General features: G+C 46.0%; 5 protein-coding genes across 5 annotated transcripts in view; 3 read left to right on the forward strand and 2 right to left on the reverse strand.

The window, feature by feature from the left end:
- Positions 1-3,012, forward strand: part of FRS2 (fibroblast growth factor receptor substrate 2) — an 11,663-nt gene extending 8,651 nt beyond the window's left edge. The window contains exon 5 of the mRNA XM_054399660.1: positions 2,062-3,012. Within this exon, the coding sequence (XP_054255635.1) occupies positions 2,062-3,012 (951 nt within the window). The remainder of the gene's footprint in view (positions 1-2,061) is intronic.
- An 11,112-nt stretch (positions 3,013-14,124) lies between these two features.
- Positions 14,125-26,946, forward strand: CCT2 (chaperonin containing TCP1 subunit 2). The gene is made up of 16 exons (XM_054399456.1): positions 14,125-14,156; positions 15,838-15,912; positions 16,411-16,476; positions 16,568-16,679; positions 17,575-17,651; positions 18,585-18,697; positions 19,218-19,420; positions 19,566-19,666; positions 19,750-19,877; positions 21,433-21,536; positions 22,291-22,410; positions 23,265-23,393; positions 23,489-23,592; positions 24,614-24,713; positions 25,338-25,479; positions 26,720-26,946. Exons 1-16 carry the CDS (start codon positions 14,154-14,156, stop codon positions 26,748-26,750), a joined length of 1,608 nt encoding a protein of 535 aa, XP_054255431.1. The 5' UTR covers positions 14,125-14,153; the 3' UTR covers positions 26,751-26,946.
- A 3,166-nt stretch (positions 26,947-30,112) lies between these two features.
- On the reverse strand, positions 30,113-30,949 carry LRRC10 (leucine rich repeat containing 10). Its single transcript, XM_054399874.1, has one exon. It carries the CDS (start codon positions 30,947-30,949, stop codon positions 30,113-30,115), a length of 837 nt encoding a protein of 278 aa, XP_054255849.1.
- An 8,750-nt stretch (positions 30,950-39,699) lies between these two features.
- Positions 39,700-50,564, forward strand: LOC128981007 (cathepsin E-like). The gene is made up of 9 exons (XM_054399639.1): positions 39,700-39,755; positions 39,969-40,146; positions 42,455-42,572; positions 43,181-43,299; positions 43,963-44,162; positions 45,198-45,320; positions 46,537-46,681; positions 49,422-49,520; positions 50,385-50,564. The coding sequence occupies exons 1-9, from the start codon at positions 39,700-39,702 to the stop codon at positions 50,562-50,564; spliced, it is 1,218 nt and encodes a 405-aa protein (XP_054255614.1).
- A 3,610-nt stretch (positions 50,565-54,174) lies between these two features.
- The window catches only part of BEST3 (bestrophin 3), a 21,362-nt gene continuing 6,091 nt past the window's right edge, over positions 54,175-69,445 (reverse strand). The window contains exons 4-9 of the mRNA XM_054399576.1: positions 66,678-66,832; positions 64,225-64,302; positions 63,022-63,174; positions 59,399-59,479; positions 56,575-56,726; positions 54,175-55,081 (exon numbers count right to left, since the gene is read on the reverse strand). Of these exons, the coding sequence (XP_054255551.1) occupies positions 54,175-55,081; positions 56,575-56,726; positions 59,399-59,479; positions 63,022-63,174; positions 64,225-64,302; positions 66,678-66,832 (1,526 nt within the window). The remainder of the gene's footprint in view (positions 55,082-56,574; positions 56,727-59,398; positions 59,480-63,021; positions 63,175-64,224; positions 64,303-66,677; positions 66,833-69,445) is intronic.

The raw sequence follows: 69,445 nt of genomic DNA on the forward strand, positions 1-69,445 counted from the left end.
GTGAAATGTCACAATCTACAAACAGGTTTTAGCCTAGCAGCAAGGCCTGGTTGGGCTCAGCTGGGAAGGCTAGGCCCAAACTGATTCTGTTTGTGTATATATTTCCTTTTTCTCTGAATACCTTTTGTATTTCTGGATGTATTTGTAAATAGTATTTCCATTTAACCTCCAATTCTGTGTATTTTTATTTACTCCTTTGGGGTAAAATACTTTCTATCCTTTTGCCCTGGGCAGCTTGTGGCTCAAAAGGACAGATACTTTGTAGAATGGTTTGCTGAGGAAAACTCTTTTGAGTTGCTCTTCATATATATAAACAAAGATATAGAAAACATGTATTTGCATGTGCTGTTTTAAAAAATTTCCGGGATTACTTTTTAACACATACTTGCACTTTATACTAACAGATGCTAATCAAAAAGCATCTTACATGTAAGTCACTTATTTGACACATGGAAATCATGGAATAATTTAAGTTAGAAGGGACCTCTAGAGTCCTCTAGGTCAAATTTTAGAGATGGCTGCACAGAGCCTTGTCCTTTCATGCTTTGAATACTCCAAACAAGAGGATTGCGCTGTATGTTCCAGTGTTCCACCACCTTTGTTGTGAAAACATTTCTCCCTGATATGTAATCAGATTTTTTTTTCCTGTGGCAGCTGGTGTCCCCTGCCCCTCACCTTTTTAGCTTTTTGCTGAACATCTCCAAAAAGGGTCTGGCTCTGTCTTGATCAATTAGATAGTTGAAAACAGCTGTTAGGTGGTTTCCTGGCCTCCTCTTAAGACTGAACAAGCATAATTCTCTCAGCTTCTCTTTCCATGTCACATGCTCCAGCCTCTCTAATCATGGACTTGTTCCAGTACGGTGCAGTGTGGTGATGTCTGTCTGATACTGGGGCACCCAGATTCAGTCTCACAAATGCTGAACTGATAGTGCTAATCACTTAACCTGTGCTTTTGCTAGCACAAACCAATGTACATTAGGCTTTCATTGCTGCAAAGGCACACTGCTGACTCTCATTCAACTTACCATCCACCTGGAGGCCTGGTGCTTTTCTTCAAGGCTGTTTTCAGTTCATTTGGTGCCTGGTACTGTTGGTGTTGTTCCATAGCGGACACTGGACTTCGAATTTGCTGTTGCTGAACTTTGTGAGGATCCCTTTCAGTGGAAACCTTATGGATCTGGGACAAATGGAAAACTTCCTGCAGCTGTGTTCTGTCTCATCATTCAGGTTGCTGATGAAAATGTTAGGCAAGTTTAATAAAACATCATGTAGTTTAGGAAGGCTCCCATGTGTGACAAAACTGTTGGAAACCAGAGAAGGTAACCAGAATAAAGTGCAGTGACGTCTCTTGTGGGAAATGATTTGTTAGGAGCCACTGTGGAAGAGCCCATGTAAGAGTAAATGAGTTTAGAGAATCAAAGTAGGAGTCAACTGAGCTGTAAACACTTGTAGAGCTTGACAGAGAAGTTGGGAAGGCTAGATGACTGCTGCTGTAAAATATTTCTTTTGTTGTTTAGGTATCCAGACAGAATTAAAATTTAGAGAGAGAATCCATCACTCCAGTCTTTCCTGTTCAGCCTTACATTGATCTACTTCAGGAACTTTATGGGATAAGCTAGTGGTGTATGTCTGCCTTTCTTAGTGGCATCTGGTGCCAGCTCTTGCTTCTTTTTAATTCTGAGAGCCACAGTTCATATGGAATTATATATTTTTCTACTTCAGTTTCTAGTATTGGGAGGCTTTTGGCTCTTGAAGCAAGAATGCACTGTTACTCCAGTAAAGCCAATCTCTCTGCTCACTGCTTAAGTAGTACACCAAGTGGGCTCCTGAGATTTTGTTTAAAGGTTTTGTTTGTTTGTTTGTTTTATTGTGTGGGGTTTTCTAAATGGGCAGTAAATTTCCTTTGCACAACTCTTAAACAGCTGCTATCCCATGATTTGATTTTTTCAGGTGTTCTAATTAGAAAAGTAGAGAGTTAAGAAAGAAAGAGTTTGGAGCTGAAAAAAAAGGACATAAATAGTGTTTGCATTTATTTATTTATTTATTTTCTTCCCCTTTTAGGTGCACACTTATGTCAACACTACTGGGGTACAAGAGGAAAGAAAAAACCGATCAAGTGTGCACGTGCCACTGGAATCAAAGCTTTCAAACCCTGAAACAACTAAAGTGAAAGAAGAGCAGATGTGTACTGATGACAGAGATGCTCAGGTTCTCCTGGAGCCTGAAGGAGTCAAGTTTGTTTTAGGACCAACACCTGTTCAAAGGCAATTAATGGAAAGAGAGAAACTGGAGCAACTTGGGAGAGACCAAGTTAGCGGCAGCAGCACAAACAACACTGAATGGGACACTGGGTACGACAGTGATGAACGTAGAGAAACACCATCTGGTAATAAATTGGTGTATGAAAATATAAATAGGTTATCAATCCCTAGTGCCTCAGGGGTCAGGAGAGGTCGTTTGACATCAACCAGTACCTCAGACACCCAGAACATTAACAACTCTGCTCAGAGAAGAACTGCGCTGTTGAACTATGAGAACTTGCCATCCTTGCCTCCTGTTTGGGAAGCCCGCAAGCTGAGCAGAGATGACGACGACAGTTTAGGACCAAAGACCCCATCTCTGAATGGCTACCACAATAATCTAGATCCAATGCATAATTATGTCAACACAGAGAATGTAACAGTACCAGCAAGTGCTCATAAAGTAGAATTCCCACGGCGTCGGGACTGTACCCCGACAGTCTTTAACTTTGACATTAGGCGTCCGAGCTTGGAACACAGGCAGCTCAACTACATACAGGTTGACTTGGAAGGTGGCAGTGACTCCGACAACCCTCAGACTCCGAAAACCCCCACCACTCCACTTCCACAGACCCCAACCAGGCGCACAGAGCTGTATGCTGTGATAGACATTGAAAGAACTGCTGCTATGTCGAGCTTGCAAAAAGCACTGCCACGAGACGATGGTACTTCTAGGAAAACTAGACATAACAGCACTGACCTGCCTATGTGAGCCTAGGAAGCAGTAAATCATTTGCACCTTTTGTGAAGTTTCTAGAATTGAAGATGCAAGTACTTTGCATTTCTTAACACTACGCCTTTTATAGACTAATGGAACTTTTGTGTTGTTTTGTTTTCCCTGCATACTTCATGTACTTGTCTAACTAAAGGGAATTAATGTAGAGCAAGTATTCATTTAGGTAACACTATCTCATTCTACAGTAGTAGTACTTAACTACATAGCAGCATCACCACCTTTCACAGTGCCTCTTTAAATTGATTAGAGTTTAAGTGACATGCCAGTTTTGAATTTATAAATATTCTGGTCTGGTGCCTATATTCATTAATGGCATTTATAACACTTGTTTGTTTGTTTATTTGGTTTTTTTTTTCCAAAGCCTCTTGATATGTGCATTATTAGCAGGTAAACCTAATCTTTCAAGATACATACCTTAATGTTCGTTCCTCATTGAAGTGGCTCCTCCAGAATGAAATGTAACGCATTAATTCACTCGGTTTGACTTACACAGGTTTATGTTGGTTCATCTCAAGGGATAGAAACACCTTTTTTATTTTTATTTTAATTTTTTTAATAAGCCCACATGGGCAAGAAGGCCTCTAATTCCCAATGGTTTGTTGTGTTTTTTTAACTCATGTGATATTTGAGAGGTCACATCGAAGTTTGTTGATCACAGCTACAAATGCACCTAACCCAGCCTTAAGCTCTTTCTGCCAGAAGAGAATTCCAAGTGGTGTATCAAATTCCCTGTGAAATCTGACAGTTTTAATCTCAGTAGAATTTTTGTGGTTTTTTTTTTGTGAAGGAATTCACAGGTTGGCTGTATGACTTAAGGCTCTCTTGTCATTTTGTAGTTCACTGTGCCTTCCTTTCTTTGCATTTGTGTTTCATTCTTTTTTTCTTTTTTTTCCCATCTGTTCCATCATGTCTTGTTTTAAAAGTCAAAATTTTGTACATAGCTTTAATTATTGTTCAGGGTTGTTTGTGTGTTTTTTGTCTGACTCTTTACATATGACAAAGACTCTTGAAGGTCAAATGGTCATCTTTTTCCAGTGTTGTACTTTTTTTTTATGCCTGACAGAAACATCCCAGCTCTTCAGCAGCATGCATTATTGCACAACTGGAAAGGGTTTTATTATGCAGTTATGGTCTTCCTCTAAAGCATCAGTCACAGGTTATGCAGGATGCTGGACTAGGTAGTTCTTTATAGCAAATGGTACATTGTAGCCATGTGCATCCATAGCTGATAGTATGCTCTGATTTAGAGAGAGATGTAGTAAATTATTGGAAGGTATTAACCTATGAGGATGCTTCTGCAGTTTGTGAGCTTGGTTACAGTGATGGCTGCTAAGTGTTACAGATACATCCTGGTAGAATGTTGAGTATGCCAGCTGCACCCTTAGCAGAATCACAGAAGGCCAGGATAGAAGGGACCCCAAGGATCATCTCCCACAACCTGTCTAGGTAACAGTGTAGTTGAAATGAGCTACCCAGCGCCCTAGCAAGCGGGGTCTTAACACTGTCCAATGCAGGGGAATCCACTACTTCCCTTGGGAAGTTATCCCAATGTCTAACTGTTCTCATGGAGAAAAATTTTCTTCTGAAGTCCAGTGGGAATCTCCCCACCAGTAACTTGTACCCATTGCCCCTTTCCCATGTGTCTCCTTGTAAAAAGGGAGTCTCCATCATCCTGTTAGCCACCCTTTGTGTACTCGTGTGTGGTAATAAGGTCTCCCCTAGGCCTTCTTTTCTCAAGGCTGAACAACCCCAGCTCTTTCAGCCTTTCCTCACATGGCAGGTCTTCCAGTCTACTGATCATTGTTGTGGCCCTTCTCTTGACATTGTCCAGCCTGTCCACATCTTTTTTGTACAGCAGGGACCAAAACTGCAGCAGTACTCCAGCTATGGCCCAACAAGTGCTGAGTAAAGTGGGACAATGACTTCTTTATCTCTGCTGGTAATGCCCTTGTTGATGCAGCCTAACATCCTGTTGGCCTTCTTTGCACCTGCACTGTTCACTCAAGATGAGCTTGTAATCCACCAAGACCTCTAGGTCAGGGCTGCTGTCCATCCAGGTAGATCCCAGTCTGAGCTGCACTCCTGAGTTATGTATTCCCAGATGCAAGACCCTACATCTGTCCCTGCTGAAGTTCATAAAGTTCTTGTTAGCCTTCATTCAGCCTGTCCAGGTCTTCCTGGAGGGCGGCTCTCCCTTCTAAAGCATCAAGCTCCCCACTCATGTTGGTGTCCTCTGGAAACTTTACCAGGGTGCTCTTGATCCCTACATGCAGATCGCTTATGAAGATACTAAAACAGTGTTGGGCCCAATATCAATCCCTGAGGGACCACTCTTGTGACTGGCTGCCAAGTTGAGAACGAACTATTTACTACCACCTTCTGGGGGTGGCCTGTCAGCACTTCCCCAACACCACACAGACCACCTCTCTAGGCCATAAGGTGTCAGTTTCTCTAGGAGGAAGCTGTGGGGGACCATGTCAAAAATCTTGGAAAAGTCCAGATAGACAATGCCAGCTGCTCGCCCTGCATCGGCCAAGTGAGTTGCTTTGTTGTAAAAGTTATGGGGCTTTTAAAAATTAATTTTATTTTTAACACTCTGAATAATCTTAGAATTCTGGCAATATTGCAGGGTGCAGCTTGGGACTAGCAGTAGAAGAGACTCTTGAGCCTGTGATTGCAAGGGAACTGACACTTGTGTGAACTGATGTGATGTAAACTAACCTTTGAACTGTGAGTGCAAGAAAAAGCCATTTGGAGATCCGAGAATGAATTGAGGGTCTTCATGCAATATTTGAAGTTTTATTAAAAAAAAACCAAACAACAAAACCCCAACCTACTATTATTTTCAGCCTCTGAAATTGGAGTGTGTTCTTGTTCTTTATGATAACATTTTCTTTAGTCTTTTTCTCAGTTTAGTAGTGGCTGCAGTTAATAGCACCTGAAATATGTCTTGCTACACCATTAAGGGATTATCAGGCAACCTTTTTCTTACTCTTGACTTTTATTATCCTTTACAGACTGTATGGTACTGAAATGCCAGATGCACAAAGAATATCATTTGCAGAAGTAAAAGATGTGAGTCATTGAGACCATTCTTAGGAATTTAAATGAGATTTAAAAAAAAACCCTCTGTGATTTCACAGTCAAGCTATGCATACTCTTGTGATAGATTTGTTGACTTAGGAGAGACCTTGGTACTCAAGAAGGTAATGACTACCTACAGCTAGATATTTTACAGGTCTGCAGTATTTAGTGCCCCTTCACCTCTTTGCCATTGCCTGGCCTTATGCTATAGACCTCTCTTCTCTACTGAAGAGAAAGTAGCAGGGATTACAAAATACTTAGTGAATTAATGATGCTGGTGTGATTCTTAGCTTCTAGCTCACTGAAATGTGTGAGCTGCACTGATGCTTCAACAGGTGTTTTGAGGCAGATGTCTTTGATCTAGCTAGCTGCCTAGAAATATTTGGTTCTCTTCTGTTATAGTATTGGTGTTTCAGAAATAACTAATGAATTGGATCCTTAAAACACATCTGTGAGGCAAGGAAGTAATATCCTTGATTGAAAATAGGGAAATCGACCCTGAGTGACCTGTTGAAATTACAACAAACAGCAATATCCCCCTTCAGTTCCAGTTCACTGTCCTATGTGGTTATCCTGAACAGTCTCAGATTATTCAGGTGCTCTGAGTAATTTTGGTTTTCATGTTGTTGCAAGATTCACAATACTTCATAGGGGGTGTTTTCTTATCTCTAGTCCTCAGAACTGAGAGCATGCTGAAATTTCAATTGCATTAACAAGTGTGACAATATGTTTTCCAGGCCTTTCTTTTTTTTTCTTTTGTTTTTTACCCTCTTATATTTGACAGGTGGGCTAATGTTTTCTCATTTTGTGCTGCAGACATACTGGGTAGTCCCTATTACCCAAGCTTCTCATCTTTAGCATTCCTTGTTTTGTGCCCCTCAAAGTAGATGTAGTTGCAATGCACTTTACCCTGTGAGACTTGGTAAATATTTTTTTCAATTCAGTCTCTTTTAAAAGGCTGTGATGTTAGATTTAGTGTCTGTAATCTAGAATTCAGTTTTCAGCTGAAATGTCTCCACAGTATTTAGATCATATTTATTTTGGGCCCACAGGCGTAATAGCCTGGGAAACTACAACTATGTAACCATTTTCTTTAGTAACTGAGACATGTTAAGTTTACATAAAACAGGTCCTGCAAAACCAGCAGCATCTCCTTCAGTGCTGCTTTTCATCCATACAATGCAGTTGGCTGCTACCCTTCAAGCACATTTGATGAAGGAAAGCCTTTTAAGTGTAGGTATTCCTTTAATGCAGTGATTTGGGAAAGGCATGCAGTAGCCTGTCTTATTAACAAACAAAACTGAGTTGATTAAAACAAAGATGACACAGTGACCAAAAGTACATAATAAAAACTGTACTAGAAGTACAGCTAGAGATAATTTGGTATGTTAGTTCTATTAGGATTCTTTTTTACTCAAATTTATGTTATGAGGAGGACCAATTTTTTTAAAATTTTGTGGTGTTTCCTGGTGACTCCATTAAAAAAAGACCATTCTGAAAACCTTAACTCTTTTTTTTTCATTTTCCCCTTTAAGGAAGTTTTGCATATGCCAGGGCTTGAATGTAACTGTGTGAGTTGAAGCACTATTCCTGTTCCTACTGAAGTCCACACAACTTTTATAGAAATCTTGAAGTGATTGAATATTTGTATCATAAATTTCCCCAAGGTGTTTGGATATTTGTGTGTGTTTACACCTCTGACTGGGGCTTGGGTGTAAAAAGGGCCACAGAGAGGTGTAAGCTGCACAAAGTCCAAACTGCTGTCCAAACAAGGCTGCTCTTCTGCAGGTACCAGACCAGCAGTTGATTTTTGCTGGGTTTATAAGAGTGTGTATTGACTCACAATCTGCCTGTTGTTGGTTTAGGTTTATATTGAGACATTTCTCAAGGAGACAGAGTCAGGAGACAGCACATTGTTCACTGCCAGTGAAGTAAAAACTTCTGATTAACGTCGGTGTACTTCTTGGAGCATATAATCGTGTCTCTGATTTGGACCTCTACGTCTAAGCAGTATTCTCCTCTTTGTGTAAGGTGGGATCAATGTTGAAATTCCATTTCTGCACTGGACTGATTTAATGGCTGCAATTAAGATGAGACTGATTTAGTAGGAACTAATAGTGGACTTAAATCTGAAATTCTGGTTCTCCCCTAGAGACATTTGGTCCTTCTGTTTGATAGATAGAATTAGGTATTTTATTTTTCTTTTAATTTAATACAATCTTTCCCATCTTTTCCTTGAGTTAGCAATTCAGGCTTGTATTTGACAGTATTTACTTAATATAAACATAAGTTCATTTGTGATATCTTTATTTTAAATTCATATACACTCCAAAAGAAAAAAAAAAATTCAGAAGAAATTCCACCACAAAAAACTGCGTTAAGATGGAGTCGAGGGTGCTGATGTCCTTCTCAGAGAACATAGATGAAGAAGACAGGAAGTCACAAGGTTCTTTCACAATCTTTAGGAATTACTTCCTTTTTTTTTTTTTTTTTTTTGGACAAGATAAGTGAATAGGAAAAAAAAATTCAAACAAAACCAACTTAGCAGCTGTAACTCTGACCATGGATTCATTCTTTTGTCTGATACTGTGCTGTAAGGTGTACGACTGAGTCTCAGATTTCTTCTCCTAACACAATGTTTACTCCAGTTTAACGCAGTATTTTGTTTGGAAATCTGTAGGTGTACAGATAGAAATAGAATATGAGGTAAAGTTACCTTTTAAAGTTGATGAAACAAGTGTTGGACATTTCTATATTTTTCTATATTACAAAGGGCATTTTGGAGTTTTTCTTGCAGTTTTAGTAATGATTTAGTGTGGTAATATCCATATATTGTGACAATGTTTTCTGCCATATCCATTACTTTGGTGTAATTCTATTTTATGTAGCAAATATGTGTATATACAAAGGAGATTATGTAAAAAAGATGATTAAGAAATAGGCTGGAACCCTTCAGAACAGGGACTGTCTTCCTCTGTGTCTGCTAAGTACTTAATGCCTTGAGGTCACAGTCGCAGCTCTTACCTGAGACCCATGGTGACTGAATTGCCAAGCAATGAGCACAGAGGGGCAGCTCCTCTGCTTTCCACAAGAAGCCTTAGTACAAAAGTTGCCATGAAGCTCACCTTGCCACTGCCTGGTGCTGGGGCTGTGCCCTGTGCGGTCATTCCCAATGCCGCCTGCCAACAAACTCAGTTTGCCTAGAGTTCATGTGTCCTTTGCTCCAGTCCTTCCTGTTGGCAGCAGGAAAGGAAATCTGAGATAGGAGCTTTGATGTCATCAGGGAATCTTCCTTGTCAGCAGGGTGATCCTTCCAGAGCTGCTTCAGGCCTCATGCAGTGTCCTTTGAAGCCAAACAAATGATTGATGGTGCCTTCGAGGGACACTGGATGTGTTCTACAAGATCAAATTGTGCTCTGTTACACCTGAGGACCTGGTTGGTCAAGTTCTTCAGGAATGGTCAAAAAATACTGTAAAAATATAAATATATTTAATTACATGTACTGAGAAAAAAGAAAACCTATTTGTTGTGGTCAGAGTTCAGATTATTATGTGAATTTTGATTTCTTAGTCATACTTGCATATATGTTGCTTTAACTGTTATGGATGAAAGAGGAAGTGACTCTAAAGTGTGTGAAAGATGAGGGTTACACCTGTTTTTTAATGGTTATGTTATTTAGGAGTGGATGTCAGCAGTTTAACTCCATATTAATGCAGTTTTTTTGCATTAGAAGATGTGTGTATATCATACACCCCCCCATTTTATATATAATATATTCTATATTTGGTACTAACTTTGTATTTTCTCTGAGAAATTTTGCCAAATCTCAAGACACAAACATTCTCACTTGTAAAGACTTTGGTACTTAATAACTTGAATGTATTAGGAAATGCTCTGGTATGAAAGGAAAGAGTGTTGTATGGTGTCCCACAAGACAGATGTCTCCTTGCCTTTTCCACATCTCGTTTTCATTGCAGTGTCCCCTTTTTGCCTCCTGGAAACTAGTCTGTGGTTAGCTCAACTGCAGCCCTGCCATTAACAGTCCAGCCCAATACTGTGTGCTAGCACAGAAGCTGACTGATAGTAATAAGTAATAGTCACCAGTGTGCCACAAATGCATTTATCAAATGCAGAAACAAGAGGTTTCTACAAAGGCCAAAACCTTCTGTTGTATGTTCCTTTCTTGTCATGACATTGTATGATATTGTAAGATTATTGTGTGTCTTCATTTGCATTATAAAATGTTGTTGGTTTTTTTTTTTTTCCTACTTAAAGGCATAAATAATAGCAAGTTTGTATAAAGGTAGCTTTCTAAATTTTTATTTCTTTTATATATAAAAAAAATTCTAAACAGTGGGAGTACCATTGCCAAATTGTTTTATAACATTTCCATTCATTTGCCCTGTTTGGTGAATTACGTTTCTACAAACATTCCGTATTTCTTTTATGGAAAAAAAAAAAAGAAAAAAAAAAGTGGTATTATACTATGCAGAAAGAGAGTATTTTTATGCCATTCCACACTAATCTTAAACAAACAAATTAATTTCCCTCGTTTGAAGCTGTCAGTATGGAGAAAGCTTACCAAATGTGCATTTAAAAAAAAAAAATGTATGATGACAACATTTTTCCCCTTTAACAGTGCCAACTTCATTTGGAAAAGAAAAAAAAAAGAAAGTAAACTGTAGCATGGCAATAAACTATTGATTTTACATTGAAAGTCCTCTGTGAGTTACTTTGCTGTCTCCTAATGTGAGTGTCACTGTACTGTATTTCATTAGCATGACCTTTTCTGCTTTTCTTTAAATCATAGAATGGTCTGGGTTGGAAGGGATCTCCAAAGCTCATCCAGTCCAACCCCCTCTGCAGTCAGCAGGGACATCCTCAACTCATTCAGGTTGCCCAGAGTCCTGTCCAGCCTCACCTTGAATAGCTCTAGGAATGGGGCCCCAACCACCTCCCTGGGCAACCTGTCCTTGCTTCAAGTACCTATCTCCACTCATCATCCACTTATATTCTACTTATTAAAAAAAAACCAACCAACCTAGGACATGATTGCCTGGAGTCTATAGATTTTTCTCTTTGTTTCTACTAGAGCTCTGTCACATCTCTCATGTAGGTAGACTTACACTTTTTTGTTGTGGTAGTACTACTGCTGCTATCAACTGCTGGCTAGTGAAACATGCCAGCAGTTCAGATGTGCTCCTTTCTGTTATTAAATGACTTAAGATCTGGAGTACTGTGTCCAGAGAGTTGGGGTAAACAGAGTTAAATCCAGCTGGTGGCTGGTCATGAGTTCCAGGCCTTGCAACTGGGACCAGTTCTCTTTCATATCTTAATTATTTGGATGAGGGGAACTGCAACTTTGCAGATGACTAAATTGTAGGAGTGTTGATCTGCTTCAGGGTAGGAATCTCTGCAGAGGGATCTGGACAGGCTGGATTGATGGGCTGAGACAAATGGGATGAGGTTTGACAATAGTCACAACAACCTCAAGCAATACTACGGTCTTGGGCCAGAGTGGCTGAAACGCAACCCAGCTGTTGGTGGATGGCCAGCAGTGTGCCCAGGTGGCCAAGAAGGGCCAACAGTATCCTGGCCTGTATCAACAATAGTGTGGCCAGTGTAGTAGGGAAGTGATGGTGCCCCTGTACTGTTTAGTTATGGGTACCACAGTGTAAGACAGACATTGAAGTTCTGGAGCATGTTCAGAGAAGAGCAATGAGGCTGGTGAGGGGCTTGGAGGGTGTCATAAAAGAAGCTGGGGTTGTTTGGTCTAGAGAAGGGAAGGCTAAAGAGAGATCTTACTGCTCTCTACAACTACCTGAAAGGAGTCTGTTACTTGTCCCAAGTAACCAGCCACAGAACTAGAGGAAATGAGCTTAAGTTGTGCCAGGGGAGGTTTAGATTGGATATTAGGCAAAAAGTCTTTACTGAGAGAGTGGTGAAGCATTGCAACAGGCTGCCCAGGGAGATGGTGGAGTCACCATCCCTCGAGGAGTCCAAGAAGCTGTAGATGTGGTACTTCAGGATCTAGTTTAGTGGTCATTTGGGTTCCAGTTGGACTTGATGATCTTGAAGGTCTTTTCCAAACTTAATGGTTCTATGATTCTGTGATGTCTGAGCAACCAAGCCTGTCGATTGCTCTGAGCTGTCATATGTCTTCAGGACTGAAACATGCTCAAAAGACAAGGTGATTTACAAAGCATATGTGCTTATGAAAATATTTAAATCAGACTTTTTTTTCCTTCATTCACAGCGTAACCTACGAACTGGCATCATTACAACAGAGGTGAGGGCATTGTGCAGCTGGAAGAGGCAGGAGCTCAGAGCACTGTTGCTGGGCTCTCCCTATTTTCACATGTTGTAAATCGTTACCTTAGCAGTTAGTCCAAAGCCCCTTAAACCAAACTTTAAAATTCTCTGTACTGTCTTTCTGTGTGCATTTGGTCTTTCAAAGGCTGTAACTTGCTTAATTGTTCAAGGCATTTTGAAATATTTTTTGCCCCAGCTCACAGCACAGCAGTAACAAATGTGAATTGAAATGAATCATTAGCTCAATGCTGCTTGAGGTACTGGAAAGCTGCTCCAAGGTCTCCCCAGAGCTTTCTTATTCTTGGCTTTATTTTATCTTTCTCATTGAAATTTATAAACTAATGCAAAGTTCTGTTTGTCAAAGGAGTATCAAGCTTGGCTCAATCCCTAGCATGAATATAACATGTTCTTTACCATGAAGGTAAGTGGAATACTGGAACAGGTTGCCCAAGGAGGTGATTAAGGCTCCAGCCCTGGAGATGCTCCAGCTGAGGCTCAACAGGGCTCTGGGCAACCTGATCTAGTGGAGGATGTCCCTGCTGAATGCAGAGGGGATTGAGCTAGGTGACCTTTGGAGGTCCCTTCCAACCCGGACCATTCTATGATTCTCAATCTTTATGAATGTTCTAATTTTGAGATAAAATTTCACATTGTTTTAGTTACTAGGTCTAGCCAAAGCTTCAGATACTCTCCTACATGAAAAACTAAAGATGTTAAAATTCAGTTTGTATTCTAGTTTTCAGAACAAAATTATGGGGAAATATAGACCTAACTCTGAAGAAAGCAAAAAGCCCAAGGGACTCACGAAAAATACAAACTTGGTACTAACATATGTAAAATCAGAGGCAGATGTGAAGGTTTGGTTGGAGTTTTAGTCATACTCTTTTTGCCATCTCCATGGAGGTAGATACCTGTCTTGGCCAGTTTGAATCTAAAACACCTGGCATTAACGCTCGAGAAGCAAGTCATACAAACTTTTCACAGAGGAAAAGCAGGGGCAGAAGAAGGCTTGTGTATGGCCTTGCACATCTACAAACCAATTTTTTTGATGTGAAATGAAGAGTGCACTGAAGGGGATTGTGCTGTGCTATCTTCTGCTCACTACTTTTGACCTGCAATGTGAATGATACAACAGCAGGTAACTGGGACAGCGGATACGAGGAGCTGTAGCTCAAAATGGTTTTGACTACTTTGAGAACTGACCTCCAGGAATACGATGAAATTAAACCGGGGTAACTGCAAGCTGCTTTGCTGAAGCAGAAGTACGGGAGTTCAGTGGCAAGTGAGTGCCTGGATGGCAGCTCTTCGGAGAAAGGCTGGTGCGCTGCGGCGCACTGACAGGGCCAACCGAAGCCAAGCGCTACCGTACGACAGGCCGGCATTACACAGTACGGCGGGACAGGCAGCAGGTTTCCAAGTCGCGTAACTCGTTAACATAAAAGGCATGCTCCTGCACCAAAGCTGTGCCTGCCGCGTACCGGTGGTAAGGAAGCCGGACCGATGCGCTGCAGCGCTAGCGCGTCCCTCGTGCTCCGGCGTGGAACACTTCCATCCCCTGGCAGGCGGACTGCGGCTCCCAGAGTGCCCCGCGCCGCCGGAAGCGGCGCTTCCTCTGACAACACTTCCGCTGGAGCTCGCGGGGGCTGCGGGTTAGTGTGCTGGTTGTCTGGTGGCGTGAGGCGGTTCGTGGGGCCCCGGTAGCGGCAGCATCATCATCATCATGGTGAGCGGTGGAGGAGAGTGATGTTGGCGGCGGCTGCGGCGTTCTGTGGTGGTTCGGCGCGGGGGAGAGAGGGTGTAGCGGGGCGGGGCGGCGGCCGCGCTTTCCGTAGTCCCGCGTGCTAGGGCCTGGTGCTCGCGCTCCTCCTTCGCGCTTTGTCCGGCGGCGGTTGTAGCGCTCGCGGGTGGGGCGGCCTCGCTCCCTGTCCCGCGCGCCGGGAGCGGGAAGCGGCGGCGGCGTGTTGGACCTGGAAGGTTCTAGAGCGCGCGCCGGGTGGGCCCGGTGGGACGCGGCAGGGCGGGCAGCGCTGTGTGGGAGCCGCCGCTCCTGTAGCCGGCGGGGGCAGCGCGGGTCCTGGGCCCGCGGGGGGAGGGCTTCTCCGCCTCGCCTCCTCCCGCAGGAGAAAGTGTTTCGGCACGCCCGTGTCCCGGGGCCTTCATCATGGCTGACATAATGGAGACGGGCGGGAAGGCGCTTTTCCCCGTGACTCCCAAGAAGTCCTGGAGCGGCAGCGCCGAGTCACGGAGCACGAGAGGCGGCTCTTGGTGAACTACCGAGAGCTGCTCTCGTGTTTTGTGGCCTCTGCTGCGCCCTTTGTTTTTTTCTTGCCCGAGTCGTGATGGAATGGGTACAAAACCGGCAGAAAAGTTGTGCGCTGGTTATGTAGCGAAGTAAGAAGTCATGGAACTTTCTTAAGAGGGTTGATGCGTTTGTTGTTCTGAGATTTGATTCTAATTCATTTAAGTCGTGAAATCACAGAATCGCTTAGGCGAGTTCCAGCCGTTATCCTAGTGCTGCCAAGTGCAGCGTTAAACTCTGTCCCAAAGCACCACATCTTTTAAATAACTCCAGGGATGATGACTCAACCACTTTTCAGGGCAGTCTGTTCCGATGCTTCACAACCCTATTGGTGAAGAAATTTCACCAAATATCCATTCTAAACTTACCTCTGGTACAACTTGAAGCCGTATCACAGAATCAACCAGGCTGGAAAAGACCTCAGAGTTCATCAAGTCCGTCTATTACCTAATACCTAACACCTCCTGACAACTAAACCATGGCTCCATGTGCCACATCCAGTCTTTTTTTGAACATCTCCAGGGATGGTGACTCCACTATCTCCCTGGGCAGCCCATTCCACTGGCCAGTTACTGTTGTCCTAGCAAGTCCTTGAGTTTTCTGTGAGTGTTAGGCTTTAACAGTATGTGTTTATTAATGATATAATCAATTTGCATGGAAATGCAAAAAAAATGAAAAATTTAATGTTCAACGTTAATGTCAAAATACTAAATTTCCAGCAAGCTTAGGTTCTCATGGTTGTATGTGTCTTGGGGCTGTCTGGATCTGATGGTTAGCCACGCAGAACAGCTACATAAATGTTGCCATACAGTAATGTAGTGGTAACAGCCTTTCAGACTTACAGATAATATCAGGGAATATGCTGTCTTTAGGGGAAAATTGGAGTCTGTCTTGTAATCTGTTCACATGATGAAGAGCTTGCCAGATAGATTTTTAAAGAAAGAATCAAGATGAATTTATAACTTTGAGCCAAACCAAATGGGATGTAGAAATAAATAATTTTAATAAAACATAGTTCAGGTTGTTAGTGTCTCAGGGATCTGTTTTTTAAAATTCATTCTTTCATTAAAGTGAAAGGAATCTGCTTATGTTAACTCTGTTTTAGGCATCCCTTTCCCTTGCTCCTGTGAACATTTTCAAGGCAGGTGCAGATGAAGAAAAGGCAGAAACAGCTCGTCTGGTAAGTGTAATTCTCTAAGAAGCCCATAATAGCTTGAGGTAATTAAGCTTTGTCTTTTCTATTTTAAATGTATTTTATGATAATGTGGAACTTCATCTGTTTTATTGTTTTTTCTTGATGCATGTCTATGAACAAAAGGTAGGAGGAGTGTTGTTTGTCCCAGCAATTAGAGAAACTCCTCAAAAGTGTTCAAAAAAACTATGTACCTTAGTTCAGAAAGTTGATATTCACTGGGAGGCATTTCTTTCAGCTGTGAAAAAGGATTTTATGTTTTCTGTGAGAATTAAATGTATTTGATCTGGTTGTCAAAATGCAGCAGTTAAGAAACTTGGACCCACAATTGATCTGGTTCTCAAAATGCAGCAGTTAAACTTGGACCCACACTCTGCTGAAAGGAGTGGTGTTAACATGTACCCTGGGAAGTTATGGGCTAACATCTACTTCTTGTATTAAAGTAGAAATGAATGCTTTTCTAAGGCGTATTTGCTTTCATTTCAGTCGTCCTTTGTTGGGGCCATTGCCATTGGTGACCTGGTCAAGAGCACTCTGGGTCCTAAAGGCATGGTAAGACAGCTGCAGGTTCTCTCTGGTCATACCTGTTAATTTAGTTTTAATAGTCAAAGCATGTTTTCAAGCCATTTTCTTTATCTTGTAGGACAAGATTCTTTTAAGTACTGGGAGAGATAGCACAGTAACAGTTACCAACGATGGTGCCACCATCCTGAAAGCTATTGGAGTTGACAACCCAGCTGCCAAGGTCTTGGTTGGTAAGTTTTTAGCAGTTTGTCATTCGAGTACTTGGCATTTCTTTATTTGTGACTGTACTCTGTGTAGTTTTTATTTGTTCGTAGAAAAATGTTCTTCAAATAATGTGAAAGATTGAAGGGAGAGGGAGCCGAGTTCCTCAGGTAAGGAGGCCAAGGTATTGCAAGAGTTGTTGAGCTCCAGAAAAGCAGAATTGAGGCATATGCTGCCCTTGCAAAACTGCTCTGGTGTCTCCTTGCTTTCCCTAAACCTCAGTTTGTCCCAGGAGTAAAAAGAGACAAAAGACACCTGTCTTTTTGTGTCCCCAGGAAAATTGAAACCAGAATTTTACTGGGGAACACAGGTTCTCTCTACTTCTCCCTGATTTAAATCTCTTCTGTCACTTCATTAACGTTCTACTTTGGACAGAGCTTTAGCTTTGTGATCAGCTGTCTTAATGTGCAGATCATGCAAGTTTAGTGACAAGCAGACCCCTGACAATTCATTGTCAAGTTTCTTGATAATTTTGTGTTGCTGGGTCCTTGCTTAACAACAGTTCATGTGGCATACTTGGTTACATTCTCTGATCCTATATCTGTACCTTAGGCTGCTCTCTGGCCCTGCTGCCTTTTGTTGACTGTCTTTAGGAATGGAGAGAGAAAGAAGTAGCACTTGACCATCACCAAACTAGAACCAATCTCTAGGTTAAAAATGGAAGAGCAGGATTTTGAAGGATGCTGAGTTTGATTAGTGTGGCAGGATTTTGCGTAACTTAGAGTGACTTCTTTAAACTATTGAGGAGTAAGACTCTCTTTTGTTCTTGAAACTAATCTGAGATGAGAGTGTTTGTATGTAAAACTGGTACAGCTAAGTGTGGCATTTCAAATCAAACATTAATGCAGAAACTTTTTCCTTTAGATATGTCGAAGGTTCAGGATGATGAAGTAGGTGATGGAACTACATCTGTCACAGTGTTGGCAGCTGAATTACTGAGGGTAATGTATTACAGTTTTTAAGACGTGTTTCTGTTTGGCAATGTACTCCTGTGATATCAGTAGGAGGTGTGTTACTAGATGTTTATGAAGAGAGCTTCAAAATGCTCTATTGCGATTGAAATTGGTAGGAACAACTCCTTAGGCATTGTGTCATTAATGTTTTGTAAATTTTTATACTATATTCCTTTTTATTTATAAATTCACAAGAATTCTAATTTGGTACATTTAAAAACATTGTTTTATCTTACTTCATTATGCAAATGAAACAGAGAAGTATCACTGTCACAAGTCATTTCCTAGATGTTGCACACAGTAGCATGGAGCATTGCTTAATTGTGAGATTCAGTCCTCTGAAATCCCTTTCTATAACATTAATGAGAAAAAAAAAAACCTGTCAAATTTTGTTCTGTGCATGAGCCCTGAATTCATGCTGTTCCTTCAAACTCTGCATACAGAGTTTGTACTGCTAGACTCGCTTAAGAAGTGAGGAACTCTTGTTGGCAGCACTGTGCCAGTAAATCTTACCATCTCAGATTAAGAGCAGTTGAGAAATTATTTGTGATCTTGCCAAGTTCCCTGCAAAAAGGAAGTTTGGAGGGTTGTTTTTTTTACAGCTATGCTTTTAAGTTGCATCTATAAGCAAACAGAAAACTGGTCTCAAACATGAAGTGGAAGATTGCTATTTGAAGTATATGTTTGGTTGCTGTTCCTATTTGAGTTAGGTTTATGTTTTATAATAAATATTTCTTGATGATATTCCATGGGCAGATCATATTTGCCTAGATTGGAAGAGAAGCCTGCCAGTAGTGTGATTTTTAATTTCCTTGTTACAGCTTTCTGGCTTTTACTGACATTCAGATTTTTCTGATTACTTGGAAGTGTTCTTGGAGTACCTTGGAGGATAAAGGCTGATTATTAATTTCATTTAAATAGGAGGCAGAATTATTAATTGCAAGGAAGATTCATCCTCAGACCATCATTGCAGGCTGGAGAGCAGCCACAAAAGCTTCAAGAGAGGCACTTCTGAAAGCAGCTGTGGATCATGGGTTAGTAATGTACATTTGATGTAATTCTTTATAAACCAGCCAAGGTTAAAATATCAGTGAGAACTGTAGACCACTAGAAAATTCTTCACTCACTTGTTCTTTTTTAACTAAAGTAAAGGCTGAATTTAGGAGTTTTAACAGTTAAGAGAGAAAAGATTGTGTTTTCTTTAGATAAACTCCAGAAGCCTTATGAAATTATTTAAAATAACTTACAGCATGCAGGAACAACTAAGCAATAATTTGCTCCCTAGATCAAATATCTGAGCTGTTATTTCAGATTTCATATTCTGATTTTAAATGTGGCTTTTTTACCTGATAGTTGGAGAGCACAGGCTTACTAAAGCTGAATTGCAAAGGTTCTCCATTTCAAATAGAAGGTTATATTCTGGGACACTGAAGGGGTTCTGTACAGCATTCCTCAGAATGGAACATGGTACACATAGATACAGGCTAGAAGAAGGTTGGGACTCAGTGAAGGCTTTTAGGTTGTCCACTTTAACTGTATGGATTTTATTTTTAGTAATGATGAAGTCAAGTTCCGTGAAGACTTGATGAACATTGCAGGAACGACTCTTTCATCAAAATTACTTACTCATCATAAGGACCACTTTGTCAAACTAGCTGTAGAAGCTGTTCTTAGGTTGAAAGGTTCTGGTAATTTGGAGGCTATTCATGTCATTAAGAAACTTGGTGGAAGTTTGGCTGATTCCTACTTAGATGAAGGTAAGTCTTTGTATGTTGGCTGTAAGTGTGCTTTAGAAATGAAGCTGTTAGAAACTTCTGTATTATTAATAAATATGAGGGGGAGTTGTAATAATGTTACGTTTTTTTTAATGTGAAGTCTTGAAATATCTTGCTGTTACTACAGGGTTTTTACTTGACAAGAAGATTGGTGTAAATCAGCCAAAAAGAATTGAAAATGCAAAGATTCTTATTGCAAACACTGGTATGGATACAGACAAGATTAAGGTATGTGGCAGAACTGCTGTTGTGAAGTAATGGTTTCATAAATGGAATTCCTGTTTAGAGTGCTCTCTTTGTTTTTGATTTAGATTTTTGGCTCTCGTGTTAGAGTGGACTCTACAGCAAAGGTAGCAGAAATAGAACAGGCAGAAAAAGAAAAAATGAAGGAGAAGGTAGACCGTATCCTTAAGCATGGAATAAACTGCTTTATTAACAGGTATGTATTTTCTGGGAAAAGAGGTAGAGGTTTTATAATGTAGTTAGTAGCAAAATAAAAATACTGTGAGTGTGAAGAACATTGTTTATTCTTGTATCTCTAAAATTAGGTGATCATACCTAGTGTTTAATTTATTGGCCAGGGTTTTTTTCTGTGCTTTTTCTAGTGCACCATTTCTCCCCTCCCTCGCCCCCCACCTTTGAGAAGTGATGTTACTTAACCAGGAATTTGTTTCAGTCCAGTTGAAGCAATGTCACTGTGCTTTCATACTAACATTGATGAATACCAGCAGTGTAGTCCATGTCCATATCCATATCCCCCTTTGGTGTTGAAAGTCTGTGCTGCTCATTGCATTTGTTCGAGACAAACAGCTATCTTTTTTTCCTGCTTCCTGGGAAGCTGATTATTTAGTACTACACCGAAGAATAGGAGTTGTAAGAGTAACATGGTTTTCCACAGTAGCAAAGATTGTTTCTTTTAGGGTGAAATGCCATCTTACAACTCTCCTTCAAAGTCTGTGTTAAACATCTGTAAGAACCACTGACAGATTGATGAATCTCACAGTCCTGCCATTTGTGTCATGTTTCATATCTGTTTCGTTCATGTATCAGCAGAATTAGCACTCTCTTAGTGAACTTGGTATAAATACACAGTCCTGTTGTGCCCAGGCTCCTTCCAGAGTCAAGACTCCTGCTGGCAAATTGATAGAAGAATCCTTTGAAGTATGCAAAAAAAAAAATCCTTAACTCCAGGGTTGCTATCCTAAGGAATCTCAGATACCAGTCAGTCACTGTAGCCACACCAGTGTATTCCAGTTACATTGACTCTTGACTTCCAGATTTAACTCCCTGATAAAACTGACTTCTGCTTGTAGGCAGGCTGTAGATCCACTTCACGTTTGATGCTGTAAGACCTTACCAGTCAACTCTCACAGAGGAGATGCTTGATGGGGTCAAGGCTATACAGATACAGAGTAGGAAGAATCTCCTCTGCACATTTCCAGCAGCACCAGTTGTCTCTTTTGAAGATGGATTAGAAACATCTTTTTTGCAAGAGATGGCATCTTGCAGCTCCTGCTCAATCTCTATAATGTTCAGTCTCTAATTTGGAAAGGAAAAATAATTTGGCATGCCACAGAATTCTGAGCGGTCATTGACCATTTAGCTTTAGATGACTACTTTGTTGCAGAGAGAGTGGGAACCTACTGCTAAGGCAGCACATGCTCTGTGGTCTGCTCATTTGTGTATGTTGCAAGGCTGGCCATTTATTATTCCAAGAGAGTTGTTTACTGGTTGGGTTTTATGTTGGTGAAGGAGTTAGAAGGACCTTGCTTCACATGTGGTACTAGTGCACTCCGCTAGAATAGACAGTTAAGTGCCCAGCAGGCACTTAGGATGAAAGGACTTAGAATTTAAAGCATGTGGTTCTCTGCACTCAGCCTGTCTTTAGGGGAAGGGTATTTCAAACAGCTTGGATTTTTAATTTTTTCCTTAGCTTTGCATGCTTTCCTGTCCCTGCATTTGCCTCTGATGTGCCTGTGTTTTTGTAATTGTAGACAGCTGATTTACAACTACCCTGAACAACTCTTTGGAGCTGCTGGTGTCATGGCTATTGAACACGCAGACTTCGCGGGTGTGGAACGTCTGGCTCTTGTTACAGGTACACAGAGTAACTTACCGTATGAAACTGAATCACAGAAATGTTCAGGTTGGAAAGGACCCTCAGGATCACCAAGTCCAACCCAGAACCCTACTCTACAAACCATAGCCCCAAGCATCCAAACCACCTTTAAACAGATTCAGGGATGGTGACTCAACCACCTCCCTGGGCAGCACATTCCATTGCCTGACAACTCTTTGTGTGAAAAGTTTTTTTCCTAATGTCCAGTCTAAACTTGCACTATTTCATCTACAGTAAATGATAATGCTTGATCACCTAGTTTGTACTTTTTACTATTAAGCAGATCTGTAAGTGTGAAAAGTTCTCCAATTAACCTTTACTTCACAGTGAAATAGAAACAGATATGGAGGACCCTATGCAATTGGCCATAAGAAACTCTGAATTTGTTGCTTTATCAACTGCTATGTAACTGTCAGTCGTTTTTCAGAAGCAAGTATGCCAGTTTCTATCTTAAGTATGTTATACTTTGTCTGTAAAATGTCTGATTCTGAATCCTCCCTGCATAATGATTTAACACACTTTTTTTCTTTAGCACATGTGAATGAAAAATCATGTATCTAACTGTGGAATGTCATTTACCCAGTTAGTGCCATTAATTTTCTTTCATACTGTAAAATATTTTTCTGTCACGACCCTGCTTGATAAACTTACATTCTAGGGAAAAGATGGAACTTAGCAATTGAAAGAATAAAATGATAAATCTTTGACTTCTGCATACTCTTAACATTTCTAGGTGGTGAAATTGCATCAACCTTTGATCACCCTGAGCTAGTAAAACTGGGAAGCTGCAAGCTTATTGAAGAAGTCATGATTGGAGAAGATAAACTCATTCATTTCTCTGGAGTGGCAATGGGTAAGTGTTTGATCACCAATGGCATGTTTTATCATTGGCATTAAGCTCTGCTGATGCTGTTCAGTTACCAGGGTGGCACAGGAAATTTGTAACCATGTTTAATTAAAGCCTTACTCTTCAGTAAAAGTCCTACAAAGATGTGTTTGGTTAAGTTGCATATGTTGAATGCAGATTGTGCATTTGTGAGGGTAGGAACTGAAATTTCTGCTTTGGGAGATTAAGTTGACAAGAAAAGGAGCAACGTGTCATGCTTGAGAACTCATTCTAGTCAATCACAGGATGTTAAGGGTTGGAAGGGATCTCTGGAGATCTTCAAGTCCAACCCCCTTGCTAGAGCAGGACCATAGGCTGTGGCACAGGTCACTCAGGAACACATCCAGATGGGTCTTGAAAGTCTCCAAGAAGGAGACTCCACAACCTCTCTGGGCAGCCTGTTCCAGTGCCCTGTTACAGTGAAGTTTTTCCTCATGTTGAGGTGGAACCTCCTGTGCTGTAGTTTCCATCCATTGCTCCTTGTCCTATCCCAGGGCACAAGTGAGCAGAGGCTGTCCCTGTCCCTTCCTTCCTGACACCCAGCCCTCAGGTATTTTTACACATTTATGCTGTAACTTCCCTGAGGGGCTGTTTGAGGTAACACTAATTCTCTTAAATGAGATGCTGTGGAACAGCTGATTAAGCAACAGCATAGTGTACAACGTGTCATTCCGCCTGGGAGACGTCATCATTCTTTCTGCCACCAAGATCTGAGCTTGACTGTGGTGATAGCAAAACCATTAGGAATGTTTTGTATGGCATCTTTTTATATCTCTGGTTCTTTGCCTCCTTTTTAATCTTTTTGCATTTACACTTTTTAGGTGAGGCTTGCACTATAGTTCTGCGTGGAGCCACACAGCAGATTCTAGATGAAGCAGAGAGGTCTTTGCATGATGCTCTCTGTGTTCTTGCCCAGACAGTGAAGGACACTAGAACTGTGTATGGTGGAGGTGAATATTTGATTCTTTGCACTTTGTACATGGTAAACTTGTTTGTATCATTGTTCAAGTTGGATCTAAAACATCTGTTTGTCTTCAATGAGTAGGTTGTTCAGAGATGCTGATGGCTAATGCTGTTGCAGAACTTGCCATCCGAACACCTGGCAAGGAGTCTGTTGCAATGGAGTCCTTTGCTAAGGCTTTACGAATGGTAAGTTTGTTTCATCGGATTGCTGGATTAATAGATATAGTTTCACTAAGTTTACTGACTTCTGACATCAGGTAATTGCTTCTCTTTTTCAAAGTTTTGGTCTTTTAAAAGTAAAAAAAGTGAAATTTAGCAACATATCTCAGTTGAACAGAGGGGAAAATGTTACTGTTTTCTGTCCTAGAAAAAAAGTATTGATATATTTTAGTGATTGTGCATGTTAAAGAATCTGTTCACATGCTAGTCCTCTTTTCATTGGTTCTTGCTTCTCTTACCTGTGAGGTTAAAAGTGCAGCAGAAATAGCTCATGGTAAAATTGGCTTTTTAATTTGACAAGTCGATGTAGAAAAGAACAGTCCTTCTATTCAATTGTTACTTTAGTGCTATTTGATAGCATTCGTGCTCTAGTACTATTAGAAGTTTCTAGACTTGCACTGGAGATTCCATCTTGGTAGGAAATCAGAGTATCACAGGATATGTTTATAGACTATATAGTCTGTGCTAACAGACTGTTGATTTGAGGGAAAAACTGCCTTTCTGTAATTCAAATTGGTGAAAACCTTTCTTAGGAAATAAAGACCATAGGAAAATGTCTCTCCTGAGAAAATCAAAAGAAGGAGCATGGTAAGACTTGGCATTACCTGTTCAGTCAGCACATGCAATTTGCACTGCTGTTGGTTAAACAGTGAACAGAATGATCTGGTAGTTAATGCTTACCAGTGAGCTTCTTTTCTTAAAATGAATTAATTTCTTTCTCTCCATGTAAAATGAACTGACAAATCTGCTAAAATGCTACTGTCTTAATAATAAGACTCTTAGAAAGTTAGTTTGGTTTTTTGTTGGTTTGTTTGGGGTTTATTTTCCCCTTTTTCTGTATCTTCTGACCACTGTAACGGATTATCTGCTACATTTCTGAAACTTCCTCTTCTTGAATTGGAATAGTAACTAACACCAAAGTGTGTTTCATGTTGACTGGGGATCAGTCCCTGCATTACTTAACAACAACCTGTGTTTATCCCCTTAGATCCCAACAATAATAGCTGACAATGCTGGCTATGACAGTGCAGATCTAGTTGCTCAGCTCAGAGCTGCTCACAGTGAGGGAAAGACAACTTATGGACTTGGTAAGGGGACTTGTGTTACTGGATTCCTGTTTGGGGGGGTGCTTAGGCTTATTACACTTGGTCCCATATGCTGATTTCTGTTAGCTTTGCATAGGATGTAGGCATTAGGTTCCATTGTCATTCTGCAAGCCTTGTAATAAGAGAGAAAAGATTTGTTTCTGCAGGGGGTGGTTCCCACCTGTTCCTTACTTACATTGAGTCTGCTTATATTAAGCTTGAAAAGAATGGCAATGATTTAAAACCAAACAAAAACTCAACCCAACCAAACACCTCTTCTTCCCTGAAAAAAGTTGTGAAGGACTCTGAAGTTGTTGTATCTAAGGAAAATAGTGCTGAGAGTCCTGCTTGGATCTTGTCACCTCTTCCCAGTGTATAAAGTTCTGATCATTGATTTTTTTTTTTCTATAATTGCAACATGTTAGGCTTAAATCAGAAGCCTGGAAGTGAAAGACTTTATTTAATACTCCCCTTACTATCAGTATGGCTCTTTTGAGCAGATAAGTTACTGTACTCTCAGCTTCTTACTGTTTCCCTTAAAAAACACACAAGTTGAAAACTCCAAACCAACACAACAAAGAGAACAAAAAAAAAAAAGTCACTTCCATAATGTGTCTCTTCCTCCAGATATGAAGGAGGGTACCATTGGAGACATGTCAGTCTTGGGAGTGACAGAAAGTTTTCAAGTCAAGAGACAAGTTCTGCTGAGTGCAGCTGAAGCAGCAGAAATGATTCTTCGTGTAGATGACATTATTAAAGCAGCACCAAGGTATGGTCTGAGTATCTACATGGTCAGGTACAGTGAGACTGAATAACTTTGTTCTGTGGAAGAGTAGCTATGCAGAAAAGTGTTGTTCTGAAAAATCTCTTCTTTGAAGTGAAGACTGACATCTGACATGCTTACATCGGTCTTACATGGGGCTTTTTGCATTAGTAGTATGAGAGCCATCATTGTGCTTAAAGGAGCATGCCTGAGCAACGCCTAGGTCATTGGCCAAGAGAGCCAAAGGCATCCTGGCTGGAATCAGAAATGCTGTGTCCAGCTGGAGTAGGGAGGTGATTGTCTCTTTATGCTCAGCACTGGTGAGGCTACACCTGGAGTGTTGTGACCAGTTTGGGGCACCGCAATCCAAGAGAGATGTGGAGGTGCTGGAGGAGGGCAGAGGAGGGCAAGGAAGCTGGGAAGGGCCTGGAGAAGAAATCTGATGAGGAGAGACTGAAGGAGCTGGGGATGGTTAGTGTGAAAGAGAGGAGGCTGAGGGGAGACCTCCTGGCTCTCTACAACTCCCTGAAAGGAGGTTGTGGAGAGGTTGGTGCTGGTCTCTTCTCCCAGGTCATTAGTGATAGAAGAAGAGGGAATGGCCTCAAGCTGCCACTGGGTAGGTTCAGACTGGACATCAGGAAACTTTTTTTCAGGGCAAGAGTGGTCAGGGATTGGAATGTGCTGGGCAGGGAGGTGGTGGAGTGCCCAAGCCTGGCTGTGTTTGAAGGTGGTTTGGCTGTGGTGCTTGGGGCTGTGGTTTAGGGGTGAGCCTTGTAGAGTAGGGTTGTGGGTTGGCCTTGGTGATCCTGAGGGGCTTTTCCAACCTGAATGTTTCTGTGATTCTGTGATCTTAGGTCACCAGCTAGTCCTGTGGCATATGTAGTACATATAGCCATTTGCCACAATGGCTGACCAGTATGTAAGGGGTCCTGCTGCTTTTTTCTCTCATCAAGAACTGAGAAATGCCCAGGAGAATCTGCAGCTACAACAAACCCACATTTGTTCAAGTGTTTGAGAAGAGTTTATCCTATGCATGTCCACTACCAGGGAGTTTGCACTGTCTTCTGAATCTCAGGGGGGTCTTATCATGCTCAAAGACTGTGTAATAGCTTTGAGATGATACTGCCTTTTGTACTGTGAGATTAAAGCTAGAGCTGGACTCAAAATACCATCAGTCAGGGTTGGTGTGGAGCTTCGTGGCTGTCAACATGGTGCCAAACGTTCTGATTTTTCTTTTTCTTCCTAGGAAACGTGTACCAGACCATCGCCCATGTTAAATTCTCTTCAGTCCCTGAGGAGGTGTGGACCAGATCTCGCCTAGTAATTTTTTTTTTCTAATGATCTAATTTTCGTGAGATTATGGAACAGAAGCTTGAGATGAGCAGATCTCCATCAAATAACTGTCTTCAGTTGGTTTTAACTTATTACAGTTTACGTGTGTCTTGGGGAAAAATCCGCTTTCAAGCAAACCAGGGGTTTTGTACAACCCTCTTTCTTCTGTTCCTCTCCAGGTTCCACTTAAAATACACAGGAAAAAGAAAAATAAATTCAAATCCATCTAAGTTGTAGTTGTCTCTGTGTAGAATGAAGAAGGGCTGTTTCCTTAGAACAGCTGTGGTGCTCAGATGCTTCAGGTGGTGGCCTGGCAGACTGGGGAGGATCACGTCAAGCCTTTGTAGCTTGCTGGTTCAAGCTGGTGTTTAGTGTGAGTGTTTTATTCCAATCCTGGCTGCATAGGTTTTGAGCTGGCATCCTGGAAGGAGGCTCTGAAGTTTAATGTTATCCTTTTGTAGTGGTACTGGAATGTTACTTTTTTTTTTTTTTTTTTTTTTTGTGGTGAAAGAAAGAGAAAAAGGTGAAGAGAAATCTTAGTCAGTATCCAGAACTGCAACTTGAGGAATTTCACAGCCTTTTATGCCACAAATTTTGTGTGGATAGGGGTTCTGCCGAGCAGAGTCGAGAGGAAAATACAGTGTGGGAAAGATAACATCTTGGATCAAACACTCTGTGTTTGACTGTAAGGGCAAACTGGACTCAGCCACTGTGGCAAACACAGTAGAGGGCAGTGGAAAGTGTGCCAGGCTGCATCATCTTCCCTTTCTTTTGTTCCTGCCTTTCATATTTAATCAACCTTTCTTAATACTCACTTTCCTATTCCAGCAGTGCTGCAAGGGCAGCATATTTCTTAAGGAGAATCTTTCATGCTCGGGTTGCAGGGAAGTCTGTGATGCCTGCAGCAGTCTTTGTTTGGGTGCTCCATGATTGTAGGCAGAGACAAGTGGAGGGACTGCCTGTGTGGGAGCCCAGAGAGGTGCCAGCTGGATGTCATGACCCTCCTGTCTCTTGCAAGTATAACATAACACAGCTCCTTGGCAAATGCCAGGGGAGGTCTGCCAAGACAGGAAGCTTAACTGGGAATACAGAAAATACCTGTGCAAACATTTTTCTCCTTTCAGTTTTCTGAAATGAGGAGACCTGCTTACAGAACATTCCTTCAGACTCTTGAAACAAAATCTCCTCGGCTCCTCCAAAGGGACAGTAGGGTGCAGAGAGTGCTGTGTGAAATGCCAACTGCTGACAAGCAAGTGAAAGCAGCTTTCCCACCACCTCAGGCAGGATCAGGCCAATTCCACTGGAAATAAAGCACTGAAACTTGGATGTTAAAAAAGCTCCAAGCTGTTGCCCTGCTGAGTAATTTTATAGGAAGGAGTAGTCTGTTGGAACAAGGTTAGATAAAGACTTCAGAGAGCTGGAATGCAGTTAGTTCCAAAGAAGGGTGGTTTAGCTCAGCCAGATGCTAGTATACTTTATTTGATGACTGGTAAGCACACTGCCCTGCTGCCAGCCAGATCCACATTCAGACTTCAGTTAACAAGGCGGCAAGTGCTAGCTGAGTCTGTGTATTTCCAGATAATCTTTCAAGCCTGTAAATGACATCAAACAGGCAGGAACTGGCATTGAATCAAACCTGTTCTGGAAAATGAACTGCTGCTTGTGCAGCCGGTGGTGGTGAGGCAGCTTCACTGGATGGGTGAGGCACAGAGGGCTCCCCAGCCTGGTTAATAAAAGCTGTCTGGTACCAAACTCAGTGATCTGTGCTGTGGAATCAAAAGCTAAACTGTAATTTGGAGCCAGATTTCTGTGTTAAATTAAAACATCAGATCAAAGTCAAACATTGCTGAGAAAAGAGAGCTTAGTGCATTTCGAAGGTGATTCTGAACCCAGCCTGAGCTGCAAGGTGGAGAAACACCCATCTGAAGTCTGCTGAGTAAACTTAGGTTCTGTTTCAAATTCCATGCAAGCCTGTAGCAGCTGGCTCCCAGCCCTGGGTTTCTATTCATGCAAGTTTACCTTTGCAGCTCCTGTGGATTGCCCATTTTAGTCAGGCTTTGATTATCCTCTTTGCTACTGCATGAAAGCCTGGCACCTACAGCTGCCCTTACAGGCAGCATTGTCTGGTACATGAAAGCTGGCAGCAAAGCCTCTGGATTTCACAGCATCACAGTACGTTAGAGGTTGGAAGGGACCTCCAGAGATCAAGTCCAACCCCCCTGCCAAAGCAGGATCTCCCAGGGTAGTTGCACAGAAATGCATCCAGGTGGGTTTTCAATGTGTCCAGAATGTTTTGAATGTGTCTGAGTTGCTCAAATATGTCCAGAGAAGGGCAACAAGGCTGGGGAGGGCTCTGGAGCACAGCCCTGTGAGGAGAGGCTGAGGGAGCTGGGGGTGTTTAGCCTGGAGAAGAGGAGGCTCAGGGGAGACCTCATTGCTCTCTACAACTACCTGAAGGGAGGTTGTAGCCAGGTGGGGGTTGGGCTCTTCTCCCAGACAAGCAGCAAGAGAACAAGAGGACACAGTCTCAAGTTGTGCCAGGGGAGGGCTGGGCTGGGTTCTTCCCAGCAAGAGAGACTGGCCATTGGAATGTGCTGCCCAGGGAGGTGGTGGGATTGGCATCCCTGGAGGTATTTAAGCAAAGCCTGAATGAGGCACTTAGTGCCATGGTCTGGTTGATTAGTTAGGGTTGGGTGATGGGTTGGACTCGGTGGTCTTGGAGGTCTCTTACAACCTGGCTGATTCTGTGATTCAGAGGAGACTCCACAACCTCTCTGGGCAGCCTGTTCCAGTGCTACATCACCTTCACCACCATGAGGAAAAATCTCTTGGCAATGACATAAAAAGAGTGGTCATAGATTTTAACAGGAGGGGGGTGGCAGCCGTAAGAGCAGAGCGAGTGGTCATCTTGAAGAGTGGCTTGCATCTCAGCTCAAACACTTCAGCAAGGTGGAAGGAAGAAGAGCAAGTCTGTGGGCTTCCTGTAGGTGAACAGCAGCAAGTCCCTGTGTACTGTGGATAATCCAGCCATGGAAAAGAGCTGAACTGTGTCTTCATCTCTCCTGTCAGCTCGTGAGTGGTGCTCACATGGGAGGAGGAGGAAAAGAAGAAGTGTCCAGAAAGTGCTGTAAAGAAAGAGGTGCCTGTACAAGAGTTTTGCTGTCACCTAGCTCTAAGCTGGTGCACTGACTCCTGAGGACCAGCCAGGTGGCCTGGTACTCCCTGGACCCCAGCAAGCAGGAGAGAAGTATAAGTTGGGTGGTGGTGTGAGCGTGCTGCCACCTTTGCCAGAGCGGGCAGCTGAGCATCAGCAGGTCTCAGCTTCTGGCTCGGGCTTGGCAGCCGGAGGTGGTGATGGCTTCTCGTGGAGCGTGATTTCTACCACTGCCCCAGAGCGCTTCCGGGGCTCAGGGGTCTCCTCTGACCACCTCCCCACCCTGCGCACTCCTTTGGCCACCTTGGGTGCGTTCCTGCAGGGGTTGTGGTCGTAGATCACCAGCTTTAGGCCGGGGAGGTGAGCCAGGCTGGGGAAGAACCGGATGGAGTTGCGATCCACGTCGATCACCTCCAGCAAAGGCATGTCCAGGAGCACGGTGGGGAACTCGGCCAGTAGGTTGCCCGACAGCCAGATGCTGCGCAGCTCCTGCAGGCGCCGCAGCCGGCTGGGGAGGGTGCGCAGCGCGTTGGAGCCGGCGTGCAGGGTCTTGAGCAGGCGCAGCTCGCACACCACCTCCGGCAGGCACTGCAGGCAGTTGGACTCGATCCAGAGGGTCTTGAGGTTCTGCAGGAGCTGCAGCTCGAGGGGCAGGCTGCAGAGCTTGTTGTTGCCCAGGTAGAGGATGCACAGCTGCTTCAGCGTGCACACCACCAGGGGCAGCGCTTTGAAGTTGTTGAAGTCCAGCGCCAGGATCTGCAGGTTCTGCAGCTGCTCTAGCTCAGGAGGCAGATGGTTCAGGTTGTTGTCGCTCAGGTACAGCTTGACCAGTTCCTTAAAAGAGCAAACGTGCAGAGGCAGCCGCCTCAGCTGGCTGCCACTCAGATCCACCATTTTATCCACTGGCATCTCTTCTAGGTCTTCCAGGAGGTACTTCTGGCACTTGCTGGAAGGCACAAAAGCAGCTATTGCTTTCAGGTTGTTGCCCATCCCAGGACTTGCTTTGTCTGGGGACTGTGGGGACTGCAAGGCGCAGGGACCCACCTTGCTCTTCTCCTGCTGAGCACTGGCCTGCTGGTAAGTCAGGCTTCCCAATATATAAGGCTCTGTTTACAAGACACCAGCCACTAATCTCAAGGGCTCTGAAATGTTTCTGATAACCAAATGAGTGTTTGGTGATGGGGATTATGGACAGGACAACTCACAGAGCAGGTCTCACTCTCTTGCCCACACTCCTGCTCACCCTTCCCTGAAAAACCTTTGCCCTTGCCTCTTCCTGCACACTGTCAATGCTCTCCAATTTTGCCTTAAACTGTTGCCCTGCTGCCCCAGAGCCTCTCACCTCTTGCTCAGGCTGTGCTCTCTGTGCAGCCGGTGCTGGCAGGAGAGGGGGGATCAGCTCAGGAAAGAAAACACCACAGCAGACCCAATTTTTAGACTCAAAGCATTTAGCTTTCATGAAACTTTTGGTGGAAACGTTGGGTGCAATTTAATTGTTGTTTAAAGCCACTTCTGGAGGCTTGACTGACTTTGCAGGTGAGTGGCAGGGTTAGGGATTCACTTTGCAAGGTTCCAAATGAATCATTTCAGGGTAAGTTGCCACCCAGTACTTATCTTAAAGCTTTAACACAGGGACTTGGCAAACTTATATCTTGAGCTGCTCTGCTATTTATGTTCCTCATTTAATGGTGCTTGCTGTAGCCTCTGGCACCCTTGGCTGTATTTTTCATGATGTGTTTCATTGCATTATGTTTTGCTGCTTGAAGCTCCATTTAAAAGGTTCACCTCCACAACCTGCTGAGGCTGTTCTCTGGCTGCCTTTTGTCTGTGCTACCACAACACCTGTGTCCTTACCAAAACCTGTCAAGAAACTGCCAGGAATTTAATTCCATCAAGTTTCTCACTTGTTATAGGTGAGATAAATACAGTGTTGAAGTTTATGGCTATGGAGTTGTGACAGTGTAAACTGTTCTCACAGGATGTTAGGGGCTGGAAGGGACCTCTGGAGTTCTTCGAGTCCAAGACCCCCTGCCAGAGCAGGACCAGAGAATTCAGCACAGGTCACACAGGAACACATCCAGACAGGGCTGGAAAGGCTCCAGAGAAGGAGACTCCACAACCTCTCTGGGCAGCCTGTTCCAGTGCTCTGGGACCCTTACAGTAAAGAAGTTCCTCCTCATGTAGAGGTGGAACCTTCTGTGCTGGAGTTTATATCCATTTTACCTTGTCCTATCCCAGGGTGCAACTGAGCAGAGGCTGTCCCCTCCCTCTTGACCCCCAGCCCTCAGCTATTGATAGACATTGATCAGATCCCCTCTCAGTCTTCTCCTCTCCAGATTAAACAGCCCCAGGGCTCTCAGCCTCTCCTCCCCATGCAGTGCTCCAGTCCCTTCAGCATTCTGGTAGCTCTCCCTTGGACTCTCTCCAGCAGATCCCTGTCACTTTGAACTGGGGAGTCCAGAACTGGATGCAATATTCAAGGTGAGGTCTCAGCAGGGCAGAGTAGAGGGGGAGGAAAACCTCCCTGGCTCTGCTGGACACACTCCTCTGAATGCAGCCCAGGCTCCCATTGGCCTTCTTGGCCACCAGGGCACATGGTTGTCCCATGCAAAACTATGTAATCAAAATATTTCATTGCTGAGAGCCACAAAACAAATGACAGAACGAACAGAAGCTGGAGAAGGCGGCAGTATCAAGCAGTTAAGGTGGCCTCTGGATCTCTGGGCAAATCCAGCAACAGAAAGCTCTTAACTGTCACTTGCTTTCCGATGTGAAGCAGCCCTTAGCCATACAGTGTAGGCTATAGGATGCTTGCCAGGCTTTTCCCTGCAAGATGAGTGGCTGTGCCATGCAGCAGTCATGCTCAGGAATGTATGGGAGACCAATCACATCCTGGGCTGCCAGCAGATCCAGAGAGGTGATTCTGCCACTTTGCTCTGCTCTGGTGAGACCTCACCTGGAGTACTGTGTACTCAGTACAGGAAGGACATGGAGCTGATGGAACAGGTCCAGAGGAGGGCCATGAAAATGCTCAGGGGGTTGGAGCAGCTCTGCTATGAGGAGAGGCTGAGGGAGCTGGGGGTGTTCAGCCTGGAGAAGAGGAGGCTCCAAGGAGACCTAATAGCAACCTGCCAGTACCTGAAGGGGGCTACAAGAAGGCTGGAGAGAGACTGTTTGCAAAGGCCTGCAGGGACAGGAGGAGGGACAATGGCTTCAAACTAGAGCAGAGCAGAATGAGACTGAATGTTTGGAAGAAGTTCTTCACTATGAGGGTGGTGGAACACTGGAACAGGTTGCCCAGGGAGGTGTTTGAGGCCCCATCCCTGGAGGCTCAACAGGGCTCTGGGCAACCTGATCTAGTTGGGGTTGCCCCTGCTGATTGCAGAGGGGGTTGGACTGGATGACCTTTGGAGGTCCCTTCTGGCCTGGACCATTCTATGATTCACAGAGGAGGAGAACAACAGAGATGGCCTCTTGGAACTGGTATTGCAGCAGAACAGAGACCAGCAAGTGGCCTGAGTGCCAGAAAACAGCTTTTAGATGGAGAAACTGGGCAGAGTGTCAAGCCTGGAGATAGGTCACAGTCATCTGCTGCCGTGCTGGGGAATAGAGGTACTGAAAATTCTCTCCTGACAGAAGGCAGCACTAGCTGAGCACAGAGTCCCAGCAGCAGGAGCTGGTTGGCACTGAATGAGGTTGTCAGAGCAGCTACTTCAGTGCTTTAATGCTCCATGCCCTGCCAGAAGACCACCAAGGGGAATGTGTCATTCCTGGATTCCCCAAGGCATCCTTTCCCAAGCAGTTACCCTCTGCACTATGATCTGACTTCAAAAAAAAAATTTCTCAGGGCAAGAGTGGTCAGGGGTTGGAATGTGCTGCCCAGGGAGGTGGTGGAGTGCCCAAGCCTGGCTGTGTTTGAAGGTGGTTTGGCTGTGGTGCTTGGGGCTGTGGTTTAGGGGTGAGCCTTGTAGAGTAGGGATCTGGGTTGGCCTTGGTGATCCTGAAGGGCTCTTCCAACCTGAATGTTTCTGTGATTCTGTCAAAATCTTTCTATGTCCCTCTGCAAGTTGGTGTGGGTTGTTTTGGTTTGGTTGGTGTTTTTTTTTGTTTGTTTGTTTGTTTTTTTCATTTATTTCCATTTCTAAGCAGCTGTGTCACCTTATGAAGGCAAGGCTCCCCCACTCCACTACGGCTACAAGTGTGGAAAACCCAATCCATGTGGCATAAATCCTGCTGAATTTACACCCGTGGTGAAGGCAGAGCCTTTAGACAAACCTCTCCAGATGTCCTGCTGGTAAGAGCAGTATCAAAACCTAGCTAAGAGTACATTAATAATATACTTTATGCATATTTTTCTCAATAACCCACATGGATAGAAATCACTTTGCACCATCCCTCATGTCTATAGACTCAGATATGTCTCTCTGTATTTTCTGCTTAATGAAACTTTAATGCTGAGGCTATTCCTCAGATCTCCTGGGCATAGTTTAATCATTATTCCAGCTTATCAACAAAAGTCAGGGTGACCTTCTCTTGCTGCATTTTGTACCTCTGCTGGCTAAGTGAATGTCTGCTTGGAACACACTGTGAGCTCAGAGCATTTGGGGAAAATAACCTTGGGGGGGTGGGGGTGTGGGGAGGCAATGAAGGGCTGCATCTGTGATGGTGTGAAGAATCTCAACAAGGATAAGTGCAGAGTCCTGCACCTGGGGAGGAAGAATAAACTGCAGCAGGACAGGTTAGGAGGTGATCTGCTGGAGAGCAGCCCCAAGGAGAAGGACCTGGTAGTGCTGGTGGACAACAAGTTCTGCATGGGACAGCAATGTGCCCTGGTGGCCAAGAAGGCCAATGGGGTCCTGGGGTGCATTCAGAGGAGTGTGTCCAGCAGATCCAGGGAGGTTCTCCTCCCCCTCTACTCTGTCCTGCTGAGACCTCACCTAGAATATTGCATCCAGTTCTGGGCTCCCCAGTTCAAGAGGGACAGGGATCTGCTGGAGAGAGTCCAAGGGAGGGCTACAAGGATGCTGAAGGGACTGGAGCATGTGCCATATGAAGAGAGGCTGAGATCTGAGGCTTTTTAGTCTGGAGAAGAGAAGACTGAGGGGATTTAATCAATGTTTATAAATTTCTGAGGAGGGGACAGGCTCTGCTCAGTTGCACCCTGGGATAGGACAAGGTAAAATGGATATAAACTCCAGCACAGGAGGTTCCACCTCAACATGAGGAAGAACTTCCTCACTGTAAGGGTCCCAGAGCACTGGAACAGGCTGCCCAGAGAGGTTGTGGAGTCTCCTTCTCTGGAGCCTTTCCAGCCCTGTCTGGATGTGTTCCTGTGTGCCCTGTGCTGGATTCTCTGGTCCTGCTCTGGCAGGGGGGTTGGACTTGATGATCTCCAGAGATTCCAACCCCTAACATCCTGTGTGATCCTGTGATCTGAGAGTCAGCAACTCAGTGGAGACTCTCAAGTAAAGGCAGTTCCTTCAGCAGTCCCAAGGCAGCGTTTTGAAAGCCACTTCATGCCTTCCAAGTTATCCTCATGCCCTCCAGACTTCCCAGAAGCGATTGTGGCGTTTGAGGAAGAGTTCAAAGGATAAAGGCTCTCAGCACAGACAGTGTCTTGCTCTTGTCAAAGCCACACTGCCATAGCAGGGGACCTGACATCTGCTCTGCTCTGCATCAGGGAGCACTTGTAGGCTCCTTGAGAAATGCCTTTGCTTTCTGGAAGTTCACAAGTGGCCACTTCATGTTGCTCACCATTCTCATTGCCAGCCCCTAGCTCCTGCAGCTCAGTGTCTGTGACAGCCACAGGACACAAAGTGTGGCTGCTGGCTGAGAACTTCTGTGACAACTGAGTCCTGAACAGAGAGGAAGCACTGCTCAGAGACACAGGATACTAATCACAGACTCACTGAATGTTAAGGGCTGGAAGGGACCTCAAAAGTAGTAGTAATAATAATAACAACAACAATAACAACGACATAATCCAAATCATCATCATAATCCAAATAATCCTAATCATAATAATAATCCAAATCATCACCCTAATAATAATAATAGTTAAATTTAAAAAAATCACAATAAAATGGAAAACAGTACGAAAGATACAGTTTATTATGTTTTAAAATTAGATTTTATTACTTTTTGAAGCACAATATTACAGCAGAGATGCCGGTGGCTTTTCAGATCCAAAGCTTTGCACACAGCTGTGAGGTGACAGCAGGCTCAGCCTTTGCTGAGTTTCTGTAGCCCTCACAATTTTGGAGGTAGGTTTGAAACAGCAAAACATGTATTTGAAAATCCAGGGGACTAATGAATAGAGCTCTAAATTTGTTCCTTTTAGAGCTCTTATTCCCCTCCTTAACCAGCTGACATAGCAAAGGTAGAGACTTGAAGGAACAATTTTAGAGAATGTCTGTAGTCTGTGCTGATAATCACAGAATCACAGAACATTAGAGGTTGGAAGGGACCTCCAGAGATCATCCAGTCCAAACCCCCTGCCAGAGCAGGAGCACCCAGGGGAGTCCACACAGGAATGCATCCAGGTGGGGTTGGAAAGTCTCCAGAGAAGGAGACTCCACAACCTCTCTGGGCAGCCTGTTCCAGGTCTCTGTCACCCTCACTGTAAAGAAGTTTCTCCTCATGTTGAGCTGAAACCTTCTCTGTTCAAGTTTGTCTCCATTGCTCCTTGGCTTATTGCTGTGCACCACCCAAAAGAGCCTGGCCCCCTCCACTTGACCCCCACCCCTCAGGTATTGAGAGACATTGATCAGATCCCCTCTCAGCCTTCTCTTCTCCACACTAAACAGCCTCAGACTGGACACAGGATTGCAGCTGTGGTCTCAGCAGGGCAGAGCAGAGGGGGAGCAGAACCTCCCCAGCCCTGCTGGCCACACTTTTCTTGCTGCACCCCAGGATCCCATTGGCTCTCTTGGCCTCAAGGGCACATTGCTGTCCCATGCAGAACTTGCTGTCCACCAGCACTCCAAGGCCTTTCTCCATGGAGCTGCTTTCCAGCAGGGAGTCCTTAACCTGTCCTGGTGCCTGCTGCTATTCCTCCCCAGATGCAGGACCCTGCACTTGTCCCTGTTGAACTCCATGAGGTTTGCCTGCACCCAGATCCCAGCTCTCAGCCTGTCCAGATCTCATTGGATGGCAGCACAGCCTGACAGGTGTTAGCCACCCTCCAGTTTTGTATCATCAGTGTTACTGAGGGGGCACTCAGTGCCCTCATCATGATTTACTTAACATGTGCTTAAGTTTACAAGGACAAGGGACAATGGATATAAGCTACAGCACAGGAGGTTCCACCTCAACATGAGGAGGAACCTCTTGACTGTGAGGGTCCCACAGCACTGGAACAGGCTGCCCAGAGAGGTTGTGGAGTCTCCTTCTCCGGAGCCTTTCCAGCCCCATCTGGATGTGCTCCTGTGTGGATGGATTCTATGATTCTGCTCTGGCACAGGGCTTGGACTGGAAGATCTCTAGAGGTCCCTTCCAACCTTTACCATCCTGTGATCTTGTGAAGTCTGTGACAGGCATTCAGACCCCTTCTCCACTTACAAATGCTGCCTGTCTGGTTTTTCTTTCCCCTGTCATTTCTGCTGTTTTATTTCTTGACTGGAACACTGTTGCTAGAGGAGATGATGACCTCTGCTGCCTTCTTGTTCTTGACAGTCACCCTTTGCTAGGCACTGTCACACCTCTGCTCTCCTTTAGGGAAGATTATTTAGCTTCTCAGTTCACCTTCATTTGATGAGCAGTTTATTTTAAATAAGGAGTGTATTGCAAAGGGGGGAAAAATGTCATTTCTTTTTTTCCCCAGCATCCTAGCAGAGACTTTTGAGCAAAAAAAAACCCAAAAACCAAACCAAACCTTAGAAGGGCCAATTATTCAAATGTAGTTTTAATGTATGCTGGGCATAAATTCCTCATGCAGAGGAAAGATGCAAAAAGTTCCATAGGCAAATTGCAGACTCAGTGTTGAGCTTCCTCCCAGGCAGCCAATGGGTTGAGAGTTGATTACTGTCAGATCAGAATCTCGTTTTGACACCATCATTTTCCTGCCACTTGAGTTGAACCTGAATCTCAGGCAGGGTTGGGAACTGCCAGCCTCAGGAAACTCACAGGAAAAGAACTCCAAGGAAGCCCTTCCAAATGTCTTGCTGAGACGTGTAAAGCTCTGGCTGCTCATTACTGCATGTTGCAGTGTCTCATGGTTTGCTTTATTTAATTTTATTTAATTTTATTTAATTTTATTTAATTTTATTTTATTTTATTAATTTAAAAATTTAATTTGATTTGATTTCATTTCCTCATTTTTTTAATTTTGGATTTGATTTTAGATTTGATTTCATTTCATTTCCTCATATTTTTTATTTTAGATTTGATTTTAGATTTGATTTTATTTCATTTCATCATATTTTATATTTAATTTTATATTTTATTTTTTATTTGATTTTATTTCATTTCATAATTTTTTAAATATTTTATTTCATTTTGTAGTTTATTTTATATTTTATTTTGTTTAAAACAGAAAAAATATAAAATGAAATTATTTTTTACTTTCTATTTTATTTTGTTTAATTTCATCTTATATTTTATTTTCTCTTTCATTTTCTACTTTCTATTTTATTTTCTGTTTTATTTTCTACTTCATTTTATTTATTTTATTTTATGTATTTTTTGGGGGGGTGGAGGGGAGTGGCAATCCCATTTATGTTTAGATTGGAGCTCTATCATAAAGAGGGACTAATGACATTGGAGTGATTAGGGGATGATGTATGCTAGCCCTATCCATCTGCCCAGCCCTGCTGGGATGCTTCCATGTAAAAGGGACATGGTTATGAACTATGATGTCGTCTTTCTCTCCTTCAGAGACTTTTGGGCCACTTGTCACCAAGGTGAGGTTGAAAAGTGGCTGATTTGGAAGCATCCAGACAAGTTCTTGGACTGCCTCCTCTTTCCCATGCTAATGGGAGCCAAGCTCACCCCACGGATTAGATTTAGGTAAAAGACATTAAGGACTGTTAGTAAAATGTCTGTTTGGTCTAGACTCTGAAAGGGAGCAACAGGAGCAGCTCTGCTATGAGGAGAGGCTGAGGGAGCTGGGGGTGTTCAGCCTGGAGAAGAGGAGGCTCTGGGGAGACCTAATAGCAGCCTGCCAGTACCTGAAGGGGGCTACAGGAAGGCTGGAGAGAGAATGTTTGCAAAGGCCTGCAGGGACAGGATGAGGGACAATGGCTTCAAACTAGAGCAGAGCAGATTTAGATTGGATGTTAGGAACAAGTTCTTTACCATGAGGGTGGTGGAACACTGGAACAGGTTGCCCAGGGAGGTGGTTTGAGTCCCATCCCTGGAGATCTTCAAGGTGAGGCTGGACAGGGCTCTGGGCAACCTGATCTAGTTGGGGATGTCCCTGCTGACTGCAGAGGGGGTTGGACTGGATGAGCTTTGGAGGTCCCTTCCAAGCCAGACCATTCTACGATTCTATGCTATTATGACTCTGCCCTGGTTATCTGTGCCTTAGCAGCCTCGCTGGACACCACTGTTTGCGCAATCCAGCAGTTACTTTGAGAGCAAATCAATCTGCTCTCTGCCAAAGCACTGACCTCCTGCCATGGATTGACCTGGCAGGGGGCCCTGTGCTGATGATGGGCTATAAAAGCAGGAGTCCTGAGTAAATGAGAGTGTCCTTAGGCACTGAACTACCACCACCAGCACCAGCACCACCACCTGGGGCCATGAGGGTGATCCTGTGGGCTGTGGTTTCCATCCCCTTCACCGTGGCTTTGGAACGGTAAGAAAGCCTCTCTAGCACAGCTGCCACAGGGCTCAGCTGCCTTCCCCAGGCTTGTTGCTACCTGAGGTCTCAAAAAAGAAACAAATTGAAAAAAAAAAAGGATCCGTGAGGTCCCTTCCAACCCTAACAATTCCATGCTTCTAAAAAACAGAGTACCTGAGAGCTCTGGAAAGGAGAAGCAGTTAATGTTTGTCATGCTTCTTCATGCAGAGTCCCCCTCGTTCGATTCAAATCTATCAAGAAGCAGCTGAAGGAAAAGGGAGAATTAGAGGAGTTTTGGAGGAATCACCACCCTGACATTTTTGCTCGAAGGTACCTGCATTGCTTCCCTGCAGATATGGTTTTGCCTGTAGGAACTGCTTCAGAAAAGCTGTATGATTACATGAATGTAAGTACAGTTTCGTTACTGCAGTCGTAAGGACTTGCTTGTGGGCAGGCAGGTTTCAGATCTAGTCTCTCAAGGAACTCATAAGGCTTGAGATGGTTCATTGGTCTACACTCTCAGTGTTGGGTCATAGATCAGTGCCTGTGGTTCTGCTGGGGTTTGGTTCTTTCTTTTTTAATGCTTCACTTTACAGTTTCAGAGCTGCTTCACTTTACAGTTGTGCACTTGCAACATTTTCACTCTGCACTTCCAGCCCAGAGAGCCAACCAGAGCCTGGGCTGCAGCAAGAGAAGTGTGGCCAGTAGGGCCAGGGAGGGGATTCTCCCCCTCTGCTCCACTCTGCTGAGACCACACCTGGAGCTCTGTGTCCAGTTCTGGAGCCTCTGTTACAAGAAGGATCTGGAGGTGCTGGAAGGTGTCCAGAGAAGGGCCATGAGGATGAGCAGAGGGCTGGAGCTGCTCTGCTATGAGGACAGACTGAGAGAGTTGGGGTTGTTGAGTCTGGAGAAGTGAAGGCTCTGAGGAGACCTTCTTGTGGCCTTCCAGTATCTGAAGGGTGCTACAATAAAGCTGGGGAGGGACTTTTTAGGGTGTCAGGGAGTGATAGGACTGGGAGGAATGGATCCAAGCTGGAGGAGGGGAGATTTAGCTTAGATGTTAGGAAGAAGTTCTTCCCCGTGAGGGTGGTGAGACACTGGCACAGGTTGCCCAGGGAGGTGGTGGAAGCCTCATCCCTGGAGGTCTTGAAGGCCAGGCTGGATGTGGCTCTGGGCCACCTGCTCTAGTGTGAGGTGTTCCCTGCCCATGTCAGGGGACTTGGAACTAGATGATCCTTGAGGTCCCTTCCAACCCTAATGATTCAGTGGTTCTGTAATCAATGCAGGTTTGTTGAATAGGAGAAGAAATCAACCCCTGCTGTGCCCTAGTGTGCTTGCTTGCCTTTTCATGATGAGCTCACTCAGGCTGTGAACTGCAGGGTCAGTGCAGTAATTAACAAACATGCACTTGAAGAGAGATTTCCAAACATTTGTATTGCTACAAAAGACTTGGCAGTGGCTATTGCTTTGCTATCTGCCTTTGAATTCCAGAAATGCCTCTTCCTAAAAATAGGTCTCTTAATACTGCAAATACTCTTTCAGGGCTAGATAGGCTGCACTTAGACACTTGAATGTGGGATGTGGATAAGCTCTTCACTCCAGCATTCCTGTGTTCACAGATTATCTCTAGCTTCAATCAGTATCCAGGGATGGTCAGGGGTTTCTTAATCCACCAGATGAACTTTGTCCTGTGAAGATACAGTCTGTGCAATAGAATTCATCTATTGGCTTGCTAATAGCTGCTAATGATGAAGGAAAAAGCCCAGCCACGTGTGACAGTGCTTGTACCACTGGCTGGACCCCTCTGACAGTAGAGGAGATGGGTTGTGATGTCCTTGCATCACTGATTTCTTACTGATATTAGTAGGAAGCTGCCTGAAAGCCTTTGTGGTCATGAGAAAGTTTTGTCTTTGGGCTGAGATTTAACAAATCTGAGTGCCAGGTTTTACACATTGGCCACAACAACCCCAGGCAGTGCTACAGGCTGGGGACAGAGTGGCTGAGAGCAGCCAGGCAGAGAGGGACCTGGGAGTACTGGTTGAGACTAGGCTGAACATGAGCCAGCAGTGTGCCCAGGTGGCCAAGAAGGCCAATGGCATCCTGGCCTGCAACAGCAATAGTGTGGCCAGCAGGAGCAGGGAAGTCATTCTGCCCTGTGCTCAGCACTGGTTAGGCCACACCTTGAGTCCTGTGTCCAGTCCTGGGCTCCTCAGTGTAAGAAAGATGTTGAGATGCTGGAAGGTGTCCAGGGAAGGGCAATGAGGCTGGGGAGGGGTCTGGAGCACAGCCCTGTGAGGAGAGGCTGAGGGAGCTGGGGGTGTTTAGCCTGGAGAAGAGGAGGCTCAGGGCAGACCTCATTGCTGTCTACAACTACCTGAAGGGAGGTTGTAGCCAGGTGGGGGTTGGTCTCTTCTCCCAGGCAAGCAGCACCAGAACAGGAGGACACAGTCTCAAGCTGTGCCAGGGGAGGTTTAGGCTGGAGGTGAGGAAGAAATTCTTCCCAGCAAGAGAGACTGGCCATGGGAATGTGCTGCCCAGGGAGGTGGTGGAGTCACCATCCCTGGAGGTGTTTAAGCAAAGCCTGGATGAGGCACTCAGTGCCATGGTCTGGTTGATTAGTTAGGGTTGGGTGATGGGTTGGACTTGGTGGTCTTGGAGGTCTCTTCCAACCTGGTTGATGATTCTGTGATTCTGACTGGGTTGTGCCCCCCCAGGCGCAGTACTATGGTGTGGTGAGCGTCGGGACACCCCCCCAGATCTTCACCGTCGTCTTTGACACAGGATCCTCCAATTTTTGGGTCCCTTCTGCTTACTGCATCAGCGAGGCATGCAGTAAGGAATGTTATCCTCCCTTATGCACCTTGTGTCTTGGCTGCCTCCTTGGCCAATCCTCCTTTCCCAGTGAGCTCACCTGCAGCAAAGATTTGGGAAGGGAGGATTTGAAGCATCCCCTGAGGGTCTCCCTCAACTCCATCTCTTGCTCCTTTGTCTCTGTCCTTCTGTGCCACTCTGCAACCAGCTGCAGGCTGTCCAGTGTCCCTTCACACCACAGGGTGCCTGATGTAAATAGCATGAAAATAAACATGGGCAAGCTACAAACAGCAGTGGAAATGCCCATTTTTTGCTTTAATTCGATTAAAACCCCCAAAATAATCTCCAAGGTAAAGGAAAACTGGGAAGCCAGCCAGGGAGCAGGTACCTCCACTGGCACTTCAGCTAAAATCTGTCTCACCTGTGTTTTGGCCACTTGTGCATGGAGGAGAGGCTGCATTGCTGAGGCCCCCTCTGGTGCACAGGTCTCACCCTGGAGGTGTTTAAGGCAAGATTGGATGTGGCACTTACTGCCATGGTCTGGTTGCTGTGGTGGTGTTAGGTCATAGGCTGGACTTGATGATCTCAGAGGTCTGTTCCAGCCTCAATAACTCTGTGATTCTGTGTAGGGTTGCACCAGAAATTCAAGTCCTTTCTGTCAGACTCCTATGAGCATGGAGGGGAAGCCTTCTCCTTGCAGTATGGCACGGGACAGCTTCTGGGCATTGCTGGCAAAGACACACTGCAGGTGAGTGTCCACCAAAATGGGTTTCAGCCTGGGGGGTCAGCCAGGTTTCAGGGCAGCTCAGATACTTGCCTTGCCTGGTTTAGGAAAGGGCAGGATGAATCAAGCTGGGTTCTGAGAGGTGTGGGTGCTGCTCAGGCTTTGGGCTGCCCAAACAAATCCCTTAAGATTCTTATTCTGCATTTTGGCTTCTCCCTTTGGGTCCTGTGTTGGATTTACAGAGAAACATTCACAAAAACAGCAGGTACAAGCTTGAACAGAGAAGGTTTCAGCTCAACATGAGGAGAAATATCTTTACAGTGAGGGTGACAGAGCCCTGAACAGGCTGCCCAGAGAGGTTGTGGAGTCTCCTTCTCTGGAGACTTTCAACCCCACCTGGATGTGTTCCTGTGTGGACTCCCCTGGGTGACCCTGCTCTGGCAGGGAGGTTGGATTGGATGATCTCTGGAGGTCCATTCCAACCTCTGATGTGCTGTGGTACTGTGATACTGTGAATTAAGGTATTAAAAGGAACTGGCACAGCCTCCCTGCACGATGGGCTCCTGTTATGTTGATGCAAGTCACACAAGGATATTCAGGCTTTGTAAAGTGAATTATTCTATTGATAAAGAGCTGAAACATGGCTAATTCCTTCTAATTGATGGACTCTTTACTTGTCCCAAACAGATCAGTAACATTTCCATCAAGGGACAGGACTTTGGCGAGTCGGTGTTTGAGCCAGGACTAACCTTCACCCTTGCCCACTTTGATGGCATCCTGGGCTTGGCTTACCCCTCATTAGCAGTGGGCAATGCTCTGCCTGTTTTTGACAGAATCATGATGCAGCAGCTGGTAGAGGAGCCAATCTTCTCATTCTACCTGAAAAGGTCAGTCTTTCAAGTGGCACTGCCAAAAAAAAAAAAAACCAAACCCAAAAGAAGCAAATAATTTTTAATTGCTGAGACAATGAGATTCCAGGAAGTAATTTCCCCACCCCGCCTCTGGGGTTTTTTTTTTTTTGGTTTATTTTTTTTTTTAAATCCAATTTGATACTAAAAAAAAAAAAAATGGAGTGAAAAGGAAAACTGTGCTGGGAAGGACCATGACATTTTGGCCAGGCAGTTATTCTTGTTGGAGCTGGTCATAAATAAAAGCAAAGCTCCCAGCTCACATTCACTGTGTGCCAAGCTGCCAGACTGCCAGAGTGGCTCCACCCAAGCAGCCACATTTCAGAACTAAAATTGTTGCTGCTTCATCTGGGCCTGGCTGTAGCTCCACCAATTTATCTGGTGTTGATTTGGAAGTGAGAGCAGCAACTGGCTCAGCCTGCTCCCCATGCCTGTCTTGGCCCTTTGGCAGCCTACAGGAAATCTTCTCAGCAGTTGTTTGGATGTTCTGCATTGAGAGACCATCAAAGGAGGAGTACAGAGGAGGGCAAGGAAGCTGGGGAAGGGCAGAGGAAGCTGAGAGGAGACCTCCTGGCTCTCTACAGCTACCTGAAAGGAGGTTGTGGAGAGGTTGGTGCTGGTCTCTTCTCCCCGGTAATTAGTGATAGAACAAGAGGGAATGGCCTCAAGCTGCCACTGGATGGTCAGCATTGGAATGTGCTGGGCAGGGAGGTGGTGGAGTGCCCAAGCCTGGCTGTGTTTGAAGGTGGTTTGGCTGTGGTGCTTGGGGCTGTGGTTTAGGGGTGAGCCTTGTAGAGTAGGGTTGTGGGTTGGCCTTGGTGCTCCTGAGGGGCTTTTCCGACCTGAATGTTTCTGTGATTCTGTGAGACATATGCAGTCCTGATTTAGAAATAATCCCTTTTGGCCATCCATATCTGAATTTCAAAAGGGCTGTGCTTTGTCTTTTGAAGTGTAAAGTCATCAGTGCATGCTGGTACACTTCCATGTCTGCCTTAACCTGTCTTCTGCTTGCAGGGGAGAGGACAACGAGAGCGGAGGCGAGTTGCTGCTGGGAGGGATAGACCATTCCCTCTACAAAGGCTCAATCCATTGGGTCCCAGTCACTGAGAAAGGCTACTGGCAAATACACCTAAACAAGTATGTATGGATGGAATTCCTGGTGGGATAGTCCCCAGGGGAAACTGGCTGAGCCAGAAAGCCCTAGCAAAGCAGGCCTCAGCTGCAGTGTTTAACCCTTGTGCCTCTCAAGGAGGAGGAGATCTGCCAGAATGAGACTGAGGCTTATTAGCTCTTTAAATCTGCTGTGACATGGGCAGCTGGCTTCTGGAAGGGAATGTTGATGTGTTTTAGGACAACACACCAATGGCCAGGTTGATTCTTTGTGGACTCTTCAGTTAAGTGGTTAAGGCACCCAGGAGATGAATCCAGCTTTGTCTCCTTCTCTCATCTTTCCTTTTAACCCTGGCCAGAGTAGCCAGGGTCCCATCATTCCTCCTTCTGCTACACAAATTGGTGAGGACACATACCTGTGAGTGAGGACAAATTCATCAGGAGGAGGCAGATGATTAGGGTTGCAGGAGTCCTGAGAGAGCAAAGCAGGTCTGCAAACAAAAGTCTTCCTCATGCAGTTTCCTTTTATTGCCTTGTCTTTTTTAAAGTAGTTCTTGCTTCTAAGACCGGAAAATCCTGGCAGCTGCTTTTAGCTTCAGACTGTACTCTGGCACTGCAGCTAGTGGTACTCTGGAGAGCAGGTCCAGAGGAGGGCCATGAAAATGCTCAGGGCGTTGGAGCAGCTCTGCTATGAGGTCAGGCTGAGGGAGCTGGGGGTGTTCAGCCTGGAGAAGAGGAGGCTCTGGGAAGACCTAATAGCAGCTTGCCAGTACCTGAAGGGGGCTACAAGAAGGCTGGAGAGAGACTGTTTGCAAAGGCCTGCAGGGACAGGACAAGGGACAATGGCTTCAGACTAGAGCAGAGCAGATTTAGATTGGATGTTAGGAACAAGTTCTTTATCATGAGGGTGTTGGAACACTGGAACAGGTTGCCCAGGGAGGTGTTTGAGGCCCCATCCCTGGAGATATTCAAGGTGAGGCTTACAGGGCTCTGGGCAGCCTGATCTGGTTGGGGCTGTCCCTGCTGACTGCAGAGGGGGTTGGACTGGATGACCTTTGGAGGTCCCTTCCAACTCAGACCATTCTATGATTCTAAGAATGTGTTGCTTCAGTGTGAGGTGTCCCTGCCCATGGCAGGGGGGTTGGAACTAGATGATCCTTGAGGTCCCTTCCAACCCTAACAATTCTGTGATTCTGTGGTGCACAGACCACTTGCTTAAAGGTGCTTTGATTTTCACTTGCAGCATCAAGATCCAGGGCCGGGTGGCACTTTGCTCCCATGGCTGCGAGGCCATCGTCGACTCCGGCACTTCCCTCATCACTGGGCCCTCCTCCCAGATCAGAAGACTGCAGGAGTACATTGGGGCAAGTCCATCACGTATTGGAGAGGTAAAATCTATGCAGCCTAGAGAGGAAGAGAAACTGCTGTTTGGTGCAAAGAGCTTATGGTAGGATGGGAAAATAACAGAAGAAAACCAAACCAAAACAAAGAACCCAACAGTTCAGGAAGGTCTCAGGGAAAGGCTTGTTTCCAAGACAACACAGAACTCAGAGCCATGCTGGATTTGACCCATGGTCCTCCTGCCCCAGCCCTCTTCCCAGATGTCAACCTCCTCACCTGTACTCCTGAGTGCATAAGTGGGAGTGTCAGTGTGAGGAACTGATCCCTACTCTTCAGCAGAAGTAATGTTCTTTTGGAAAAGTAGAGGAAGATTTCCCTTCAAAGTTTCTGCTTAGAGCCGTCAGCTTGCTCAAGCCAGGAAGGGTTAGGAGCTGCTGGACAGCCTTGACAGCATCAAATGGGAAGGGAAAGGGACTGTAATTACAGCCTGACAATGCTCCACTGGCAGGACCTTTCACTGCCAGTTTGAAGTAGAGCAGACAGTGTCATGCTGGAGCTCCCAGGAGGGATGCACAGCTGATTCCTGGAAAATGAACCACAGGGTGGGGACAGACCCTGCTCTCTCTTAGTCTCCCTCCTGATCCTTATTCTTTTGTCTCCTTACTGGCTTGGCTCTCTTCCCTGATGCTCTCTCCTCTCAGCCTGTCCAGGTCACGTTAGATGCTGCACAGCCTGAGGGGTGTCAGCCAAGTCCCCAGTTTGGTATCATCAGGAACTTGCTGAGGGTACTCTCAATGCCCTCAGCCAGGTTGTTGATAAAGATATTGAACAAAACTGGACCCAGCACCAATCCTTGGGGGACACCACTGGCCACAGGCCTCCAAGGTGACTCTGTGCCACTGATGATGACCCTCTGAGCTCTGCTGTGGAGCCAGTTTGCAATCCACCTCACTGACCAACCATCTATGCCACATCTCCTGAGCTTTCCTATGGGGATGTTGTGGGAGACCAAAGCACTTATATTAGTGCCTTAGTGCATATTAGAGCAATCAAGGCATTGCAGTAGGAGTTTTTATCCTCCAGGGCTGACACGAGAGCACTCAGGCAGCTTTTCAGATTCTGCCAAAAAAAAAAAAGAAGAAAAAAAAAAGAATCATCCTAAAAATAAGACTTTCTGTGAGTGCTTTTGTAGAAGCCACACAGAGACTTGAGAGTATTGGCTTAGATGCATCCTGGTAAAAGGGGATGCATTCAGCAGTGATTTTTAGCAGAGCATTTATCTCTTTCCAGCGAGGATCAATTCATTATGGACACACTAGCTAGGTAAATAAATTATATCCTGCTCCTCATATCCTACAAACCCATTATACTGCCTTTTTTTTATACCCTTGTTCTCTATATCCCATGGTTTGTTTTCCTAGCAGTGAGACACCTGCTAAGTTTACACAAGGTTTAGGCCTGTGTTTTCACACAGCAGATTTAACAAGGGCAAAAAAGCAGAGTCTTCCTTCTAGGAAGCCTCCAAAACAATGACTTCAAACACTACAGTTTACATCAGAGATCCCTCTGGGGCTTGAAGCATCCTGCAGTGCCATTTAGCAAGCCAATTTATTCGTGAAATAACTAGAAAGGCCAGGAAATGATCTTCTGAGTTACTGTAAGTGAATGTATTATTTATAGAAATGAACGACCATGCCAAGGTTTAGTCCTTTGGTGCTTTAAATCCCACTCCAGAACAGAGTCGGACTACAAAGTGCTGTATTCCTCACTGCCTTATCTATCTATCTATCTATCTATCTATCTATCTATCTATCTATCTATCTATCTATCTATCTACCTATCTACCTATCTATCTATCTATCTATCTATCTATCTATCTATCTATCTATCTATCTATCTATCTATTTATTTGTTTGTTTTTCCCTAAAATGAGCATGTTACAGGAGAGACTGGGGTGAGCTACAGCTAACTGGGCATGAGCTGGAGGCAGCTCTTTCCATTCAGTCCATTCCAGAGCATCAGAGGGCTTTTATTCAAGAGACATTGCTCTTATGGCTTCACTGGACCTTAAAATCTCAGTTTTGCTTCAAAGCTGTGCAGGGTGGATGTCAGAGTCCCCCTGCACCTCGTTCCTGTAGGGCTGTATAAGTCCTATATAGCTCTCCTATGAGGACAGAATGAAAGAGTTGGGAATGTTCAGTCTGGAGAAAAGAAGGCTCCGAGGTGATCTTCTTGTGACCTTCCAGTATCTGAAGGGGGCTACAAGAAAGCTGGGGAGGGACTTTTGAGGGTGTCAGAGAGTGATAGGACTGGGGGGAATGGAATAAAGCTGGAACTGGGGAGATTCAGGCTGGATGTGAGGAAGAAGTTCTTTCCCATGAGAGTGGTGAGAGCCTGGAATGGGTTGTCCAGGGAGGTGGTTGAGGCTCCATCCCTGGAGGTGTCTAAGGCCAGGCTGGATGAGGCTCTGGCCAGCCTGATGTAGTGTGAGGTGTCCCTGCCCGTGGCAGGGGGGTTGGAACTGGATGATCCTTGAGATCCCTTCCAACCCATTCTATGATTCTATCAGTCCCTAGGGCTTGGTGCAGTGGTCTGGTCTGCTAGGCTGCCTTGACCCAGTGCAGGAGCTGGAAAGCTGGATGGCAGTGTTGGGCCATGAGTCAGTCTGATGCTGTGCCTGTGTAGTGAATTCACTGCAAAAGTCTCAAATTCAAAGGGCGATACTTATAAAAAAAAAAAAGGGGGGGGGGCAAACTGATCCTGTCTCAATTAATGCCTTGCACACAGTTTCTTGTAGACTGCAGACGACTTTCCAGCTTGCCTCACATAAGCTTCACAATTGGTCACCATGAGTACAAGCTGACAGCAGAGCAATACATCATAAAGGTGTGTACCTGTGCCATCCCTGCTCCCCATTCCCTGCTCCCCAGCGTCTGCATCTGGGCCAGAACAATCCTCACTATCAATACAGACTGGGGGAGGAGGTGTTAGAAAGCAGCCCTGAGGAAAAGGACTTGGGGGGTGCTGATGGATGAGAAGCTGGACAGGAGCAGGCAGTGTGAGCTTGCAGCACAGAAGGGAAATCCCAGCCTGGGCTGCATCCAAAGATGTGTGGCCAGCAGAGCCAGAGAGGGGATTCTGACACTTTGCTCTGCTCTGGGGAGACCTCACCTGGAGTGCTGCATCCAGCTCTGGAGCCCTCAATATAGGAAGGACATGAACTTGATGGAGCAGGTCCAGGAGGGCCATGAGAATGATCAGGTGGTTGGAGCAGCTCTGCTATGAGGCCAGGCTGAGGGAGCTGGGGGTGTTCAGCCTGGAGAAGAGGAGGCTCTGGGGAAACCTAATAGCAGCCTGCCAGTACCTGAAGGGGCCTACAGGAAGGCTGGAGAGAGACTGTTTGCAAAGGCCTGCAGGGACAGGATGAGGGGCAATGGCTTCAAACTAGAGCAGAGCAGATTTAGATTGGATATCAGAAAGAAGTTCTTTACTGTGAAGGTGTTGGAACACTGGAACAGGTTGCCCAGGGAGGTGGTAGAGGTCCCATCCCTGGAGATATTCAAGGTGAGGCTCAACAGGACCCTGGGCAGCATGATCTAGTTGAGGATGTCCCTGCTGACTGCAGAGGGTTTGGACTGGATGAGCTTTGGAAGTCCCTTCCAACCCAGACTATTCTATGATTCCCTGCTCCTCCCTCCCTGAGTTGGTGCTGGAGCAGGTGCTCACAGGGACTTGTGCTTCCTCTTCCAGGAGTCTGTGGATGACCAAACCTTCTGTGTGAGTGGCTTTCAGTCTCTGGACATCCCTACTCGCAGCGGCCCCCTCTGGATCCTGGGAGATGTTTTCATGTCTGCATTTTACTGCATCTTTGACCGTGGGAACAACAGAGTGGGCTTTGCTAAAGCTGCTCACAGGGAGGATCACTACTGAGTCCTCACAGAATTTATTCTGCCTTTACCTGAATGTTAGTGTAGTGATCTACAGCACCTGTGTTAGAAGGGCTTTCACTGAAACTCGGGGCCTAAGTGCAGTTGTGTTGTCCCTCTCTCTCTCTAGGTTTTAGTGGCTTTGGGGTGATCCTTGTCCCAGATTATGTAGGTTGGTTCAATTGCTGTATGATTGCAGCTGGGAAACTTTTTTTTTTTTCTGAACACCACAACTCTCAGGATGAAGTGAAAACAGCTCAGCTCTCAGATTTGCAAAAGAGCAGGGAAAACAAAACTGTTGGATAGTGCCAGGCTGACAAGGTAGCAGTTGTGAGTGGGGGACACCAATCCCCATCTGACCTGCTCCACGTATTCTTTCTTTTTTTTTCCCTTCTTGCATGCTATTTTCCACCTCATTTCCTGCTGACTTCTGTTTTCTGATTATTTGCCATGCTTGGGGTTCTGTCTGACCTTGTTTTCTTAGTGCAGCATAAATTCCCTTTCTATGGACTTGCCTCAGTTGCTTTACATACAGAGGAATTCAGCCAATGCCTGTGTGATGCTTTTCCACTACTGTTCCTGGCATACCATTTCCTTCTCCTTATGCCATCTTTCAAACCTGCTTTTTCCTTTGGGTTCATCTTGCCTGACACTTTTTTTTTTTTTTCACCTCTTGGGTCTTGGTGTTTACTGCCTATGTCTTAGGTCAGGTGTTGCTTTTAGCATCTGACTTTACCATCCTTTAGTGGTGTGGGCAGCTGAGAGCAGCATTACAAAACCCAGACCACAATCCTTGCAAAGGGAGCTGCAAAAGGATTACTGCAGCATCCCTCCACCTCAGGTGAGTTATGAGACCAACATACCAGCACTAAACATCTCCTGCCCTTTGCTCAGTCATCAGTGGCAGCAGCTTCAGTGCTGGCAGAGGTGTGAAGCAGTCTCAGGTAGCTGTGCTGATCTGGCAAAAGAAGATTCCCCTACATTATTCCCATTGGAGTATTTGTTTGTGTTGCTGAAGCTGTTGCTGCCTCTGTACAAGTTAATAAAAGTTAACCAAGCAAAATCTGCTTTGGTTGTAGTTCTGTTTCAGTTTCATCTTCTACAACACTCCAGCAGTGAGCAGGGACACCTCCAACTAGATCAGGCTGCCCAGGGCCACATCAGTCTGATCTTGAATGTCTCCAGGAACGAGGCCTCAACCACATCCTTGGCCAGCCTATTCACCACTCTCCTTGGCTGTCTTGAAACGTCTCCCTCTCCTCCCTGTGCTTTAGCATAGCTTCTAGGAGGATCTGTTCCATGCTCTTCCCAGGCACAGAAGTGAGGCTGACAGGTTGGTACTCTCCAGGGTCCTCATTCTTACCCTTTGTAAACATGGGTGCAATGTTTCCCTTCTCCCAGTCTCCAGGGACTTCACCTGACTGCCAGGACTTTTCAGCTGTTATGGAGAGTGGCTTTGCAACTACCTCAACCAATTCTTTCAGAACTCTGGGGTGCATCTCATCAGGTCCCATAGATTTCAGCATGTTGAAGCTCCTCAGGTGGTCCTGAACAGGATCTTCCCTCACACTGGGAGAGACTTTGCCCCACTGGTCTACACCTAGTGGTCCATCAACTCAGGAGTGGGACAGAGCAAGACTGGCAGTGAAGACTGAGGCAAAAACAGTTACTGAGTGCCTCAGCCTTCTCCTCACCTGTTGATGCCAGCTCTCCATTCTCACTCCTCAGAGGGGGAATGCTTTCTTTAACATTTCTTTGTGGGCTGATGTGTCTGTAGAACCCCTTTTTGTAATTCTTTCTGAGCCTTGCCAGTTTCAGCTCAGGTATTTATAAACATTTATCAAATCCCCTCTCAGTCTTCTCCCTTTGTCCATACCATCACTCTTGAAGAACAGAGTCATCATGAGCTAACCTAACCTTGTAGGTCAGGGATTAACTGTCCTACCATGGAGAGAAATTCCTCCAGAGGACTAGATGGTCCCAAGGGGAGGACACAGGATATTGCATTTTTTTTTTCTCTTCCATATCCTACATTTCCCTATGTCAGGAGCAGACTTTCTGGTCATTTCTCTCTGTGCTAAGGGCATGTGGATGCTGCTATTGCTTTTGGCTGTGTGGGAGTGATGCCTGGCTGGTGGGAATCTATTTCTGCTCTGTAGATGAGGCTTGCTCTGGGCTGTCTTGGAGGGGAGGGGGGCAGTGAGGCCTAGATTGGGGCTCAGCCAGGGTGGGGGCTAGCCAGGGCTGATTCTGAGTATGTAGAGATAGCCTTTTGCCTTGGGACATTTTGTATTTGATTTACTTTTGTAAATAGTATTTCCATTTAGCCTCCAGTTCTGTGGAGGTTGTTTATTTACTCCTCAGGGGTAAATTCATTCTGTCCTCAGTCCAGAGCTGCTTCAGTTGGCTGGGGGTCAAGAGGGAGGAGACAGCCTCTGCTCAGTTGCACCCTGGGACAGGACAAGGTAAAATGGATGGAAACTCCACCACAGGAGGTTCCACCTCAACATGAGGAGGAACTTCTTCACTGTGAGGGTCCCAGAGCACTGGAACAGGCTGCCCAGAGAGGTTGTGGAGTCTCCTTCTCTGGAGCCTTTCCAGCCCTGTCTGGATGTGTCCTGCTCTGGTGGGGTGCTAGGACTTGAAGATCTCCAGAGGTCCCTTCTAGCCCCTAACATCCTGTGAGCCAGTTCAAACCAAGACACCTTTCTATCTAGAAAATGTAATTTGTTTGATTGTAAATCAAGATGAACAAACATCTCTGAAGCCCTACCACTCGTCTAACAACAGTGGGATACTTTTGTCTTCTCTGCTATTCAGCAAACTTAACACTCTGGTACATTTCTATTATTTCTAATATATTTATAATTCCTCAAACATGAGCTTGCAGAGTTAGAAATCTGGTCTAGAGTGAGGTGTCCCTAGGTAAGCCATGTACATGCTCCAAGGAGCAGAGACCAAAGCCTCCCATGCCCAGCTCATCATCAGTTTTGACTCTTCCATTTTTCTTAATGAAGTTAAACATTTAACCCTTTTATTTGTTCACTTTGTAGTGGCATAGCCTCAGCACGAGTGGGGCAGGCTTTTGCCTCACACAAGCAAGAAGCCTTACTTTTCAAGTGCTCCTCCAGGTAGTGAGTGGTGGTAGGCTGAACCTCTCCAGGTTGAGGAGGGAATTGAGCCTTCTAGCCACTTGACTAGGAATCAAAGCTGTTGGTGGGTTTTACAGGGGTATCATGGATCTTAATCTGAAGGAGTGGCCAAAGGCAGCAGTGTTTAGGGTAGATCCAAAGTGGGCAGAGCCACCTCTGCTCTTCTGATAAACTCAGTGTTTCCTCTAGGTGAGCCTACTCATCTCACTACCATGTACCAGAGCTGTTTGCATCCATTCCTGAGGCTCTTAGTTTTGCCCATAAATGTTTTCCCCACAGGGTCACAGATTTCAAGTGACTGGCTTGGAGCGTGTCACCACAATGCCTTCTTGTAGGTGCTCAGCTCCTCTGCTGGATCTTGCTCAGGACTTGTCTGAGCATCACATCTGCCCTTCTGCACTTTCATCAAATCTGGGTGAGAAGCACTTTCAAGAAGTTCAGTCAAGCACAGGGGAAGCACAGTCAAAGTTTTCTTTGTTTTTTCTCATTAGAAAATTCTACTATGGCCGTTTCTCTGCTGTCCAGGCTTTCCCATAGGTGCTGCAGCTCAAAGGTCTCTGGAGCATCAGCAGAAGCGACGTCTTTTCCATCTCTCAAGTCCTTCTGTTGTGAGGGTGTCCCAGGATCTGTTAAAGGAGGTGCAGTGTCAGTATTTGAAACTGTGCTGTGGCTGTGGAAGCTTGGCAGACTCCATCGCTGGAGGTTTCTCTCATGATCTGTTATGAAACCAGCGATGTTCCCACCGTGGGCTTCATGTCTGGGCTCCCCTATCACGGAAGGCAGCGACTGATGCACCTCGGAATCGGGGAAATATGTGATGATTTCTGGGGTGAAAAAAGGATGGTCCAGAAGAGCCACGTTGGCCTCCGTCAGGCTCCGCTGCAGCGCCTCTTCCGGCACGCTGGCGCTGCGCTCTGTGGGCAGGTCCGCTTCGCCCTGCGCCTCAGGAGCCTCCTCCTCGGCCTCGGAGATGATGACCTCAGGGACCGGCTTGGTTGTCTCGGACGAGAGGTCGCTGTCGCTGAACCGCGCCTCGTTCCTCGAGGTCTCACTTATGGGTCCCAGATCTCTGCTGCTGTGGAGTCTCTTACTTCTGTCCGCTCCTTCGTGTTTCCTCTTGAAGCTGGAGGCGGAGTGTCTGCCTCTGGTGTGCATCTCCTGCAGCCGCCGGATGTGGCCCTTCTCATCCGCCGGGAAGAACACGGAGTCCTCGCTGGTCTGCCGGCTGTAGCGGGGGCGGGCGGGCGACGGAGGGCCCTCGTGGACACTCAGAAACCTCTTGACTCTTCTCAGCACGGAAAGTTGTCTTCGGTGCTTGTCCTCTCCCCAGGGCCACTCTTCCCCATAGAGGAAGGCAGTATCAGCCAGCCTGCCAAATAAAGCCAGGTAAGGTGGTGCCACTTCACAGAATCAGTCACAGAATCCATAAGGTTGGAAAAGACCTCAAGGACCATCAAAGTCCAGCCTGTCAGCCTGACCTCATGACCACTGACCTATCTGCATGCACACAAATCCCACTGTCTCAGCAGGAAGACTGTCTTGGTTCAGAGTGAGACAGGTTGCTCTTTTACCTCTTCCAAAAGGGGTAAAAGCAAACTGCTCACACAAAGGCCTGGATAGGATTGGGAAGTTTAAATGGAAAGGCTGTTCATAACTACGTACAACAGAACCACAGAACCACAGTGGTTGGAAAAGACCTTCAAGGTCACATTATCACAGTACATTAGAGCCTGGAAGGGACCTCCAGAGATCATCCAGTCCAACCCCCTGCCAGAGCAGCAGCACCCAGGGTAGTCCACACAGGAATGCATCCAGGTGGGGTTGGAAAGTCTCCAGAGAAGGAGACTCCACAACCTCTCTGGACAGCCTGCTCCAGGGCTCTCTCACCCTCACTGCAAAAAAGTTTCTCCTCATGTTGAGCTGAAACCTTCTCTGTTCAAGTTTGTACCCATGGTTCCTCATCCCATTAAGTCCAACCATGATCTACCTCTACTGGGGCCACTGCTACACCCTGTGCCCCTGCACTCAGCACTGGTTAGGCCACGCCTGGAGTACTGTGTCCAGTTCTGGGCTCCCTCAGTTTCAGAAGGACATGGAGATACTTGAACGTGTCCAGAGAAGGGCAATGAGGCTGGGGAGAGGCCTTGAGCACAAGCCCTATGAGGAGAGGCTGAGGGAGCTGGGGGTGTTTAGCCTGGGGAAGAGGAGGCTCAGGGCAGACCTCATTGCTGTCTACAACTACCTGAAGGGAGGTTGTAGCCAGGTGGGGGTTGGTCTCTTCTCCCAGGCAACCAGCACCAGAACAAGAGGACACAGTCTCAAGCTGTGCCAGGGGAGGTTTAGGCTCAAGGTGAGGAGAAAGTTCTTCCCAGAGAGAGTTGTTAGACATTGGAATGTGCTGCCCAGGGAGGTGGTGGAGTCACCATCCATCGAGGTGTTCAAGAGGGGATTGGATGTGGCACTTGGTGACATGGTTTAGTGGTCATGAGGTCTTGGGTGACAGGTTGGACTCGATGATCCTTGAGGCCTTTTCCAACCTTATTGATTCTGTGATTCTGTCTAGATGGGCTTTTAAATACAGCCAGGGCTGGGGATTCAGCCACCTGCCTGGGCAGCCTGGGCCAGACCTTGACAACCCTTTTGGCTGAGAAGGTTTTTCTCATGTCCAACCTAAACCTCCCTGAGGGCAACAATACAAAGCATATAATGTACACATCCCCTCCTGACATAATTCCCCACTGCCAGCTTCCCACTGACGCTATGGTCACAGCTCCCAGCTCTGAGCTGACTGTCCATCAGTAAATGTGGTCTGTAGTGGTGGGGATCTTCCTGGTGGTGTTAAGGACCCTTGCTGCCACTCACCCCATTTCAATAGTTGATCCAAGGAATGAAGGAATGCAGTAATCAGCAGCTGCTTTCGTGTAGGGCGGCCGGGCAGAGGAGTCGTTCCAGTACAGATCCTTCTCCATCCTGGGTAAGTTCATGTGCATGTCATCCACAGCCAGAAGTGAGACCTTAGATGTTATGGGGTATAAATCATGGCACTTGTAACATAGTACAGTGTGTGAGGTCATAGAATCATAGAATTGTCAGGGTTGGAAGGGACCTCAAGGATCAGCCAGTTCCAACCCCCCTGCCATGGGCAGGGACACCTCACACTACAGCAGGCTGCTCACAGCCACATCCAGCCTGGCTGCAAAAACCTCCAGGGATGAGGCTTCCACCACCTCCCTGGGCAACCTGTGCCAGTGTCTCACCACCCTCATGGGGAAGAATTTCTTCCTAACATCCAATCAGAATCTCCCCACTTCTAGTTTTGCTCCATTGCCCCCAGTCCTATCACTCCCTGACACCCTCAAAACTCCTTCCCCAGCTTTCTTGTAGCCCCCTTCGGATACTGGAAGGCAACAAGAAGGTCTCCTTGGAGCCTTCTCCAAACTGAACAACCCCAACTGTCTCAGTCTGTTCCCATAGGAGAGGAGCTCCAGCCCTCTGCTCATCCTCATGGTCCTTCTCTGGACACCCTCCAGCACCTCCAGATCCTTCTTGTAACAGAGGCTCCAGAACTGGACACAGAGCTCCAGGTGTGGTCTCAGCAGAGTGGAGCAGAGGGGGAGAATCCCCTCCCTGGCCCTGCTGGCCACACTTCTCTTGCTGCAGCCCAGGCTCTGCTTGGCTCTCTGGGCTGCAAGTGCTCATTGCTGGCTCATGTTGAGCTTCTCATCCACCAGCACCCCCAAGTCCTTTTCTTCAGGGCTGCTCTCAAGCCAGTCCCTGCCCAGCCTATATTGGTGCTTTGTTCCCCCTGGGTCAATATTTCTTTCAGGAACCCTTTAAAGTAAGCTGTGTAGGTTGGCCTGGGCATTGGGAACAGATTCCCCTCTATGTCCTCCTACACACATGAAAGCAAAAATTTGATTGTAACTTGAGTCTTCTATGCTGCAAAGATATTTGCATCACATTGCAAAGCTTTCCTCATGCTTGATGTAGTTAAATGGGCATCTGATCCTCCACTTGGTGTGTATAGAGTACCAGTGTCATGGTAAATGTGTATTTATAGAGTATTTTTGTGCTCCTTAGAATGTCTAGAGATTGAGAAGCTTCTCAGAGGCTTTGTCCACATATTGAAACACTGAGAACCAAGTATGTGATTGTCTTGTTCCAGGACCTTCCAATATATTTTATACAAAGGGCTCTGAAACACTGCAGCATGAGTTGCCTGAAGTGGTGTGAAGCCAGAGAGCATCCTTGACAACATGAATGCCTTTCCCACTGCTGTGTGTACCTGCATTGCTTGCTTTGCTTCATATGCAGGTTTGCTTGCCCCACCCTTGCCCTGTTTAACACCTGAGCTCTGCTTTGCACTCTCAGTGGTCCCCAGCAGCCATGGGGTTTGAGAGCAGCTCAACCCTATGCTGGGCTGTACCTGCAAGGGAAGCAGTGGGTGCCATGGGATCTTTACATGTCTTTGGGTTCCTTTGACAGGAATCAAGAAGTGGGAATTGGGGGAAACGGTAATAAATCTGTATCCTGGCCATCTCACATATCCTGCCACTGAGGACACTGCTGGCGACAGATATGGGCAGCAGCATCGCATCCTGAATCATGGTGTGGGCACTATTAGCTCAGGGCCCTGCTCAGTCTTTTTAGTATTTTCACTTGCCATTTTCTTTTTTGTTTGAAGGAAGGTTCACATTCAATATTGTAATCTCTTGAAATTCAGATTAGCAATATGTGTTCTTAATCTATATGGCCACAGATGACTTCTGGATTTTGAAGAACTGACCTGCATTGTGTGTTTTGCCAGGCATAAAGTGAGTTTATAGTTTGAGGTCAGCTGTTTGCACGTCTAGCCAGGCATCATAAATACCAAAATCAAGATGCATTAGCAACTGAAGAGGAGCCAGCAGTGTGCCCAGGGGGCCAAGAAAGCCAAAGGCATCCTGGCTGGGATCAGCAATGCTGTGTCCAGCAGGAGCAGGGAGGGGATTGTCCCCTGGGACTCAGCTCTGCTCAGACCACACCTGGAGTGTTGTGTCCAGTTTGGGGCACCTCAATCCAAGAGAGATGTGGAGGTGCTGGAGCCAGGGCAGAGGAGGGCAAGGAAGCTGGGAAGGGCCTGGAGAAGAAATCTGATGAAGAGAGACTGAAGGAGCTGGGGATGGTTAGTGTGAAAGAGAGGAGGCTGAGGGGAGACCTCCTGGCTCTCTACAACTCCCTGAAAGGAGGTTGTGGAGAGGTTGGTGCTGGTCTCTTCTCCCAGGTCATTGGTGATAGGAGAAGAGGGAATGGCCTCAAGCTGCCACTGGGTAGGTTTAGACTGGACAGTAGGAAACTTTTTTTCAAGGCAAGAGTGTTCAGGGACTGGAATGTGGTGGGCAGGGAGGTGGTGGAGTGCCCAAGCCTGGCTGTGTTTGAAGGTGGTTTGGCTGTGGTGCTTGGGGCTGTGGTTTAGGGGTGAGCCTTGCAGAGTAGGGTTCTGGGTTGGCCTTGGTGCTCCTGAGGGGCTTTTCCAACCTGAATGTTTCTGTGATTCTATAAAAACAAAATTTGGGGGATTGCACCCATAGGTAATCCTTCAGGGCACCTTTCATTGACACCTATTGCCCACAATTTGTAGCTCAGTCTAAGAAATAAGGAAGAAATGCAGCACAGCAAAGCTAGAGGTAGAAATCACAAGAGCAACCTGTAGGTTCCTGTCGATGCACCAGTTGGTTTCAAAATCATCATCGTCTTCTCCAAACGGATTAATAAGTTGTTCAGCCACCTGAGAGGAAAATGAGAGGCAGAGTAGAGGTTGGCATGCCATGTCAGCACTGCTGCTGCAGGGAAAAATGGGACTGGAGTTTTCTCTCTCTCTCCCTGCCTGTCACTTGCAACCAGAGCTTGAGCTCCCACGTGACGGATTTGCCAGCCTAGCACAGGAGCAGCTTGCCTTCCCTCTACATTCCCTGCCTCGTTGGTGCTGTCAGTCATTGTTGGTGCTGCTCTGCTGCCAGTTGAGACATGTCTGGGCCACAGTAATTGCCACATAAGACAGCCATGACCTGTCCTTACTGTTGTCTTTGGCTGATGTATATCCCCTTCAGGGATGGGGACTCCGCCGCTTCCCCGGGCAGCCTGTTCCAGTCCCTGACCACTCTTGCAGCAAAGAGTTTATTTCCTAAAATCCAATCTGTTTCTGATTGTTTATAAGGGATGAAACTTCCAGAGGTTCTGAAGGCAGAGACAAAATACAATTTCTCACCTCCAAAATGCTCTGTCTGCAGTGATCAACCTGCAGGGCTTTGCAGTTGACACCTAGGGACATCTTCCCTGGTTTTAGACTTTCAATATGCCACAGTGTCTGAAATGTCACAATGCAAAGAGTGGCTGCTGAAGAACAGCTGTGGACAAATGCCTGGTGAGGAGAGGCTGAGAGCCCTGGGGCTGGTTAGTGTGGAGAGGAGAAGACTGAGAGGGGATCTGATCAATGTCTATCAATAGCTGAGGGTCAGGAAGGAAGGGACAGGGACAGCCTCTGCTCACTTGCACCCTGTGATAGGACAAGGGGCAATGGATGGAAACTGCAGCACAGAAGGTTCCACCTCAACATGAGGAGGAACTTCTTCACTGTGAGGGTCCCAGAGCCCTGGAACAGGCTGCCCAGAGAGGTTGTGGAGTCTCCTTCTCTGGAGCCTTTCCAGCCCTGTCTGGATGTGTTCCTGTGTGACCTGTGCTGGATTCTCTGGTCCTACTCTGGCAGGGGGGTTGGACTGGAAGATCTCCAGATGTCCCTTCCAATCCCTAACATCCTGGGATCCTGTGACACCTCTGCTCACATTTGCTGACCTGTTTTGATGCATTACATTTTGGCTATAGCTATGGAAAGTGCTGCAACAAGGAGTGAGACAGGGTGCAGACTCTGTTGTGGCTCTCCAGGGAAGACACAGGATCAGCTCAGTGTGAACCTGGGGATTGGCACCCAAAAACCCACTGCAAAACCTGTCACATGAGGTAAAAAAACTGAGCAGGACTGCAACAGATGGAACATCAGAGGTGGCCTTTTGCTTGGCTGACCCAGTCCTGGCATCAGACACGACTTTATTCTCCAGGAAGGAATGTAGTACAGAACAACTCTGACCTGTATTTGGATGGTTTATCTATCCCTATAAAGAAATCAGGATTCAGAAGTGTCTCATGTGATGTGAAACTGCCCCTGGAGTGTAGGTCTAACAAACCAGGCCCGAGGCCAAGGCATGAGCTCAGTTTAGCCATCATTTCTGAAGAGTTGCCAAGCTACTGGAAGTCAGCAGCTCAAGGTCTTTTCTGCAGCCTGGCAGCCAAAGCCCAGCACACTTGGCAGGAAGCTGGCTGTAATCTTCAAGACAGAAATATCCTGACTTGGGGGCACTGCAGGTTCAGACCAATCTCCAGCCCCAAGGAGCCCTCTCCATATTCAATGTACTTTTAAAAAGTGCTTCTCCTCCCTTTCATTTCCCTATGCAGAAGATTTTTCAATCATTATGGCATCCTGCTGCAGCCAGGAGTTGGCTGGAAGCCCTGAGCCCTGAAAGAGATGCTACTAAAAGCCTTGGTTGCTGATGAAGGTCAAAGCATTCCCTGCCCAGGGGCAGCAGCTGGGCAGTGAAGAGAAACAGCTTATGGTTTAATAACTGCTAGTGAAAACTTGGAAGGCATTGCCTAGGGACAAAGCCTCCCATTTCTGCAGGAGCAACATGCTCCCTCCACCACATTGGCTTCCCTTCCTCTCTCTGCCTCTGCCCTCCAAGCTGCTCCCTTCCTCCTCCCTCCCTGACAACTTCCTAAGACACAGGACTGCAGTCACTTTACTTTCCCCTGCAGTCCTTGGTGTGATGCCTTCTCCATTCCACCCTCTGGACTATGGCTGTGGGAAGGGGGCTCTAAAACTGGCCTCCCCCTCTACTCTGCCCTGGTGAGACCTCACCTGGAATATCTTGTCCAGTGCTGGGCTCCCCAGTTCAAGAGGGACAGGGATCTGCTGGAGAGAGTCCAAGGGAGGGCTCCAAGGATGCTGAAGGGACTGGAGCCCTGCCTGGGGAGGAGAGGCTGAGAGCCCTGGGGCTGTTTAGTGTGGAGAGGAGAAGACTGAGAGGGGATCTGATCAATGTCTATCAATAGCTGAGGGCTGGGGGTCAGGAAGGAAGGGACAGCCTCTGCTCACTTGTGCCCTGGGATAGGACAAGGGGCAATGGATGGAAACTCCAGCATAAGAGGTTCCACCTCTACATGAGGAGAAACTTCTTTACTGTGAGGGTAACAGAGCCCTGGAACAGGCTGCCCAGAGAGGTTGTGGAGTCTCCTTCTCTGGAGCCTTTCCAGCCCTGTCTGGATGTGTTCCTGTGTGCCCTGTGCTGGATTCTCTGGTCCTGCTCTGGGAGGGGGGTCAGACTTGATGATCTCCAGAGGTCCCTTCCAACCCCTAATGTCCTATGATTTCATGCAAGTTATGTTCTAAGAGAAAAGTTACCTCTAAGTTTCCAGCTATGATTAATAAGTCCCAAAGGAAATCTTAATGCATGTAGAGCCTAATGTACTAATTAGCTTTTTATTTGAAACTTTTTTTCCAGTTAATCTGCTTTGACAATCACTTGTAGAGGAGAGAACCACCAGGAGGGTTCTGGCTTAATTACTCAACTACCAGATCAATGATGATATGTTACCTTAGCTGCCATCAGAGGGCTGATGGATAGTATCCAATTCCTTCTATAACTCTTCATTTTAATGAACATTTTTATGCATTGGGGTTGCAGCCAGTGCTGGCTGTCACTCTTTGATGGCCCTCTGGAACTGGGGATGCTTAATTGCTTGCACCTGATTAAGTTAATAGCAGGTGCTAAAGGCTGGGTTTGATCATAAGAAGGTATGATTCAATGTCTTTCAGCCCATGCCAGGTCTGCAGCCACATATCCCCACCACACAGCTGAGTGGGAGAAAGGTTTTTTTATATCCTCCATCTATCATTTTATAGTCCAAGTCCTGGTACCTGACTTTGCTGGAGCAATGCTGCATTTGGGCTCTGTGGCTGCAGTGGTCCTACTCCAACTCTTCCAGGTTCCTGACCATTTCTTACAGTAAGATCTGTCAGGTGGAACTATAAATGTATTCTGTGATGTCTCTTTACAACCAGAGGACACTGGGAGCTGACTTCATTTTCAGTGTAACTTCAATCAACCTTTGGTGGTTTTACAATGTGCCACAAATCTGACACCTTGACTTCAGCTCTGACATCTTCACCCATCCTCCCAGAGAGGACGCCCCTGTGACCTTCCCAGAAAGCTACCTTACCTTGAGCCATCCTGCATAGAAGAAGAACTGTAGCAGTGTGAAGATTGGAATGTAAATATCCAAGTCATGTCCCTGGTACCCTTGGTCAGTATCCAAAAACTGGCGTCCGATCAGGCAGGCAAAGAAGAAAGTATAGACTGCAAGAGTAACAACCTGCAAAGGACAAAACTGTGCTGAAATCATGCAATGACACCATCTTATGACAAAGGAGCACAGGCTCAAAGGCCTCTGACTGCCTATTCTTGGGTCTACAGGATGTTAGGGGATGGAAGAGACCTCTGGAGATCTTCCAGTCCGACCCCCCTGCCAGAGCAGGACCAGAGAATCCAGCACAGGGCACACAGGAACACATCCAGACAGGGCTGGAAAAGCTCCACAGAAGGAGACTCCACAACCTCTCTGGGCAGCCTGCTCCAGGGCTCTGGGACCCTCACAGTGAAAGAGTTCCTCCTCATGTTGAGGTGGAACCTCCTGTGCTGTAGTTTCCATCCATTGCCCCTTGTCCCATCCCAGGGCCCAAGTGAGCAGAGGCTGTCCCTGTCCCTTCCTTCCTGACCCCCAGCCCTCAGCTATTGATAGACATTGATCAGATCCCTCTCAGTCTTCTCCTCTCCACACTAACCAGCCCCAGGGCTCTCAGCCTCTCCTCCCCAGGCAGTGCTCCAGTCCCTTCAGCATCCTTGGAGCCCTCCCTTGGACTCTCTCCAGCAGATCCCTGTCCCTCCTGAACTGGGGAGCCCAGAACTGGATGCAATATTCGAGGTGGGGCCTCAGCAGGGCAGAGTAGAATGGGAGGAGAACCTCCCTGGATCTGCTGGATACACTCCTCTGAATGCACCCCAGAACCCCACTGACCTTCTTTGCCAGCAGGGCACATTGCTGTCCCATGGATAATTTGTCAACATGTTCAGGGAGATATTGCAAACAGGAATAATTATGGCAGGAAGAAGACACAGGGAAAAGAAAAGCATTTCAGTGCTTTCCACTCCTCTTCCAGCTTATGCAAGGCCTTCACAACTTCTCCACATTAAATATGACTTCAACAGTTAACCAGACCTCCATGCTCCCATGGGAGTCAACAAGTATTGGAAACTATTGTGCAGTCCCTTTGGAAACTCTGATCCAGGCTATGGATGTTTTTCACCAAGCTCCCTTTTAATGGAAATTGTATTTTGAATTTTGTAAAGGATAATAGCTCAGTACCTGGGTATAGACCAGTGGAATTCCAACCCAGTCATAACCAAACAGAAGACTACACCATGACCTGTACTTGTTCATCTCCTAAAAGAGAAAAAAAGAAAAGAGAAGAAACCCCAAACCACAACAAGCTAAAATTGCATGAAGTTCAACTCTAAGTTCTAAAAAGTTTTTGTTAGAGTTCCTTTATGCACACATAAACCAGAGAAATATGGAAGTGTACTATACAGAAATAGATAGCATGACTCTAACAAGAATTCCACTGTCCCATTTCACACACTCACAGAATGTTAGGGGTTGGAAGGGACCTCCAGAGATCATCCAGTCCAACCCCCCTGCCAGAGCAGCAGCACCCAGGGGAGTCCACACAGGAATGCAGCCAGGTGGGGTTGGAAAGTCTCCAGGGAAGGAGACTCCACAACCTCTCTGGGCAGCCTGCTCCAGGCCTCTGTCACCCTCACTGTAAAGAAGTTTCTCCTCCTGTTGAGCTGAAACCTTCTCTGTTCAAGTTTGTCTCCATTGTTCCTTGGCTTATTGCTGTGCACCACCCAAAAGAGCCTGGCCCCCTCCACTTGACCCCCAGCCCTCAGCTATTGAGAGACATTGATCAGATCCCCTCTCAGTCTAAACAATTTGAATATCAAGAGGGTTCATAGAATCATAGAAACTGCCTGTTCTCAGTTCCCTTATTGAATTTTCAGTACTCAAACTTGTAATTGATTCTCTGGTCAAATTATTTTGCATTCATAGAATCACAGAATTGTCAGGGTTGGAAGGGACGTCAAGCATCATCCAGTTCCAACCCCCCTGCCATGGGCAGGGACACCTCACACTAGCTCAGGTTGCTCACAGCCACATCCAGCCTGGCTGCAAAAACCTCCAGGGATGAGGCTTCCATCACCTCCCTGGGCAGACTGTGCCAGTGTCTCACCACCCTCATGGGGAAGGACTTCTTCCTAACATCCTATCAATTTTTGGTACACTACGCATCACTTCCCCAATCATCCTTTGTGTCTATCTTATTTGCAGTCTAGTAACATGAAAGAGACATCATAAAGAAAAAAAGCTGTTGGAGCTCTTAATGAAATATTCAGGGAAATCATCTTCCCTGAAATCAATATTAAACTCTTTAAACCATCAAATCATCCTCAGCTTTTCCCCTGCAGCAATGGAACAGAGATGAATTTGCAGTGATGTTACAATAAGTTTTTAACTCAGCCAATCTGTTGCTTTGGTTAATCCTTCCTCAGTCATATAGATACAAACCCAGCCCAGTGCTGTGTGTTATGAGTGGGTATTGGTGCACAGAGAGAAGTGGTCTGAATCCTGAGTAAGATCATTTGGGTGAACCTGGAGAGCTGTGCACATGAAATCATACAATCATAGAATGGGCTGGGTTGGAAGGGACCTTCAAAGCTCATCCAGTCCAACCCCTCTGCAGTCAGCAGGGACATCCCCAACTGGATCAGGTTGCCCAGAGCCCTGTCCAGCCTCACCTTTGAATATCTCCATGGGGCCACAACCACCTCCCTGGGCAACCTGTTCCAGTGTTCCACAACCCTCATAGTCAATGAAGAACTTGTTCCTAACATCCAATCTCAATCTGCTCTTCTCTATTTTGAAGACATTGTCCTGTCCCTGCAGGCCTTTGCAAACAGTCTCTCTGCAGCCTTCTTGTAGCCCCCTTCAGGTACTGGCAGGCTGCTATTAGGTCTCCCCAGAGCCTCCTCTAGGCTGAACACCCCCAGTTCCCTCAGCCTGTCCTCATAGCAGAGCTGCTCCAACCCCCTGAGCATTTTCATGGCCCTCCTCTGGACCTGCTCCATCAGCTCCATGTCCTTCCTATATTGAGGGCTCCAGAGCTGGATGCAGCACTCCAGGTGAGGTCTCCCCAGAGCAGAGCAAAGTGGCAGAATCACCTCTCTGGCTCTGCTGGCCACACATCTTTGGATGCAGCCCAGGCTGGGATTTGCCTTCTGTGCTGCAAGCTCACACTGCCTGCTCCTGTCCAGCTTCTCATCCATCAGCACCCCCAAGTCCTTTTCCTCAGGGCTGCTTTCTATCACCTCCTCCCCCAGCCTGTATTGATAGGGAAGATTGTTCTGGTTCAGGAAATGTGATTCTATAAGTGAAAGACTCCCATGCAGGTATTTCAGATTAGCTTTCTGCAGATTTATTTTCATAGAATCATAGAATTGTCAGGGTTGGAAGGGACCTCAAGGATCATCCAGTTCCAACCCCCCTGCCATGGGCAGGGACACCTCACACTACAGCAGGTTGCTCACAGCCACATCCAGCCTGGCTGCAAAAACCTCCAGGGATGAGGTTTCCACCACCTCCCTGGGCAACCTGTTCCAGGATCTCACCACCCTAATGGAGTAAAACCTCTTCCTAACATCCAATCTGAATCTCCCCACTTCTAGTTTTGCTCCATTTCCCCCAGTCCTTTTTCTACTTACATTCATCAGTGTCTGCAGATCAACGCTGTCACGAATCCTTCCCTCTTTCCTTGCCTTTGATGCCAGATTTCCAAACCACACAAATGGAACCCAGTATTTCAGGTGGGGAGACTTGAGGTCATCAAAAAGTTTTCTTTCATGTCTTGTCATAAAACCTGTTTAACAACCACCACCACCAAAAAAGAAACAGTTTATTCCGAGCTCTCAGTGCTGCTGGTGTTAGAAATTCTGAGTATGTTTTAATCTGATTATGTGATCACAGAATCACAGAAAGTCAGGGGTTGGAAGGGACCTTGAAAGCTCATAGGGGAGCTGCTAAGAGCTTCTCCACTCCCTGCCTTTTCCCTACCCCCTTGGACAGGAGAAAAGAACAGAGAGATGTTAGACTTAGCCAAAACAATGCAGCCAATGTCAAGCAGCAGCCAGCACAGCACAGCACAAAGTTAGTATCTCCCAGAGCAAAGAGGCAGAAAGAGAGAGATTGTTTTCATTAGTAGCTTATGTTTGGTATCTGTCCAAGGGATTGTTTAGAACTTAGTATTATTTCCCTTTTTACACCCAATGGTGATTTGTTTACATTTTACCACTTCATGTTCAAGAGCTGTGAAACATTTTTGAAGGCATAGCCTAAAACTACCTCTCTGCTCTGCCCTGGTGAGACCACACCTGCAGTACTGTGTCCAGTTTGGGGCTGCCCAGTTGAAGAGAGACAGAGACCTGCTGGAGAGAGTCCAGGGGAGAGCCAGGAGGATGCTTAGGGCACTTGAGCATCTCCCCTGGGAAGAGAGACTGAGAGCCCTGGGGCTGTTTAGTCTGGAGAAGAGAAGGCTGAGAGGGGATCTGATCAATGTCTCTCAAGAGCTGAGGGCTGGGGGTCAAGTGGAGGGGGCCAGGCTCTTTTGGGTGGTGCACAGCAATAAGCCAAGGAGCAATGGAGACAAACTTGAGCAGAGAAGGTTTCAGCTCAACATGAGGAGAAACTTCTTTCCAGTGAGGGTGAGAGAGCCCTGGAGCAGGCTGCCCAGAGAGGTTGTGGAGTCTCCTTCTCTGGAGACTTTCCAACCCCACCTGGATGCATTCCTGTGTGGACTCCTCTGGGTGATCCTGCTCTTGCAGGGGGGTTGGATTTCTTGAGATCCCTTCCAACCTTTAATATACTGTGAGACTGTGATACCACACCAGAACCTCCTCTTCTCCAGGCTGAACATCCCCAGCTCCCTCAGTCTGGCCTTGTAGCAGATGAGTCAGACTAGATTGGAACAAGCTGCCCAGGGGGGTTGTGGAGTCTCCCTCTCTCGAGATATTCCAGACCTGCCTGGATGTGTTCCTGTGTGATCTGCTCTAGGTGCTGCTGCTCGGGCAGGGGGGTTGGACTGGATGAGCTCTGGAGGTCCCTTGCACCCCCTACCACTCTGTGATGCTGTGACTTTATCATGACACTGCTCTCAGATTTTAAATCCCTGAATTCAAGCAGTTCACTTGCTGAAAAGAGATCTGTGTGGCAACAGTGAGGCTGTGGCAGTTCTCAGTCTGACAGCAAAACAACTAAATGGGCTCAAGCTGTTCCAGGCTGTGCTCTAAGTAATAGATTCTGCTGCTCATGCTCATAGTGAGTGCTGCACTCCAATGCAGTCTGATAGGTAATGCCACAGGGAGCAAGGGAGGAGATAATTGCAGAGTACTCTCTTAATCCCTGTTAGTAAGAGCAAACTACACCCTCAAGCGCTCAGTACTGCACCAACACAAATTTCATAGCACAATTCAGTGTGCCCAGGAGGCCAAGAAAGCCAGTGGCATCCTGGCTTGGGGTAGAAACAGGGTGGGCAGCAGGAGCAGCATCATCCCCCTGTGCACTGGGGAGGCCACACCTTGAGTACTGTGCTCAGTTCTGGGGCCCTCACTACAAGAAGGACATTGAGGGGCTGAAGAAGGTCCAAGGTAGGGCAAGGAGGCTGGAGAAGGGCCTGGAGCACATGGCCTGCAAGGAGAATCTGAGGGAGCTGGGGGTGTTCAGGATGGAGAAGAGGAGGCTGAAGGAGACCTCATTGCTGTCTACAACTACCTGAAGGGAGGTGGGAACAAGGAGAGGGCAGCCTCTGCTCCTTGGTGTCAAGAGACAGGACCAGAGGAAATGGTTCCAGCTGCCCCAGGGGAGGCTCAGGCTGGATGCTAGGAAGTATTTCTTCCCAGAGAGGGCTCTCAGACATTGGAATAATCTGCCCAGGGCAGTGCTGGGGTCACCATCCCTGGAGGTGTTTAAGCAGCCTGTGGAGCTGGTGCTTAGGGACATGGTTTAGGATTGACCCTAAATTGGGTTGAAGGTTGGACTGGATGAGCTTTGAGGTCTCTTCCAACTGGATGTTTTCTGTGATTCCATGTAATATGTATTAAAACCCACAGAGTAAGTACTGAAATCCACAGTGCTGACTACACTACCAATACCCAGTGATACAGTTCATAGCAGAACACTTTTCACTGTTAAAAACAAAACCAAACACAAAACAAAACTTGTTTTCCAGTCTGCAGTTTTAGTACAAGGCTGTGATATTTTCTCTCTTTGGGAACAGATTGTCTTTAGCAATAGGGAGGCAGAGCTGGATTAGCCTGATGGAAATGTTGTAATTTTCCAGTGTATATTAGAAGCAGATTGCTGGGGAGAGTAACAGAAGTTGCCTTGACCTTTCACAGGCTCAGGTAAACAGCTTTGTTGAACAGCACAGGGAACTGAATCAAACATACATTTTCTTTTTTTTTGTAAGGTCAGTGCA

This window comes from Indicator indicator, chromosome 3 (assembly GCF_027791375.1).
Source record: "Indicator indicator isolate 239-I01 chromosome 3, UM_Iind_1.1, whole genome shotgun sequence".
Taxonomy (NCBI): Eukaryota; Metazoa; Chordata; class Aves; order Piciformes; family Indicatoridae; genus Indicator; species Indicator indicator.

Excerpts from the sequence above, each read along its gene's own strand:
- LRRC10 (XM_054399874.1), bottom strand. The coding sequence starts at position 30,949 with ATGGGCAACAACCTGAAAGCAATAGCTGCTTTTGTGCCTTCCAGCAAG.
- CCT2 (XM_054399456.1), top strand. Across the intron at positions 19,421-19,565 it reads TGATTCCTACTTAGATGAAG|GGTTTTTACTTGACAAGAAG; the intron begins GTAAGTCTTTGT and ends CTGTTACTACAG. Across the intron at positions 23,394-23,488 it reads TAGAACTGTGTATGGTGGAG|GTTGTTCAGAGATGCTGATG; the intron begins GTGAATATTTGA and ends TTCAATGAGTAG.
- LOC128981007 (XM_054399639.1), top strand. The coding sequence starts at position 39,700 with ATGAGGGTGATCCTGTGGGCTGTGGTTTCCATCCCCTTCACCGTGGCT. Across the intron at positions 42,573-43,180 it reads CTGCATCAGCGAGGCATGCA|GGTTGCACCAGAAATTCAAG; the intron begins GTAAGGAATGTT and ends GATTCTGTGTAG. Across the intron at positions 43,300-43,962 it reads CTGGCAAAGACACACTGCAG|ATCAGTAACATTTCCATCAA; the intron begins GTGAGTGTCCAC and ends TGTCCCAAACAG.